Here is a 72089-nt window from a genome sequence, read left to right as displayed (position 1 = left end):
TCATTCCCACAGTGATTGTATTTAGTGACAGACTATTTGCTGCTTAACTATGGAGTCAACAAGCATTATAGCAGAACAACTGTAAACTTAGTAAAACAAGCAGAACATTCCTTATGGTTCCATGAAAAACAGGCTGTTAACCAAATTTACAATTCTTCCAGTGCTTGTGTGAATTATAGAGCAATGCTACTGTCAGTCTCAGTTTTATAGGGAGCATTTTTCTCTCTACACATTCTTCATTGTTCATTAATACAGTGTTCACGTCTGAGCTTTCGGCCATTTACTGCAACACTGCACTTGGATTTTATGGATTTTTTCAGTGGCATAGCAAAGTAAGGACTGCGTTAAGGTCCTCCTGCATAACCGATGCACGCGTAACTTCTTGATGATGATTCAAGTGAAGATAGCAATGGAACATACGTGCATTTATGGAGGGATCCCTCTTCTTAACACTTTTCTTTTATCCCTCTCTCAGGGGAGTCCCACTAAATATTGATGCTTCTCACTTTGCGATAACAGTTTTGCACAACGTTTACCTTTGATCAAGCACATCCTCTCCCCCTCAGTCGGGAGTACTTTGATTTGAATAGAAAAATTAAGGCAAATTCCAAAAGCTGTTTGAGAGAGTGTTAGTTTGTCACATGCAAAGAGAGAGGGATTCCAGCCCAGAGAGGGGATGAAGGCAAGGGGTCAGTGATGAGTTCGATGCGATCGAAGTAGAATGAGTAGTTGGCATTTGAATCAGTGGGCTGGATTGAAGTAGCAACTCCAGTGAGGTAAGAGAGAAGGGGAAAAGCCAAGTACTTCAAAGCCGATGGTAAGGAGTTTATGTTTGATGCGGAGGTGGATGGACAACCGTTAGAAGCTCTTGAGGAGTGGGGAAACACCAACTGAATGTTTTTGTAGAAAAGTGATCTGGGCAGCAGAGTGAAGTATGGACTGGAGTGGGGAGAGACAGGAGCTTGAAAGGTCAGCAAGGAGGCTGATACAGTAATCAAGGAGGGGTAGGATATGTGCTTGGATTAATAATAATAATAGCATTTATTAAGCGCTTACTATGTGCAAAGCACTGTTCTAAGCGCTAGGGAGGTTACAAGGTGATCAGGTTGTCCCACGGGGGGCTCACAGTCTTCATCCCCATTTTACAGATGAGGTAACTGAGGCCCACAGAAGTGAAGTGACTTGCCCAAAATCACACAGCTGACAAGTGGTGGAGCCGGGATTTGAACCCACGACCTCTGACTCCAAAGCTCGGGCTCTTTCCACTGAGCCATGCTGCTTCTCCAATGTGGTAGCTGTTTGGATGGAGAGAAAAGGGTGGATCTTAGCAATGTCGTGAAGGTTGAACCTATGAGATTTAGTGATAGATTGAATATGTGGGTTGAATGAGAGAGGAGTCAAGGATAATGCCAAGGTTACAGGCTTGAGAGACAGGAAGGATGGTGATGCCACCTACAGTGATGGGAAGGACAAAGTTTGGGAGGGAAGAGAAGGAGTTCTGTTTTTGACCTAAGTTTGAGGTGACAGGAGTACATCCTAGTAGAGATGTCTTGAAGGTAGGAAGAGATGTGAAACTGCAGAAAGGGAGAGAGATCAGGGCTGGAGTTGTAGATTTGGGAATTGTCTGCATAGAGATGGTAGTTGAAGCTATGTGAGTGAATGAGTTCTCCAAGGGAGTTGGTAGAGATGGAGAATAGAAGCGGAGCCGGAACTGAACCTTGAGAAGCCCCCACATTTAGGGGATGGGAGGAAGAGGGGGAGCCCACAAAGACACTGAGAATGAGTCTCCAGAGAGAGAAGAGGAGATTCCCAATCTCACCAGCCCGTAACATTGGCATCATCCCCGTCTCATCTCTCTTATTCAACACACATACTCAATTGGTCTCCAAATCCCTTCGGTTCTGCTCTCACATCATCGCTACAATCCTCCCTTTCCTCTTCATTCAAATTAATGCTATATTGACCCAAGTACTTATCCTGTCCCATCTTAACTACCATATCAGTCTCCTTACTGACCTCCCTGATTCCTGTCTCTCCCCATTCCAGTCTTTACTTCACTCTGCTTCCCTGATCATTTTTCCTAAAAAATTTCAGTCCACATCTCTCCACTTCTCAGGAACCTCCAGTGGTTCCCCATCCATCTATGCATCAAACAATAAGCTTTAAAGTACTCAATCAACACATCCCCTTCTTCCTTACCTCACTGATTTCCTACTCAACCCAACTTGCACACTTCATTCCTCTGACACCAGCTTGCTCACTGTGCCTTGATCTCATCTATCTGGCCACTGATCCCATTTCCACATCCTCCCCCCGATTGTTCTGTACTTCTTCCACCTATACATACAACAGACCATTGCTCTTCCCACATCTAAGGTACTATTAAAATTACATCTCCTCCAAGAAGTCTTTCCTTATTAAGCCTTCTTTTCCCCTACTCCCTCTCCCTTTTGCTTTACCTACACACTTAGATCTGAACCACTTAAACAATTAATATTCACTCGACCCTCAGGCCAACAGCATTTACATTTATCCAAAAATTACGTATCCATATTAATGTCTGTCTCCTCCTGTTAGATTGAAAGCTCCATAGGGGTATTCATTTATTCATTCAATCATCTTTATTGAGTGCTTACTGTGTGCAAAACACTGTACTAAGTGCATGGGAAAGTATAATGCAACAATAAACAGTCACAGTCCTTGACCACAATAAGCTCACAGACTAGAGTGGGGGAGACAGAAATCAAAACAAATAAATAAAATTGCAGATATGTACATAAGTACTTTGGGTCTGGGAGGGGGGAAGAGTACAGGGATACATAAAATTACAGATATGTACGTAAGTGCTTTGGGGCTGGGAGGGGGAAAGAGCAAAGGGAGCAAATTAGGGTGATGCAGAAGGGAGTGGGAGATGAAGACAAGTGGGGTTTAGCCTAGGGAGTCCTCTTGGAAGAGGCGGGCCTTCAATAAGGCTTTGAAGTGGGGTTGTCTGTCAGATTAGAGGAGGGAGGGCTATCCAGGCCAGAGGCAGGACATGGGCTAGGGATCAGTGGTGAGACAGGTGAGATCAAGGCACAGTGAGAAGGCTAGCACTTGAGGAGCGAAGTGTACGGCTTGAGTTGTAGAAGGAGAGACGTGAGGTGAGGTAGGAGAGGGCAAGGAGATGGAGTGCTTTAAAGCCAAAGGAGAAGAGTTTTTGTTTGATATGGAGGTGGATGGGCAACCAACACTGGAGTTTTTTAAGGAGCTGGATGACATGTCCAGAACTTTTTTGTAGAAAAATGATCCGGGCGGCAGCAAGGAGGCTGATGCAGGATAGGATGAGTGATTGTATTGCCATGGTAGTAGTATGGATGGAAAGGAAAGGGTGGATTTTAGCACTGTTGTGAAGATGTGCCCGACAGTATTTGGTGATGTATTCAATATTTGGGTAGAATGAGAGGATTCAAGGACTTAAAGTCGTGGGAGCAAATTAGTTTTCCAAGGGAATGAGTGTAAATGGAGAATATAAGGGGACCCAAAACAGAACTTTGAGGGGCCCCCACATTTAGGAGGTGGGAGGAAGAGGAGACTGAGAATGAACAGCTATAGAGATAAGAGGAGAACCAAGAGAGGACAGACAGGGAACAGTCAATCAACTCTGTTGTACTGTACTCCCCAAAGTGCTTAGTTTGGTGCTCTATACACAGTGATCACTCAATAAATATCAATGATTGTTATGAGAGAGAGCAGGCATTGAATCCCCATTTTGCAGATATGGAAGCTGAAGCAAACTGAAGTTAAGTGACTTGTCCAAGGTCATACAACATCCTGATTAGAACCCAAGTCCTCTAACTCCCAGGACTGTTTTCTTATCATTAGGCCATGATGCTCTGTTGTCTCTATATATTGATTTAGTCAATTTCCTGGATTTCTTAAGGATTGCATTGATGTGCATTTCCCTGGGGAAAAAAAGAGAAATGAGCGCTCATTTGTTTAGCACTCCATTTTCATGGAATCACTCAAAATTTCTAAAGGGAATATAATGGTAGTGCAAAGTTACTCATTTTCTGAAACACTATTGAGGTCAATCAATAAATCCATCAGTGGTATTTCTTGAGAGCTTACTGTGTACAGAGCACTGTGCTAAACTCTCAGAAGAGTATGACACAATAGAATTAGCAGACACATTCCCTGTCCATGACGAACTTAGAGTCTAATATGCAGCAATTCACTTGTTTACAGAAGGAACACGAAATTATGTTGTCAGGCAAATGAATTCTTTCAACCGATTCACATTCTGTGCTGCAAAAAGGATGCTAGGAAGTAATTAATACTGCTCTTTTGAAGCTGTTTGATTCCATACATCTATTTTCCTTTCCTTTTCAATTTAACCTTTGAGCGAGACATTTTCCATTTGGAACCCCTGAGTCATGAGGTTGAATTTTAAACTCAGCATGACAACTTTAAATGTAAAAGGGAAAGGGGCTGAACAAAATGAATTTTGACATTTATCCAGTAGAAAGCATTTAAAACCTGCTAAAGATGCTTGTTAAAAAAAAAAAAAAAAGCAGCAGCAGATCTGGGTTGGCCTAACCTTCATTTTTACCCAGGTTTATATTTATGACTGTGATATATATAATTGCCCGAAGGAGATATATTATCCTACACTTATCTGTCTGGAATACATCCACGTTTTAAGATTTAAAGCATGCAGCTTTCACATTGCAGTACTGTCAGCGAAGTGAATTTAATATCTAAGAAGGATTATTTTTAGATAATCACAGATTGTATTTCTAAGTCAATGACATCGAGTGTAAATAAAATCTATTGATTTATACTGCCTCCTGCTAAGAAAGGCATTTTGGCCAAGCCCCTTTCTTGCTGGGATTCATCCATTCATTCTTTCAATCGTATTTATTGAGCGCTTACTGTGTGCAGAGCACTGTACTAAGCACTTGGGAAGTACAAGTTGGCAACATATAGAGATGGTCCCTACCCAACAGTGGGCTCACAGTCTAGAAGGGGGAGACAGAGAACAAAACAAAACATTAACAAAATAAAATAAATAGAATAAATATGTACAAATAAAATAAACAAATAAATAGAGAAATAGTTATTATGGTATTTACTTAGTGCTTACTATGTACCAGGCATTGTACTAAGCACTGGAGTGGATACAACATTTGGAAAGTCCTAGGGGACAAATATTAATAAAATTCAAAATCTAACGCTCTACCAACGTCATTCTATAAATATGCTGAGGAGAATCCTGTACACGTTTCTTGACAGGTAAGGTTTATGACAAAGCTACTGCAGCCTCCGACTTCTAGAAACAAGCACCTAATAGACTGACTTCCATTAGGCAATTTAAAGCGCCTCCGGCTAACGGTTTTAAGAAAATAGAGGGTGTGTTGAAGGGGCTGGGGCCTGGGGGAGAGGGAGACGATTGTTCCAACGTTAGTACACGCTGCTTCATGCTTTGGCTTCACAATCAATCAATCAATCCATCGTATTTACTGAGCGCTTACTGTGTGCACAGCGCTGTACTAAGCACTTGGAAGAGTACAATCTAGCAGAGTTGATAGACACATTCTCTATTCACAAGCTGACAGTCTAAAAACTGAAGGACTGAGGGAAGTGGCCAGTAACAGTGATAGTTATAATAATAATAATAATAGCACCCTGGTTTCTGCAGAGTGCTTTTATCTTTCCATTGCATTATCCTAACATCCCTGTGAGTCAGGGAGAGGGAGGATTATTCCATTATGCATAATGAGAAGCAGCGTGGCTTAGTGGAAAGAGCCCGGGCTTGGGAGTCAGAGGTCGTGGGTTCTAGTCCTGGCTCCACCAATTGCCAGCTGTGTGACTTTGGGCAAGTCAATCAATCAATCAATCGTATTTATTGAGCGCTTACTGTGTGCAGAGCACTGTACTAAGTGCTTGGGAAGTACAAGTTGGCAACATATAGAGACAGTCCCTATCCAACAGTGGGCTCACAGTCTAGAACTCTGTTCCTCAGTTCCCTCATCTGGAAAATGGGGATGAAGACTGTGGGACCTGGGACAACCTGATTACCCTGTAACTTCCTCAGCGCTTAGAACAGTGCTTGGTACAAAGTAAGCGCTTAACAAATACCATCATCATTATTATCATTAGGCAATGCCTCCGGGAATGTCTTACCTCTTCGTATACAACAGACAATAACTCTGCCTGCCTTCAAAGACTTATTGAAAGCACATCTCCTTCAAGAGGCCTTTGCACGGGAACTAGCTACAGAGCGTTTGTGATGGATTGTCATCATGAACTGGCTTTCCTAGTGATCACTGTGACTGTGGGTTTGCCTTAGTTAGCATGGATAATAGTGTTGATCTTAGCTTCTGGAGGAGGTCTGTTTAGCTGCAATTAGGCTATAATACTCATCCCAGGCCAGAAAATCCCACTCAGGGGTGATGTGGGCTGGAGTGAGATGGTAAGAAGGTGTGGGGCCGGGTGGGCTGCAGAGAAGCAGTGAGGCTCAGTGGAAAGAGCCCGGGTTTTGGAGTCAGAGGTCATGGGTTCAAATCCCGGCTCTGCCAATTGTCAGCTGTGTGACTTTGGGCAAGTCACTTAACTTCTCTGAGCCTCAATTCCCTCATCTGTAAAATGGGGATTAAGACTGTGCCCCCATGGGACAACCTGATCACCTTGTAACCTCCCCAGTGCTTAGAACAGTGCTTTGCACATAGTAAGCACTTAATAAATGCCATTATTATTATTATTATTATTATTATCTGGCTGTGAGTTGCTCATGGAAGCTTCTTTAGACTGTCTGTAGTGTTGTCCCCTAAACTGTTCCTGAGGGCCCAGTGAGGTATTGTAATAATAATAATAATAAGTATGGTATTTGTTAAGTGCTTATTATGTGCCTGGCACTGTTCCAAGCACTGAGGTGGATATAAACAAATAGGATTGGACACAGTCCCTGTCCCTCATGGGGCTCACAGTCTCAATTTCCATTTTACAAATGAGGTAAATGAGGCACAGAAAACTGAAGGTCACACAGCAGGGAAATTGCAGAGGCAGGATTAGTAGCCTGGTCCTTCATATTCCCAGGACTGTGCTTTTTCCTCTAGGCTATCTGTTAGACAGGATAGACAATTCCTCAATCCCTCCCCTCCTCCTTTCCTGCTTTCTAGGTAGTTCTCACTAAGGATCCCAATCTCCAAAATTGAGTCCATTTTTCCAAAAAGCACTGTTGAAGCCAAGCTGGGTGATTGTTAGGCATACCCACATCTCCTATAATGTGAGGGTTGCAAGATCTCAGTTTACAGAAAACTCATTTTACATACTGACCACACATGCTGACCACACATACTGACCCCTTCTAGACTGTGAGCCCGTTGTTGCATAGGGACCGTCTCTACATGTTGCCGACTTGTACTTCCCAAGCGCTTAGTACAGTGCTCTGCACACAATAAGTGCTCAATAAATACGATTGAATGAATGAATGAACATGCACATTCCTGTGTACACAGGAGTACTGTCAGAAACACTTTTCCTGATTGCCTAATTGGGGTCTTGTCAAAATGTGTATTGAGAACATGCCTAGAGGCAGAACAGAGTGTCACTGACTGGCAAGAGACCAATCTCTGGAGAATTCAAAGGAGGGGAAAGCCAGACAGAAGACAGAGTCATTGTCCCAGCCACACCCTTAAAATGGCCCCATTACATAGGGAACAGGGGGAGGAAAGAGTTTTGAAGACTAAGACGTATTCTTCCAAACATTCCAGTTAGAACAGAGCAAACCATTGAGATTAATAGCTAGAAACCTATCAATCAGTCAGTGTTTCTTATTGCATACTTACTGAATACAGAGCACTCTCCCAAGTTATGGGGCGAGTACAATACAAAAAAGTTGGTAGACATGATCCCTGCCCTCAAGGACCTTGCAATCTTGTGGAAACCTCCTTGTCACGATCAGAGCGGACATCAACCATACCTACTTTTCATCTGAGAAAGTGAAGCTAAAGTTGTCTCCTAGGACTCTGACTTGTTTCATGATGTTCAGTTTGCCTGGACTTTTCAAAGTTCTTTACTAACGGTAAAACACATGGTTCTTACCATCGAAAACCATAGGCCTTTCAACTGGCTAAGGATTCCTGGAACTGCTCTTTATTTCTTTTCACTTTAACTTGAGCTTCTTGAGATCAGTCAGTTTGTCTGCCAGTAGAATCTGTTATACTAATTCCCTGCTGGGTAGTTTCCAAACTCCACCCCTCTCCCTGTGGGTTGAAAAAGAGACTGCATTAAAAAAGCTTCATAGGGTTTTATTACTGTAAAGTGTTGGACCGAGCCAAGGATTTTAAAATCCCATTGCTTTGGTTTCTATAGAGAAGAATATGATTCATTCAACATTCCACACAAGGAAAGACTTTTCTAAATACAGTAAAAACAGTCATCTTCCAGGAGAAACGCACTGGGCAGGGCTTCTGGCTAAAGGTTGTACAGAATCTACATTTTCCTGATGATTCTTAATGGTCCTCTCCCCATTCTTAGAGAAGCAGTGTGGCTCAGTGGAAAGAGCACAGGCTTTGGAGTCAGAGGTCATGGGTTCAATTCCCAGCTCTGCCAATTGTCAGCTGTGTGACTTTGGGCAAGTCACTTAACTTCTCTGTGCCTCAGTTACCTCATCTACAAAATGGGGATTAAGACTGTGAGCCCCCTGTGGGACACCGTGATTACCTTGTAACTTCCCCAGCGCTTAGAACAGTGATTTGCACATAGTAAGTGCTTAATAAATGCCATCATTATTATTATTATTATTCCCTATGCCCCTCTTGCGCCAGCTGTAAGCTAGCATTAGGGGCATTTTTTTTTTTGTTCAGAGCAGGAAGATGAGAGCATATTAAGGGGAGGATGTGCTGATGGGGCTTTTCTCTGAAGGACTGTTTCCAGGATCATGTCACTCGTTGGGCCTGAGAGTTCATCCGAATGGCAGTTGGAGCTACAGCTTTAGTTGGAAATGCTGGACCCTCCCCCAGCCACCACTCTGCAGGTTGTCCTCTCCCACTAACCCAAGTGCTTAGTACAGTGCTCTGCACACAGTAAGCACTCAATAAATACGATTGAATGAATGAACTGGAGGGCAGTAAGAGGTGAAGGGTCACAGGGAAAAACCTGCTCCCACCCAGGGGGTACCTAACTGTCGGCCCGACCTGGTCTCTGAAACTTGGGGGGCTGCAGACTCCATTGGCTGGGCCTCACCTGGGATCAACCTCACCCCCTCCTACCTCACCTCCCTTCTTTCCTTCTCCAGCCCAGCCCACACCCTCCACTCCTCCGCCATTAATCTCCTCACTGTACCCATTCTCGCCTGTCCCACCATCGACCTCTGGCCCACGTCCTTCCCCTGGCCTGGAATGCCCTCCCTCCACACATCCACCAAGCTAGCTCTCTTCATCCCTTCAATGCCCTACTGAGAGTTCACCTCCTCCAGGAGGCCTTCCCAGACTGAGCCCCCTTTTTTCTCTCCTCCTCCCCATCCCCCCGTCCTACCTCTGTCATTACTCTATTTATGTTACTTGTACATATTTACTATTCTATTTATTTTGTTAATGATGTGCATCTAGTTTTACTTCTATTTATTCTGATGACTTGACACCTGTCCACATGTTTTGTTTTGTTGTCTGTCTCCCCCTTCTAGACGTAAGCCTGTTGTTGGGTAGGGACAGGTATAGACTGTCTCTATATGTTGCCAACTTGTACTTCCCAAGCACTTAGTACAGTGCTCTGTACACAGTAAGCGCTCAATAAATACGATTGAATGAATGAATAAATAGCTCTAGTCACCCACTCCTAGACTGTAGGCTCATTGTTGGTGGGGAATGTGAGCACCGATTCTGTTGTACTAGAGAAGCAGCTCTGCCTAATGGTTAGAGCACTGGCCTAGGAGTCAGAGGGATCATCATCATCATCAATCGTATTTATTGAGCGCTTACTATGTGCAGAGCACTGTACTAAGCGCTTAAGAGAGATCTGGGTTCCAATGCCATCTCTGCCACTTAATAACAATAGTAATAATAATAATTATGGTATTTGCTAAGCACTTACTATGTGCCAAGCACTGTTATAAGTGCTGAGGGGATACAAGGTAATCAGGTTGTCCCACATGGGGCTCACAGTCTTAATCCCCATTTTACAGATGAGGTAACTGAAGCACAGAGAAGTTAAATGATTTGCCCAAAGTCACACAACTGACAAGTGGCAGAATCGGGATTAGAACCCATGACCTCTGACTCCCAAGCCCGGACTCTTTCCACTGAGCCGTGCTGCTTCTGTATGACCTTTGACAAATCACATAATAATAATAACAGCATTTGTTAAGTGCTTACTATGTGCCAGCACTGTTCTAAGTACTGGGGGGATACAAGGTAATCAGGTTGTCCCACATGGGGCTCACAGTCTTAATCCCCATTTTACAGATGAGGTAACTGAAGCACAGAGAATAATAATAATAATAATAGTAATAATAATAATAATAATAATGCTATCCATTTATTAAGCGCTTACTATGTGCAAGGCACTGTTCTAAGTGCTGGGGAGGTTACAAGGTGATCAGGCTGTCCCACATGGGCCTCACAGTCTTAATCCCCATTTTAAAGATGAGGTAACTGAGGCACAGAGAAGTTAAGTGACTTGCCCAAAGTTACACAGCTGGCAATTGGTGGAGCCAGGATTTGAACCCATGACCTCTGACTCCAAAGCCCATGTTCTTTCCATTGAGCCACGCTGCTTCTGTGTGACCTTTGACAAATCACTTAATAATAATAATAATAATGGCATTTGTTAAGTGCTTACTATGTGCCAGCACTGTTCTAAGTGCTGGGGGAATATAAGGTAATCAGGTTGCCCCACATGGGGCTCACAATCTTAATCCCCATTTTCCATATGAGGGAACTGAGGCACAGAGAAGTTAAGTGACTTGCCCAAAGTCACACAGCTGACAGTTGGCAGAGCTGGGATTAAAACCCATGACCTCTGACTCCCAAGACTGTGCTCTGTCCTCTGAGTCATGCTACTTCTCTAACTTAACTTCTCTGTACCTCAGTTCCCTCTCTGTGCTTCAATTCCCTCATCTGTAAAATATGGAATAAGACTATGACACCTGCTGGGATAGGGACTGTATCCAACCCAATTTACCCCAGCACCTAGAACAGTGCCTGGCACATGGTAAGTAATTTAAAACTACCATAATTATTATTACTATACCAAATTATATTCTTTCCCTCAATTTTTAAGACTTTCTATAAGGTCACCACCTCTAGGAAACATTTCCTAATTAACTAGCCCCCTTCTCTTTCATCCACAGTGACACTGTGTCATTATTTATTTATTATCAACAGCACTTAGGATGGGGTTGTGCATAAAGCAGGCATCCAGGAAATGCTTTGAACAATGTAGACAGTCAGTACTATTATCACAACAGAAAGGAATATTGAGGGGAGAAGACTATGAGGAGGAAATGAAAAGAGACAAAAAGAGGGTCAGTAGAAGCAGAGAAAGAAGAGGGTTAGGTAAATAGGGTGGTAAATACAGAGAACTTGATAAACAGAGAAGGATGGAGAGGTCAGCTGATTGAACCACTTCCATATCTGAGTGAGCTAAATGGCAAGGAGAAGAATGATATAGTCAATTCAGGGAGAGAGGAAAGGAATCGGGAGTGACAAATCCCATTTATGCCTTGGCCAGAGTTCCTCCCATAAGGAGGCTAATGTGATTACTTTTTGAATAGTTAGATCCTCAGTTCTACTACGGTTATCAAAAAGTGCTCCTCTGGCATTAGAGAGATCATAAATTTACCGTGGGGAATCAGCAGGGATTTGATGTATGCAGTCGTGTTCATGCCTTAAATCTTACAATGATTTTAAAGTCAATTTTTTTCCCTTCGTGGCCTGCCTGTAGTATAGGAATAACAAGAGGGATCAAAGGAAAATGCAGAATCATGGAAATGCTGCTCTACCCACCCCATTTACAAATGTTATAGAAACCAGTGAAACATTAATAAATCATATACGCATGTCTCAACTTTCAAAACATTTCTCTTGGGTGATAGTAACCTATAAAGGTTGAATATGTTCATGCCTCATTATTTAGACTTTTTTACAAAAAATTAGATGCAAAATGTGAAACAATTTTTCCAGTTTAATTTGGTACTCATTGATGTCTCATTGGTTACTACAACCAGGATTCATGAGCAGTCAGAAAGGCCAGATGATTTCATGGAAAGACAATGGTTGCAGGAAACAGGAAATGTGGGATTTAAAGGCAGCTCTGCTACTGGCCTGCTGAGTGACCAGGGACAAGTCAAGTAACTTTTCTGTGCCTCAGTTTCCTCATTTGAAAGTAGAGAAAATACTTCCTGCCTCTCCTTTTCTCACAGGTATGTTGTGAGAAGTAATAGAGATACTTTATATAAAATGCTTCTGGAAATTGAAGTGCAATACAAATAAATACAAATATCATTTCATGTTTTTCCTCTCACCGTTCATTTGTATTCTGCTAGTAGTAGAATACTACTGCCTTCAAAACATCTCTACTTAGATGTCCTCTCATCACCTAATAGTAATAATAATAATAGCGATGGTATTTGCTAAGTGCTTACTGTGTGTCAAGCACCGTTCTAAGTGCTACGGTAGATAGAAACCAATCAGGTTGGACACAGTTCCTTGTCCCACATAGGCTTCACTGCCTAAATCCCCATTTTACAGACCTCAAACTTAACATTTCACCTCAAACATGTCACCTCGAACTTAATACGTTTAAAACAGAACTCCTTATCTTCCCACCCAAACCATGTTCTCCCCTTGACTTTCCCATTACTGTATATGGCACCACCATCCTTCCTGTCTCACAAGCCCATAACCTTGGCATTAATCTTGACTTTCTTCTCTCATTCACCCCACATATTCAATCCATCACTAAATCCTGTCTGTTTGACCTTCACAACATTGCTAAAATCTGCCCTCTCCTCTTCATCAAATCAGTCAGTCAATCATATTTATTGAGAGCTTACTGTGAGTAGAACACTGTACTAAACACTTGGGAGAATATAATATAAGAATAAACAGAAATACCCCCCACCCAAAATGAGCTCACAGTCTAGAGGAGGAGACAGACAATATAAATAAATTTCAGATATGTACACTGCACACAGTAAGCGCTTAATAAATATGATTGAATAAATGAATACTGTGGGACTAAGATGAGAGATGAATAAAGGGAGCAAGTCCGGGTGATGCAGAAGGGAGTGAGTGAAGAGAAAAGGAAAGCTTAGTCAGGGAAGGCTCCTTGGAGGAGGTGTACTTTAAGTGGGGGAGAGTAATTATCTGTCAGATATGAGGAGGGAGGGCATTCCAGGCCAGAGGCAGGATGTGGGTGATATTTCGATAGAAAGATGAGATTGAACTACATGGAGAAGGTTATCTTTAGAGGAGTGAAGTGTGCAGGCTGGGCTGTAGTAGGGAGAGTAGCGAGGTGAGGTAGGAATGGGCAAGGTGAAAGAGTTTCTGTTTGATATGGACCAGAGTTCTTGAGGGGAGGGGAAATGTGACCTGAACATTTTTTTTAGAAAAAATAATCCAGTCATTAGAATGACTGAAGTGTGGAGAGACAGGAGGTTGGGAGGTCGACAAGGAGACTGATACAGTAATCAAGATGGGATAGGGTAAGTGATTGGATTAACGTGATATCAATTTGGATGGAGAGGAAAGGGCAGATTTTAGCAATGGGACTGACAGGATTTAGTGATGGATTGAATATGTGGGTTGATTGAGAGAAAGGTGTCAAGAATACAATGCCAAGGTTAAGGGCTTGTGAGACGAGAAGGATGGTGGTGGCATCTACAGTAATGGGAAAATCACCTGGAGGGCAGGATTTGAATGGGAAGTTAAGAAGTTCTGTTTTAAACATGTCAAGTGTGAGGTGGTGGGAGGATATCCAAGTAAAGATGCCTTGAAGGTGGGAGGAAATGAGAGACTGTAGAGAGGGAGAGATATCAGGGATGGAGACGGAGATTTGGGTATCATCTGCAGAGAGATAGTAGTTGAAGTAGTTCTCCTAAAGGGTGGGCGTAGATGGAGAATAAAAGAGGACTCAGATCTGAACCACATTAATCTGCTACCAAACTGTTGAGAAATCCCCTTCCACTCTCTCCTGAACCTAGCCCTGTTTTTATCCTAAGGCATATGGTGTTGGGGCTGGGGAGAAGAGGGAATCCAAAGTCTGGGGAGAGGACTGGTGGAGGAGAAGATAAGTGAGTCCCCTGGGAAATGTAAGACAGTTGCTCTGAACCCCCAGTGCCTGCTTCTGTCCTGGCTGTTTGGGAGTCTTTCTTCCACCTTACCCACTCTGTGATTAAAGTTCTGATCGATTGATTGAAACAAATAACATAATTATTATTATTATTGGACTGTGAGTTGTGGGGGTTAAGTTAGGGCTCCAATAAGAGGAGTGCTTTTGTTCTCAAAGAAGAAGCTCACTGGACAGGTGGGGTGGTAGTGCTGTGTGGGGTGGAGAATATCCAACTCCTTTCACAGTGAGTGGAGAGCCTCTGGTTTAGAATGTGTTGGGCCATTGCTCTGGGGAGCAGAGAATGTCCTGCTATTGCTGTAAGGACTGGAGATCATCTGGCTATTCCTGTGGGGAGCAGAGAGTGTTGAGCCATTGCTGTGTGGAGCAGAGAGCATTCCCACTGTGCCTCTATCTCACCTGTCTCGGCGATTAATCCTATCCCACGTCCTGCCTCTGGCCTGGAACTCCCTCTCTCCTCAAATGCAGCGGACTCTTAAAAGCTTTATTGAAGGCACATCTCATCCAAAGGGCCTTCCCCCACTTTTCCTCACCTCCCACTCCCTTCAGTATAGCCCCGACTTCCTCCCTTTGCTCTTTCCCCCTCTCAGCCCCACAACACTTATGTACATATCTATTATTTTATGTATTTGTATTGATGTCTGCCTCCCCGCCTCTAGACTGTAAGCCCATTGTGGGCAGGGAATGTGACTGTTTATTGTTGTATTGCACTCTCCCAACTGCTTAGTACAGTGCTCTGCACACAGTAAGTGCTCAATAAATACGATTGAAAGAATGATGAATGAATGCTATTACTGTGGGGAGTGGAGATCATGTGGCTATCACTGTGAGAAGAGAGTGTCGGGCAGTTGCTAAGGGGAGCGGAGAGTGTCGGCTATTGCTGTGGGGCGTGGAGATCTGGCTATTGCTGTGAGGAGCAGAGAGTGTCAGGCCATCACTGGGGGAGTAGAGAACTTCCTGATCTGACTAAGGGGAGTGGAAATCATGTGGGTATCGCTGTGAGGAGCAGAGAACGTCCTTCTAACACTTTACACGGAGGAGAGCATTCTACTATCACTGTGCAATCTGGGCACACCTCTGGCTTGTTATTCCTCAGGCCCAGGATTGTGGGCCAGGGCTACCCTGCCCTCCCTGCTTGTCCACATTTGACTGAATCCAGCTGGGCTGAGCAGGATAATCAAAGGGAGTCCTGGCTTTCTTCAATCCTGGGGGCTCGGAAGGCTCTGTCGTTCAGTAAACCCAGAGTGCTTTGAATTATTCTCTCTGATCTCAAAGGCTTTTAAACTGAAGAAGAAAACACACAGCTTTTTACATTATTTACTGGCTGCATTTGCTTATTCATCAGTGGGCCAGAGCTATTCATTTTTTATCATAGGCAATCAGTCTCCAAGCCTCCAGGTAATTGTATTGTACCAGTGATTAAGAAAGCAATTCAAAATAGAATGGAGGGGCTGGTGATGTTTTTTCATCTAAAGTTTGGGACTAAGGTACAGTAGATTCTGAGCTAGAAGGAGTAATATGAGAAAAAATTGCCCATTTTGCACCAAAATGTAGAAACCATGAAGTAAACTTTTTTTTTACAAAACCTCTTTTTAGTTTTCCTTTGCACATCATCACAACCCTACAAGCAGATATGAGCGATTTATTTTTAAAATTTTGAGATTGTAAACTCCATGAAGGCAGAGATCATGTTTACCAACTCTGTTGTACTCTCCCAAGAGCTTAGTACAGTGCTTTGCCCAGAGTAAGCACTCAAGAAATACCGCGGATTGCTTAACAAAGATTCTTGGTTTCAACGATGCAGTATGCTTCTGATTTCTTCTGATCCATGTGACCATGATCCAGGTCTCTTTCCCTGGTTCTTCACCTTCCTCTCATTCCCTCACTCTGGGTATCCATAATATTGGGCCATTGACTCAAGATACACCAATTCTTTTGGTGAGCTTATCCATTCAAACTGTTTTAGTGATAATTGTGGCATTTATTAAGCACTTACTATGTGCCATTGTACTAAGTGCTTGGTTAGATACAAGACAAGTCTAGATACAAGATTAGTCACAGTCTAAGTAGGAGGGAGTACAGATATCATAACTCCATTTTGCAGAGGCGGGAACTGAGGCCCAGAGAAGTTAAGTGATTTGGCTAAGGACACTGCAGTAAGTGGTAGAACTGGGATTAGAACCCAGGATCTCTGACTCTCAGACCTGGGCTCTTTCCACTAAGCCACACTGTGACCTCCAATATACATATCAATCGATCAATCTATTGTATTTATTGAGTGCTTACTGTGTGCAGAGCACTGTACTGAGCACTTGGGAGAGTCCGACATAGCAGAGTTGGTAACAATAATAATAATAATAATAATAATACTTGTTAAGTGCTTACCATGTGCAAAGCATTGTTCTAAGTGTTCTGCCCACAAGGAGCTTTCCATCTAGGTGTGGAGATAGACATTAGTATAAATGAATAAACTATGGATATGTGTAGATAAGTGCTGTGGGTTTGACCTATTCCTTTCCAGCTCTCTACTCCTCCTCGCCCTAACTGAAACATGGTTGTCTCCAGACGACATGGTCTCTTCTGCTGCTCTCTCCAGTGGAGGCCTCTTCTTCTCCCACTCCCCCAGACTCACCGGAAAAGGAGGAGGTGTCGGTTTCCTTCTCACCCCCCAATGTCGCTTTCGCACTATCCCTCCTCCCCCTTCCCTTTCTTTCGCTTCCTTTGAAGCCCACGTTATTCGCCTCTACCACCCCCTCCAGATTCTTGTAGCCGTCATCTACCACCCCCCCCAGCCCACCTCCAAGTTCTTTAACGATTTTGACCCCTTCCTCACCTTCCTTCTCTCCTTTTCCATGCCCACTCTGATCTTCGGAGACTTAAACATCCACATGGATATCCCTGATGACTCCTCTGCCGCCCGCCTTCTATCTCTCCTCGATGCTGCCAACCTCTTGCTCCACCCCACCTCACCCACTCACCAATTTGGTCATACCTTCGACCTCATCATCTCCTACCGCTGCACTTTGTCCACCCTCACCAACTCTGAAATCCCCCTCTCTGATCATAATCTTCTCACCTGTCTCCTCACTCACACTCCTTTCCCCTGTAAATCCATATTACTCCCTCACAGAGATCTCTGCTACCTTGACCCCATCCATCTTTCTGAGTGCCTCACACCCCACCTCGCCTCCCTCTCCTCTCTACCCAGTCTTGATGATCAGATTACTGCTCTCAACTCTACCCTTTCTACTCAGCTAGACTCATTCACTCCCCTTTCCCTTCGCTGCTCTCGTACCACTAACCCACAGCCCTGGATCACTGCCACTGTCCACCTCCTTCGCTCTTATCCTCGAGCTGCTGAACGCTGCTGGCGAAAGTCTAAACACCATGCCAACCTCGTTCACTTCAAGTTTATCCTTTTCTGCCTTAACTCAGCCCTCTCCTCTGCCAGACAAAACTATTTCTCCTCCCTTATTGACACCCATGCCCATCATCCCCGGCAGCTCTTCTGTACATTCAACCCCCTTCTCAGGTCTCCGGTTCCTCCCCCTCCTCCTTCCCTCACCCCCAACGATCTGGCGTCCTACTTCATTAACAAAATTAAATCCATCAGGTCTGACCTCCCCAAAGTCACCCCCCTCCTTCTCCAATGCCCCGGCTCTCAACACTCTCTGCTACTCTGCCATCCTTCCCAGCAGTATCCTCAGAGGAGCTCTCCTCCCTCCTCTCAAGTGCTACTCCGGCCACCTGTGCTTCTGACCCCATCCCCTCTCATCTCATGAAATCTCTCGCGCCATCCCTTCTCCCCTCCTTAACTTCGATCTTCAACCGCTCACTCTCCACTGGTTCCTTCCCCTCTGCCTTCAAACATGTCCATGTCTCTCCCATCCTAAAAAAAACCCTCTCTTGACCCCACCTCACCTTCTAGTTATCGCCCCATATCCCTCCTACCATTCCTTTCCAAACTCCTTGAACGAGTCATCTACAAGCGCTGCCTCAAATTCCTCAACACCAACTCTCTCCTCGACCCCCTCCAGTCTGGCTTCCGTCCCCTACATTCCATGGAAACTGCCCTCTCAAAGGTCACCAATGACCTCCTGCTTGCCAAATCCAATGGCTCGTACTCTATCCTAATCCTCCTCGACCTCTCAGCTGCCTTTGACACTGTGGACCACCCCCTTCTCCTCAACACGCTATCCAACCTTGGCTTCACAGACTCTGTCCTCTCCTGGTTCTCCTCTTATCTCTCCGGTCATTCATTTTCAGTCTCTTTTGCAGGCTCCTCCTCCCCGTCCCATCCCCTTACTGTGGAGGTTCCCCAAGGTTCAGTTCTTGGTCCCCTTCTGTTCTCGATCTACACTCACTCCCTTGGTGACCTCATTCACTCCCACAGCTTCAACTTTCATCTCTACGCTGGTGACACCCAAATCTACATCTCTGCCCCGATCTCTCCCCCTCCCTCCAGGCTCGCATCTCCTCCTGCCTTCAGGACATCTCCATCTGGATGTCTGCCTGCCACCTAAAACTCAACATGTCCAAGACTGAACTCCTTGTCTTCCCTCCCAAACCCTGCCCTCTCCCTGACTTTCCTATCACTGTTGATGGCACTACCATCCTTCCCGTCTCACAAGCCCACAACTTGGTGTCATCCTCGACTCCGCTTTCTCATTCACCCCTCACATCCAAGCCGTCACCAAAACCTGCCGGTCTCAGCTCCGCAACATTGCCAAGATCCGCCCTTTCCTTTCCATCCAAACTGCTACCCTGCTCGTTCATGCTCTCATCCTATCCCATCTGGACTACTGCATCAGCCTCCTCTCTGATCTCCCATCCTCGTGTCTCTCCCCACTTCAATCCATACTTCATGCCACTGCCCGGATTGTCTTTGCCCAGAAACGCTCTGGGCATGTTACTCCCCTCCTCAAAAATCTCCAGTGGCTACCAATCAATCTGCACATCAGGCAGAAACTCCTCACCCTCGGCTTCAAGGCTGTCCATCCCCTCGCCCCCTCCTACCTCACCTCCCTTCTCTCCTTCTACAGCCCACCCCACACCCTCCACTCTTCTGCCTCTAATCTCCTCACTGTGCCTCGTTCTCACCTGTCCCGCCGTCGACCCCTGGCCCACGTCATCCCCCTGGCCTGGAATGCCCTCCCTCTGCCCATCCTCCAAGTTAGCTCTCTTCCTCCCTTCAAGGTCCTACTGAGAGCTCACCTCCTCCAGGAGGCCTTCCCAGACTGAGCCCCCTTCCTCTCCCCCTTGCCCCCCTCTCCATCCCCCTGTCTTACCTCCTTCCCTTCCCCACAGCACCTGTATATATGTATATATGTTTGTACATATTTATTACTCTATTTTATTTGTACATATCTATTCTATTTATTTTATTTTGTTAATATGTTTGGTTTTGTTCTTCGTCTCCCCCTTTTAGGCTGTGAGCCCACTGTTGGGTAGGGACTGTCTCTATATGTTGCCAACTTGTACTTCCCAAGCACTTAGTACAGTGCTCTGCACACAGTAAGCGCTCAATAAATACAATTGATTGATTGATTGATTGTCTGTTGTGTGACCTTAGGCAAGTCACTTTACTTCTCTGAGACTCAGTTATTTCATCTGTAAAATGGTGAATGAGACTGTGAGCCCTATGCAGCACAGGGACTTTGTCCAACCTGATTTGCCTGTATCCACTCCAGACCTTTGTACAGTGCCTGGCATGTAATAAGAGCTTAACAAATACCATAATCATTTTTATAATGTATTGCTGTTGGTGAGTTTCTATGGGCCTCTACTGTGTTCCTAGCTTAGCCTTATCTACTTGTCTGTCTCTTTCTCTGTCTCCTTAAGTTTGTCATTCAGTTGATCAATCAATCACTGGTATTTACTGAGCACTTAATGATTCCTACGCCCTTTATTAAGCACTTGGGAGTGTATAATAGTAACCAGACACAACTTCCCTGCCCACAAGGAGTTACAATCCAATAGGGAAAACAAACAATGGAAGAGATGAATAAATATATGAAGCATCTCATGGCTTAGTGGCAAGGAGGATCTGGGTTTTAATCCCCATTCCGCCACGGCAAGTCACTTTACTTCTCTGTGCCTCAGTTGCTTCATCTGTAAAGTGAGGATTAAGAGTGTGAGCCCCTGTGGGACAGGGACTGTGTCCAACCTGATTAACCTGAACTAACCCCAAAGCTTAGAACAGTGTTTGGCACATAGCCAGCGCTTAACAAGTACCATAATTAGTATTATTATCTAAGAAATAAAAACATGCACATATAGGTGATTGATGAGGATAGGATCAAAGTACACAAGGGATTTAAAGATGTGGACAGCTATAATCTGGAGCATTGTAAGCCCATTGTGGGCAGGGAATGTGTCTATTTATTACTGAATCATACTCTTCCAAGCACTTAGTACAGTGCTCTTCATACAGTAAGCACTCAATAAGTACTATTGAATGAATGAGTATTTGGGGAGGGAGAGAGTTCCAGGCCAGGGGCAGAGCAGAAGCTGTGGGTTGGGGGAAGGAATGTAAAACATCAGGTACAATTAGCACTTGTACTTCCCAAGCACCTAGTACAGTATTCTGCACACAGTAAGCATTCAATAAATGCGATTGAATGAATGAATGAATTAGCAGATACATTTGGGAGTAAAGAAAGTGAACTGGAGGGCAGCAGAAGAAGAGAGGAGCAGATGTTAAAATGGAGAGAGCCGGTGGAAAGTATTTGAAGCCAATGGGAAGGAGCTTCTGTTTAATATAGAGGGGAATGGATCACCACTTAAGCATTTTGAGGAGTGTGGAGAGATGGATTGAGCCCAGCTGCAAGAAGATCAGTCAGTCCATCGATCAGTGGTATTTACTGAGCACTAAATATGTGCAGAACACTGTACTGAGTGCTTAGGAGAGTACAATAGAAGATGTTTTGTATAGCCACATGGAGTAAGTTCTGAAGTTGGGGAAGATTGGTGGTAGGGAGATCTAGGAGGAGTCTGATACAACATACTAACTGTGAAATGACCAGTGCTTGGACCTGGGGAGTATCTGCTTAAATAAGATCCGGGAAATGTTTTGAAGGAAAATTCAGCAAGATTTAGAAGTTGACTGGATTTGAGGGTAGAAAGGTGGTGAGAAGTCTTGTTCTGATGGGAAACTGTTCTGGGTTCCGCCTATCCTCCTGTCTCCAGTTAACGGAGGTTTTGAAGATTCCCATTCTGAAATAACATTTCCTACTTTTAAATCACATCCTGTTTTCTTTTGGCAGCAGTCGAGAGGGGAGAGAAAGGAAGCAGCAGTAAACACTAGGTCCAAATGTTCATGAATTCCGTATTTGCAGAGCCTAAACGATCAACGTTTTACTGCATGTACTTACCACAATGGCCAAAGGGGGTTTGGATGAGGGAAGTAGAACTATTTTTGCCTCAGTTGATGGGACATTTTATTGAGGCAATATGTTCCCCCAAGACCCTGAGGGGAGGTAGGGAACATAGGGAAGGAGTTTTCTCTAAGTCGTTTTTTTAGAGGTCAAGATCTTGTTTACGGCCTATTTTGCAACTGGCAAATGTTCTTTATCAGGTAGCCTAGCTAGGTGCTAGTCTTTTAAGATGCTACAGAGATTTCCATAGTTCAAATGGCAGTTTATGGAATTCCCAAACCATTCCAGACTAAACCTTCACTCTACAGAGTGTTGGTTTCCTGAGCACCACTTGCAATGTTCCACCATCCATCCAATGACAACACAGAATCACCAATCAATCAATCAATCAATCGTATTTATTGAGCGCTTACTGTGTGCAGAGCACTGTACTAAGTGCTTGGGAAGTACAATTTGGCAACATATAGAGACAGTCCCTAATCAACTGTGGGCTCGCAGTCTAGAACCAAAAGCGGCATGGCCTGGACATGCAGCGTGGCTTAGTGGAAAGAACCAGGCTTGGGAGTCAGAGGACATGGGTTCTAATCCCAGTTCTGCCACTTGTCTGCTGTGTAACCTTGGACAAGCCACTTAACTTCTCTGTGCCTCAGTTACCTCATCTGTAATATGGGGATTAAGACTGTAAGCCCCACGTGGGGCAACCTAATTACCTTGTATCTACCCCAGAGTTTAGAATAGTGCTTGGCCCATAGTATACACTTAAATATAATAACAATGATACTACTACTACTACTACTACTAATAATAACCTTGTAGGAAGCAACATTGCCTAATGGATAAAGCACAGACTTGGGAGTCAGGGAACCTCGGTTCTAATCATGGCTCTGCCACTTGTCTGTTGTGTGACCTTGGGTGAGTCATGTAACTTTTCTGGGCCACACTTACTTGTAAAAAGGAGATTCAGACTGTGAACCGCAAAGAGCATGGGCTTTGGAGTCAGAGGCCATGGGTTCAAACCCCAGCTCTGCCAGTTGTCAGCTGTGTGACTTTGGGCAAGTCACTTAACTTCTCTGGGCCTCAGTTACCTCATCTGTAAAATGGGGATTAAAACTGTGAGCCCCCTGTGGGACAACTTGATCACCTTGTAACCTCCCCAGTGCTTAGAACAGTGCTTTGCACATAGTAAGCGCTTAACAAATACCATCATTATTATTATATGGGAGATGGACTGAGTCCGACCAGATTAGCTTGAATCTACCCCAGTGCTTATTAAATTGCTTAATAAATACTATTAAAAAAAATCCCAAATCTGCCACTTGCCTGCTGTGTGACCTTGGACAAGGTACTTAACTTTACCGTACCCAGTTTCTTTATCTGTAAAATTAAGATATGATCCCTATTCCCCAGCAACCTCATACTGTGAGCTCTTTTTGAATAAGTACTGTATCCAACCTGATTATCTTGTATCTAACCCAGTGCTTAGTACAGTGCTTGGCACATTGTGAACACTTAAAAATGCCATCATGCTTATCATTATCTATATATATTATCTATTTATATATATACACTTATGTATAGTAACAGTGGAAATATTGAACATGGTCAGTCTACCAGCACTGAAGCCATGCTTTTGGAACACAATTCTGTTGGATAGAACTTGGGCCAAACATAATAATAATAATGATGGTATTTGTTAAGTGCTTACTATGTGCAAAGCACTGTTCTAAGTGCTGGAGAGGTTACAAGGTGATCAGGGCTCACAGTCTTAGTCCCCATTTTACAGATGAGAGAACTGAGGCACAGAGAAGTGAAGTGACTTGCCCAAAGTCACACAGCTGACAAATGGCAGAGCCGGGATTTGAACCCATGACCTCTGACTCCAAAGCCCAGGCTCTTTCCACCTCACCCACTCACCAACTTGGTCATACCCTCGACCTCATCATCTCCTACCACTGCACTGTGTCCACCCTCACCAACTCTGTGATCCCTCTCTCTGATCATAATCTTCTCACCTGCCTCCTCACTCACACTCCTTTCCCCTGTAAATCCGTATTACTCCCTCACAGAGATCTCCGCTCTCTGGACCCCACCCATCTTTCGGAGCGCCTCACACCCCACCTCGCCGCCCTCTCCTCTCTACCCAGTCTTGATGATCAGATTACTGCTCTCAACTCTACCCTTTCTACTCAGCTAGACTCGCTCGCTCCCCTTTCCCTTCGCCGCTCTCGCACCACTAACCCACAGCCCTGGATCACTGCCACTGTCCGCCTCCTTCGCTCTTATGCTCGAGCTGCCGAACGCTGCTGGCGAAAGTCTAAACACCATGCCAACCTCGTTCACTTCAAGTTTATCCTTTCCTGCCTTAACTCAGCCCTCTCTTCTGCCAGACAAAACTATTTCTCCTCCCTTATTGACACCCATGCCCATCACCCCCGCCAGCTCTTCCGTACATTCAACTCCCTTCTCAGGCCCCCGGTTCCTCCCCCTCCTCCTTCCCTCACCCCCAACGATCTGGCCTCCTACTTCATTAACAAAATTAAATCCATCAGGTCCGACCTCCCCAAAGTCTCTTCCCCCCTTTCTCCAACCCCCCGGCTCTCAACATTCTCTGCTACTCTCCCATCCTTCCCAGTGGTATCCTCAGAGGAACTCTCCTCCCTCCTCTCAAGTGCTACTCCGGCCACCTGTGCTTCTGACCCCATTCCCTCTCATCTTATGAAATCTCTCGCTCCATCCCTTCTCCCCTCCTTAACCTCCATCTTCAACCGCTCACTCTCCACTGGTTCCTTCCCCTCTGCCTTCAAACATGCCCATGTCTCTCCCATCCTAAAAAAACCCTCTCTTGACCCCACCTCACCTTCTAGTTATCGTCCCATATCCCTCCTACCATTCCTTTCCAAACTCCTTGAACGAGTTGTCTACACGCGCTGCCTAGAATTCCTCAACAACAACTCTCTCCTCGACCCCCTCCAGTCTGGCTTCCGTCCCCTTCATTCCACGGAAACTGCGCTCTCAAAGGTCACCAATGACCTCCTGCTTGCCAAATCCAACGGCTCATACTCTGTCCTAATCCTCCTCGACCTCTCAGCTGCCTTTGACACTGTGGACCACCCCCTTCTCCTCAACACGTTATCTGACCTTGGCTTCACAGACTCCGTCCTCTCCTGGTTCTCCTCTTATCTCTCCGGTCGTTCTTTCTCAGTCTCTTTTGCAGGCTCCTCCTCCCCCTCCCATCCTCTTACTGTGGGAGTTCCCCAAGGTTCAGTGCTTGGTCCCCTTCTGTTCTCAATCTACACTCACTCCCTTGGTGACCTCATTCGCTCCCACGGCTTCAACTATCACCTCTACGCTGATGACACCCAGATCTACATCTCTGCCCCTGCTCTCTCCCCCCTCCCTCCAGGCTCGCATCTCCTCCTGCCTTCAGGACATCTCCATCTGGATGTCCGCCCGCCACCTAAAGCTCAACATGTCGAAGACTGAGCTCCTTGTCTTCCCTCCCAAACCTTGTCCTCTCCCTGACTTTCCCATCTCTGTTGACGGCACTACCATCCTTCCCGTCTCACAAGCCCGCAACCTTGGTGTCATCCTCGACTCCGCTCTCTCATTCACCCCTCACATCCAAGCCGTCACCAAAACCTGCCGGTCTCAGCTCCGCAACATTGCCAAGATCCGCCCTTTCCTCTCCATCCAAACCCTACCCTGCTAATTCAAGCTCTCATCCTATCCCGTCTGGACTACTGCACTAGCCTTCTCTCTGATCTCCCATCCTCGTGTCTCTCTCCACTTCAATCCATACTTCATGCTGCTGCCCGGATTATCTTTGTCCAGAAACGCTCTGGACATATCACTCCCCTCCTCAAAAACCTCCAATGGCTACCAATCAATCTGCGCATCAGGCAGAAACTCCTCACCCTGGGCTTCAAGGCTCTCCATCACCTCGCCCCCTCCTACCTCACCTCCCTTCTCTCCTTCTACTGCCCAGCCCGCACCCTCCGCTCCTCCACCACTAATCTCCTCACTGTACCTCGCTCTCGCCTGTCCCGCCATCGACCCCCGGCCCACGTCATCCCCCGGGCCTGGAATGCCCTCCCTCTGCCCATCCGCCAAGCTAGCTCTCTTCCTTCCTTCAAGGCCCTGCTGAGAGCTCACCTCCTCCAGGAGGCCTTCCCAGACTGAGCCCCTTCTTTCCTCTCCCCCTCGTCCCCCTCTCCATCCCCCCGCCTTACCGCCTTCCCCTCCCCACAGCACCTGTATATATGTATATATGGTTGTACATATTTATTACTCTGTTTATTTATTTATTTATTTATTTTACTTGTACATTTCTATCCTACTTATTTTATTTTGTTGGTATGTTTGGTTCTGTTCTCTGTCTCCCCCTTTTAGACTGTGAGCCCACTATCGGGTAGGGACTGTCTCTATGTGATGCCAATTTGTACTTCCCAAGCGCTTAGTACAGTGCTCTGCACATAGTAAGCGCTCAATAAATACGATTGATTGATTGATTGATTGATTTCCACAGAGCCATGCTGCTTCTCTGAGATCCAAACATGGATCTAAGCACTTAATAATAATGATGATGGCATTTATTAAGTGCTTACTATGTGCAAAGGACTGATCTGAGCACTGGGGAAGTTACAAGGTGATCAGGTTTTTCCACGGGGGGCTCACAGTCTTCATCCCCACTTTACAGATGAGGGAACTGAGGCTTCTTCTTCTCTAGCCCAGAGATGTGCCCTGGACTGCCTGAACAAATGAGCAACACACCATGCTGGGAGGTGGTTCTGAGGAGTGAAGGGGAGTGAAGTTGTTCTTGAGGAGAAGCTGCAATCAGAAGGCCATCAAGGGATGAAGAAGCAGCGTGGCTCAGTGGACAGAGCACGGGCTTTGGAGTCAGAGGTCATGGGTTCAGATCCCTGCTCCGCCAACTGTCAGCTGTGTAACTTTGGGCAAGTTACTTAACTTCTCTGTGCCTCAGTTACCTCATCTGGAAAATGGGGATTAAAAACTGTGAGGCCCCCGTAGGACAACCTGATCACCTTGTAACCTCCTCAGCACTTAGAATAGTGCTTTGCACAATTTGTACTTCCCAAGCGCTTAGTACAGTGCTCTGCACATAGTAAGCGCTCAATAAATACGATTGATTGATTGATTGATTTGCACATAGTAAGCACTTAACAAATACCATCATTATTATTATTAAGGGAGCCACGCAGGGCTAGGCCCTGCAAGTGGCAGCTGGAAGTGCAAACTGATGACTGTCTCTATATGTTGCCAATTTGTACTTCCCAAGCGCTTAGTACAGTGCTCTGCACATAGTAAGCGCTCAATAAATACTACTGATGATGATGATGATGTATAAACTGAGCCCAAGGAACCACTGGTCATGTACTGATACTCTCAGTCACATCCTAATTTGTGGAAAGTGATCACTCTCAGTAGCATCATCTTTGAATGCAAATGGAAGCTCTCTGTGAAAGTGGAGTATGGAAAATCTGCATCAACAGCAGGTCACAACACTCTCTGGGCATCTGCAGAAAAGGAAACCATTTTCAACTCATATTGTTTTTGAAAGTTTGATTTGAAGAGTTAAAACATCCTGTTGCCTAGTGCAGTGCACAGCACCCAGTGGACATTCAATAAATATTACTACTATTACTACTATTTTAATGGCATTTGTTAAGCACTTACTATGTTCCAGAAACTGTGTAATACAAGATAATCAGATTGGACACAGTCCATGTCCCCTATAGCGGGGAAGGGTGTCACAATTTTAATCATTTTATCGACGTGGTAATGGCATGGAGAAGGTAAGTGACTTGTCCAAGTTTGCACAGTAGACAAGTGGTGAAGTCAGAATTAGAGCCTAGATCCCTCTAACTTTACGGCCCATGCTCTATTTCTAGCAATACTATTACCACTGCTAGCAATGCCCAAGTAATTTTTGAACTATTATAATAGTAGTAGCTGTTAAATGTTTCATGAAATGTTTATTGTTTACTCTACTGAGCACTGGGAAAAAATACACACATGGGAATTTGATATGGTCCCAGTCCCTTGAGAGGCTCACAATCTAACAGTACAAGTAAGGAGAAGGGACTGGAGGTAGCCCCATCAGGAATGATGAAACAATGAAACACAACCCCAAAATATACACAAAATAAAATCAAAATCAGTTGGGGCCCACAGCTAGAGGAGAAAAATTTCAGACTTCTCAGGGCTCAGAGTTCAAGGTGCATCTGCAGCCACGGTTTTGTGAAGGCCTCATTTTGTGGGTAGGAGTGGTATCAGCTTTTATCCCCTGCCTGGAGGACACAGATCATGCTGGGAGCAGGGACTCCTGTGGCTGCACGTAAGGTGGTAGTTACCACAGATGCTTTTCTAGGTGGTGATGGGGAACAGTTATTTTTAATTACCCTCTATGGGCTGACTCTGTCCTGTGAGTTTCTTTCTTTGGGGCTTATTCATGGAAGGGGATCTCCATTAAACAAGCCACTTACCTTCAAAGAAGCTTCCTCCAAGAAAGCATTTAGTGAAGTTGTCACTCCTCTGTCACAGTCTATTTAGCACTATCATAGCAGCCAATTAGGCTGAAAAGCAGTATTTAAGCTGAAGGTTTCAGGGTAAAGCTGAGACACATTTAAGGTCAGACTTTCTGGCTCTGATAGAGCTCAGAAGTTTCCCAAACCCATTATATCACCATCTCAGATCAGTTTGGGAGTGGGGAGGAGGGAGTGGGTCTTTCTTAGGGGGGCAGCTTGGGGCTCTGTGGAATCAATCAATCAATCAATCGTATTTATTGAGCGCTTACTGTGTGCAGAGGACTGTACTAAGCTCTTGGGAAGTACAAGTTGGCAACATATAGAGACAGTCCCTACCCAACAGTGGGCTCACAGTCTAAAAAATCTTCCTTTCCCTTCAGTCAGAGGACAGTTGTAAATCACACCCTAGAGGTGCTCACATCAATCCATCAGCCACCTCTAGCAATTACATATGTATTTATTTTTACCTTGTCTCAGCACTTATGCATTTATGAATGCTCTACAGTACAGTCAGGAACCAAGTGTCTGGTTCCTGGGAAACTCTGCTACTCTCCATGTTCTCCATGAGAAGCAGTGTGGTCTAGTGGATAGAGCATGGGCCTCGAAGTCAGAAGGACTGGGGTTCTAATCCCAGCTCCATCGCTTGTAAGCTGTGTGAACTCAGACAACTCACTTAACTTCTATGTGTCTCAGTAATCTCATCTGTAAAATGGGGATTAAGACTGTGAGCCCTATGTGGAACAAGGACTGTGTCCAACTCGATTACTGTCAACTCAACTCAGCCCTCTCTTCTGCCAGACAAAACTATTTCTCCTCCCTTATTGACACCCATGCCCATCACCCCCGCCAGCTCTTCCGTACATTCAACTCCCTTCTCAGGCCCCCGGTTCCTCCCCCTCCTCCTTCCCTCACCCCCAACGATCTGGCCTCCTACTTCATTAACAAAATTCAATCCATCAGGTCCGACCTCCCCAAAGTCTCTTCCCCCCTTTCTCCAACCTCCCGGCTCTCAACACTCTCTGCTACTCTCCCATCCTTCCCAGCGGTATCCTCAGAGGAACTCTCCTCCCTCCTCTCAAGTGCTACTCCGGCCACCTGTGCTTCTGACCCCATTCCCTCTCATCTTATGAAATCTCTCGCTCCATCCCTTCTCCCCTCCTTAACTTCCATCTTCAACCGCTCACTCTCCACTGGTTCCTTCCCCTCTGCCTTCAAACATGCCCATGTCTCTCCCATCCTAAAAAAACCCTCTCTTGACCCCACCTCACCTTCTAGTTATCGTCCCATATCCCTCCTACCATTCCTTTCCAAACTCCTTGAACGAGTTGTCTACACGCGCTGCCTAGAATTCCTCAACAACAACTCTCTCCTCGACCCCCTCCAGTCTGGCTTCCGTCCCCTTCATTCCACGGAAACTGCGCTCTCAAAGGTCACCAATGACCTCCTGCTTGCCAAATCCAACGGCTCATACTCTGTCCTAATCCTCCTCGACCTCTCAGCTGCCTTTGACACTGTGGACCACCCCCCTTCTCCTCAACACGTTATCTGACCTTGGCTTCACAGACTCCGTCCTCTCCTGGTTCTCCTCTTATCTCTCCGGTCGTTCTTTCTCAGTCTCTTTTGCAGGCTCCTCCTCCCCCTCCCATCCTCTTACTGTGGGGGTTCCCCAAGGTTCAGTGCTTGGTCCCCTTCTGTTCTCAATATACACTCACTCCCTTGGTGACCTCATTCGCTCCCACGGCTTCAACTATCACCTCTACGCTGATGACACCCAGATCTACATCTCTGCCCCTGCTCTCTCCCCCTCCCTCCAGGCTCGCATCTCCTCCTGCTTTCAGGACATCTCCATCTGGATGTCCGCCCGCCACCTAAAGCTCAACATGTCGAAGACTGAGCTCCTTGTCTTCCCTCCCAAACCTTGTCCTCTCCCTGACTTTCCCATCTCTGTTGACGGCACTACCATCCTTCCCGTCTCACAAGCCCGCAACCTTGGTGTCATCCTCGACTCCGCTCTCTCATTCACCCCTCACATCCAAGCCGTCACCAAAACCTGCCGGTCTCAGCTCCGCAACATTGCCAAGATCCGCCCTTTCCTCTCCATCCAAACCGCTACCCTGCTCATTCAAGCTCTCATCCTATCCCGTCTGGACTACTGCACTAGCCTTCTCTCTGATCTCCCATCCTCGTGTCTCTCTCCACTTCAATCCATACTTCATGCTGCTGCCCGGATTATCTTTGTCCAGAAACGCTCTGGACATATTACTCCCCTCCTCAAAAACCTCCAATGGCTACCGATCAATCTGCGCATCAAGCAGAAACTCCTCACCCTGGGCTTCAAGGCTCTCCATCACCTCGCCCCCTCCTACCTCACCTCCCTTCTCTCCTTCTACTGCCCAGCCCGCACCCTCCACTCCTCCACCACTAATCTCCTCACTGTACCTCGCTCTCGCCTGTCCCGCCATCGACCCCCGGCCCACGTCATCCCCCGGGCCTGGAATGCCCTCCCTCTGCCCCTCCGCCAAACTAGCTCTCTTCCTCCCTTCAAGGCCCTGCTGAGAGCTCACCTCCTCCAGGAGGCCTTCCCAGACTGAGCCCCTTCTTTCCTCTCCCCCTCATCCCCCTCTCCATCCTCCCGTCTTACCTCCTTCCCTTCCCCACAGCACCTGTATATATGTATATATGGTTGTACATATTTATTACTCTATTTATTTATTTATTTATTTATTTTGCTTGTACATTTCTATCCTACTTATTTTATTTTGTTGGTATGTTTGGTTCTGTTCTCTGTCTCCCCCTTTTAGACTGTGAGCCCACTGTTGGGTAGGGACTGTCTCTATGTGATGCCAATTTGTACTTCCCAAGCGCTTAGTACAGTGCTCTGCACATAGTAAGCGCTCAATAAATACGATTGATTGATTGATTGATTGATTGATTACCTTGTATCTACCACAGAGCTTAGTTCAGTGCCTGACATATAGTAAGCACTTAGCAAATGTCACAATTATTAGGATTCTTATTCTTATTATTATTCTATCCTGCTTGCCTCCTCTTCCATCCATCCCCAGACCCAAATTAGCAGTGGGTGATCAGGTGAGGTCATTGATTCAGGCAGGGGGAGGACTCAGGCAGAAACTCCTCACCCTGGGCTTCAAGGCTGTCCATCACCTCGCCCCCTCCTACCTCACCTCCCTTCTCTCCTTCTCCAGCCCAGCCCGCACCCTCCGCTCCTCCACCGCTGATCTCCTCACCGTACCTCGCTCTTGCCTGTCCCGCCATCGACCCCCGGCCCATGTCATCCCCCGGGCCTGGAATGCCCTCCCTCTGCCCATCCGCCAAGCTAGCTCTCTTCCTCCCTTCAAGGCCCTGCTGAGAGCTCACCTCCTCCAGGAGGCCTTCCCAGACTGAGCCCCTTCCTTCCTCTCCCCCTCGTCCCCCTCTCCATCCCCCCATCTTACCTCCTTCCCTTCCCCACAGCACCTGTATATATGTATATATGTTTGTACATATTTTTTTACTCTATTTATTTATGTATTTATTTTATTTGTACATATCTATTCTATTTATTTTATTTTGTTAGTATGTTTGGTTTTGTTCTCTGTCTCCCCCTTTTAGACTGTGAGCCCACTGTTGGGTAGGGACTGTCTCTATATGTTGCCAATTTGTACTTCCCAAGCGCTTAGTACAGTGCTCTGCACATAGTAAGCGCTCAATAAATACGATTGATGATGATGATGACTCTTGGGGTTTTGGAATTGGTCTTCCCAAGTTCTTGTCATGAACCTTAGGTGGGCAGAACTAACCCCTGGCCTCCACCAACCTGCTGATGAAGATTCCCTCCTTGCTGTGGTTGATGCTTAGTGGCAAATCAGGGACCCTTCATTAAGCTCCAGGGGAAACATGGAGGCCAGCGGGGAAGAGAAACAGGATAGTCTCTAGGGGAAATAGGAAGAGGAGGGGAGGAGAGAGGGCACAGTTTTGGGGAGAATTGCGGGGATGTGAGATCTATTTTAGGATACTTCCTCCCTGCCTCTTCCCTGTCCTCCCTATTTTCTCGAGGAGAGCTGAAGTTGACCCCATGTAGCCTTGAGTAAGGGAATACTTTCTTTTTGAGGTTGCCTGGAGGTCGGGCCCAGAGAACATGTCTATCAATCGTGTTGCATTGTACTGGCCCAAGTGCTTAGTACAATAAGAACTCAGTAAATACCATTATGATGATGATGATGATAATATGAGAATTACTCAGACATAACAGTCTTTTGTGAGAAAGTCAGCTCAGCTGTCACAGTACGAAAATGGTCATGGTGCATGGACCATAACCCAGCTTCACAGCCTTTCCCCAGACCACAGAGGCTGCTGTCCTTGCAAGCCCATTCCCATGAGGACAGAACTTGGGACTATTAATGCTCTTGATGAAATAGAACAATAATAATAATAATAATGGTATTTTTTAAGCACTTACTATGCACCAAGCACTGTAATAAGCACTTGGGCAGGTACAGGGTAATCAGATTGGACAAACCCTGTCCCACATGGGGCTTACAGTCTTAATCCCCATTTTCCAGATGAGGTAACTGAGGCACAGAGAAGTGAAGTGACTTGTCCAAGGTCATGCACCAGACAAATGGAGGATCCAGGATTAGAACCCATGACCTTGTGGCTCCCAGACCCTTGTTCTATCCACTGGGCCAGGCTGCCTAACTATGACATTTTATTATTATTATTATTATTATTACTACTACTACTACTAATAAGTGCCTTCTAGTCATTTCTGATTCATAGTGACTCCTTGGATATACTTTCTCCAGAACGTCCTGTCCTCTGCCATAATTCACATCCTTTCTAATGGTTCTTCCGTTATCGTTGTTATGGTCTCTAGCCATCTAGCTGCTGGTCTGCCTCTTCCACATTTCCCCTGGACTTTTCCTAGCATTAGTGTCTTCTCCAGAGAATTAGTCCCCCTGATTATGTGTCCAAAATATGCTAATATAAGTCGAGTCATTTGGCCTTCCAAAGATCACTTTGGTTTAATTTGCTCCAAAATCCTTTCATTTGTTTTTCAGGGAGCCCACGGTATTCACAAAAGACCTCTCCAATACCACGTTTCAAAAGAATCGATGTTCTTTCTATCCTGTTTTCTCACTGTCCAGCTTTTGGATCCATACATTGTCACTGAAAATATGACATACAGCCCCAATAATGTTTTTCAGTGTTTAGAAACCAGAAGTCAGAAGTTGTAGGAGTAAGTGGAGAAAGTGTTTGGGAAACAGGGCAGGAGAGAGGGAAGAAAAGAAGATGACGATGGCAGAATACAGTAGAGTACGAAAAGGAAAGGAACAAAGAGAGAAGTTCAGGTGTGATGCCTCAAGGAGACCAAACAGGAAGCAGCAAAGGTAGACATTGGCTGGGAGGTAGGAGGAGGGATATTAAGGAACGGGGAAGAAGAAGGACAAAAACAGAAGACGGGAGATTACAGAGGGAGGGAGATGGAAGAGGGAGTGTAAATGGTAAAAGGGGAAGGAAATATTGGAGGGATAAGAGAAAAAGCAAAAGAAGGAAAGACAATCAGAAGAGGAAGGAAATGCTGACTAATAGTATGGGGAGGAAAGGGCCAAACAGATACAGAAAGGCTGGACGAAAGTGGGAAGGATCAGAATCCCATAAATCTTCCAGGAGTCTCAGTTTGTAATACTATTGGACTTTGCTACTGCCTTTATTTGGAAAGAGCATTGGGCTGGGTGTGAGAAGACCTGGATTCTAATCCCAGCTTCACCACTTGCCTGCTGTGTGATCTTCAGGAAATCACAACTTCTCTGTGCCTCAGTTCTCTCTTCTGCGAAATGGGGATTCAATAGCTGTTCTCCCATCTAGTTAGTCTGGAAGCCCCATGTGGGGCCTGATTATTTTGTGTCCACCCCAGGACTTAGTACAGTTCTTGGCACACAGTAAGCACTAGTAAGTATTGTTACTATTATTATTGTTATCAGTATTTGGACCCTGGCCATAAGACCCCATGCTAGCTCGGGTGACTGGTTTGAATTATATGTTTATTTAAGATCCATTATCTATTCTTGCTGGTTTCACACCCTTAGAATTGCCTTCATCTCAATTATTTTTAATGGTTTGTTTTTCACTCAGGTTTTTTAGGGCACTGAAGTATCCCCTTCCCCAAACTGGTAAGTCTTTTTATAAAGTCAAATATGGAATGCAGTGTGTGGGTGGTAGTACGTCTTATAATGAATGTAATATCTGCTCATGCATCTCACTCAGGGTGGAGTGTATTTCCGTTTCAGTGATTTTGATTCACGACCCGAGGAAGATATTGTTTGATCTAGGCTTGGTGCTATAAATATTGTCCAGTTAAAATTTTCTTTCTTTTACCTTTTACATTCAAACATGTGGTGTGTCTGATGCAATTTCCAGGACTTCAGAAATATCCAATTTCAGGCTAAAATGGAAATAGCTCACTAGGATATAATGAAATCAGGTATTTGTGCAGCAAAATGATGAAGCCATTGATCTTTTTCTAGCATAATGATGGATATTCATTCAAAAGAGACCAATATCCATATGCTTCTCTTTCTTTCACTTTATCCTATCATACACTCATCCCCTCGACACTTGACTATTTTTCAGACAAGAATAATGCAATCTAGCATCTTTCCAGAGAAGGAAGCGCTGAATCCCATGTGAAACTAACATTTTGACCAGGGGAAACAAATGGAAATATGCATCCTTGTTGAACAGAATAACTGGAAGCTGTTTATCCTGTTTTTGGATTCCCTCACTAAAAGTTTTCCAGTTAAGGTTTGCTTTCTGAATTTACAACTTATTTAGAGAAATGGAAAACCTAACTGACCTCTTCTGTTCCCTGAATGCCCAAATGGGGTTCAATCAATCAATCAATCAATCATATTTATTGAGCGCTTACTGTGTGCAGAGCACTGTACTAAGCACTTGGGAAGCACAAGTTGGCAACATATAGAGACAGTCCCTACCCAACAGTGGGATCACAGTCTAGAAGGGGGAGACAGAGAACAAAACTGAACATACTAACAAAATAAAATAAATAGAATAGATATGTACAGATACGAACCGGTTCCTTTACCACTCAGGACTCACAATCTCTGAAAGATGGGGAGCAAGTAATTCATTCTCATCATGCCGATGAGGAAACTGAGGTTCACAGAGGTAAAGTAATTTTCCCAAAGTCCACAGAAGGTCAGTGACAGAGCTGGGATTCATTCATTCATTCAATCGTATTGGTTGAGCGCTTACTGTGTGCAGAGCACTATGCTAAGCACTTGGAAAGTACAAGATGGGAAGCAGCGTGGCTCGGTGGAAAGAGCACGGGCTTTGGAGTCAGAGGCCGCGGGTCCAAATCCCGGCCCCACCACTTGTCAGCTGTGTGACTTTGGGCAAGTCACTTCACTTCTCTGGGCCTCAGTTCCCTCATCCGCAAAATGGGGATGAAGACTGTGAGCCCCTCGTGGGACAACCTGATTACCTTGTATCTACCCCAGCGCTTTGAACATATGCTGTTTTTTCTTTTTTTGAAAATGCTGCCAACCCATATAAACCCACCTGATGATGTGACCTCCCCTCCAGCAGTCATTACAAGTGAATGAGACAGTCAATATAGAAAATGCAGGGAGCATCCAAGGGCATCCTGGGCTTCTACCTCACCTTGATACTCTCCTACTACAATTCAGCCCACACACTTTGCTCCTCTTATGCTAACATTCTCACTGTACCTCAATCTCATCTATCGCACCACCTACCTCTCACCCACATCCTGCTGCTGGCCTGTAATGCCCTCCCTCCTCGAATCTGACAGACAATTACTCTCCCCTACTTCAAAGCTTTATTGAAGGTACATCTCCTCCAAGAGGCCTTCTCTGACTAAGCCCTCTTTTCTGCTTCTCGCTCCCCCTTCTTCATTGCCCTCACTTGCTCCCTTCACTCATCCACCCATTCCACCTGCACAGCACTTATCCACATTTCCATAGTGTATTTATTTATATTAATGTCTGTTTTGCCATCTAGACTATAAGCTTGTTGTGGACAGGGAATGTGTCTGTTATAATGGTTATATTGTACTCTCCCAAGTGCTTAGTACAGTGCTCTGCACACCTTAAGTACTTGATAAATATAAATGATTGATTTTATAAGACATTTTCAGCAGTATGCTGATTTTGGGAGTACTTAAAGGGTTTTCCTAGGGGACATCAGGTCCCTGGTTACCCTAGATTTGCATCTCCTTACCAGGTGAGCTCAGGGGAGCATGTCTGAATCATGCTTCTAGACTGTGAGCCCGCTATTGGGTAGGGACCATCTCTATATGTTACCAACTTGTACTTCCCAAGCACTTAGTACAGTGTTCTGCATACAGTAAGTGCTCAATAAATATGATTGAATGAATGGAACTAAGCACCAGGAGTTGTTAAAAAATATCAGATATGGAAATAGCAGGTGCAGAATCTGTACCGAACAGGGGACAGACCAGCTCAAAACTATACTATTCGCAGTTGAGTTGGACAGCTGAAAGACTGATGTCAGAAAAGACTGTTGAGTCTCCCTGTCTTCCTCCTGCAGTTTTTCCTCCAGACTTTTACTCCTTCTGCTAGTCCATCAGCATGAGAAGGCTCTAAGGGTCATGATAGTCCAACTGCGTAAACTACCATATTTACTCACATTATGGCCCACTTTTTCAAATAATTTGATTAAATGAAAATATGCATTGGGTGAATATGCAGGTCATATAAGAATTAAGTTCTAACAATAAGGGGAAAAGAGGAAAAGTAAAAAAAGGGGGGAAAAGAAGAGGAAGGTAAGAAAACACTTGAGGCTGGCTTTTACTTCTTGAATGAGCACAATAAGCATTCAGGAAATTAACTTCTAGACTTTGAGCCTGTTTTGGGTAGGGACTATCTCTATATGTTGCCTATTTGTACTTCCCAAGTGCTTAGTACAGTGCTCTGCTCACATTAAGCACTCAACAAATACGATTGAATGAATGAATGAATGAACTCTCCCTCCCTGCTAGGCTGTCACCTCTTCCTCCTCCTTTGGAGGTCACTCACATCAGTGACAAAAATCCCTCACCAAAATGGGTTATCACATTTTCACCTGTCTTTTCCTCTTCTCCCCGTCATAGTGAAGAAGCTCCCTCCTCCCCAACTCTACTGCATTGTCATGTTCTCTTCCTCTTCCTCACTACCTGTAATTAGGTGGTATTTACTCTTCAAAACTTGTGGTGGGGCAATTATGCAGTGAGGGAAAATATGAGAGTAAATATAATAATTCTTTTTCACAAAGTGTTTGTAAGAAACTTAGCTCCCACATTCCATCTGGCTCAGGACTCAGCCCAGAAGAACCAGGGAGCTAGAGCACAAAACAGCCATGGGTTGGTTGCCTTCCTGATGCACGTGCTCAAGGTTAAAGGATCATCTAACACCTGTAACTTTTCCTTTCTGTCTCCTGAAACACTCCTCAGTCCCAAGTGGATGTCTGAGTCCCTATCCCTCACAGGGTTCACAGTCTAAGTAGAAGGGAGGCCAGGAATTTAATCTCCATTCCAAGAGCCCTTCCCCGATTAAGCCCTCTTTTCCCTGACTCCCTCTCATTCGTTCACTCATTCACTTGTAGTTATTGAACACTTACTGTGTGTAAAGCCATGTACTAAGCACTTGGGAAAGTACAATACCACAATAAAGAGAGACAAGTCCTGCCCACAACGAGCTTACAGTCTACGGAGGGGAGATAGACATCAATATAAATAAACAAAATTACAGAAATGAGTGAAATTACAGATATATGCGTAAGTGCTGTGGGGCGGGGAGAGTGGGGGAAGAGCAAAAGGAGCAAGTCAGGGTGACGCAGAAGGGAATGGGATATGAAGAAAAGTGGGGCTTGGTCTGGGAAGGCCTCTTGGAGGAGATGTGCCTTCACTAAGGTTTTGAAGGCAGGGGAAAGTAATCATCTCTCCCTTCTGCATCGTTTACACATCTGGATCTGTACCAGTTGAGTATTTAGTATTCACCCCCCCCCCCTCAGCCCCACAGGACCTGTGTACATATCAGTAAATTTTATGTTACAAAGTATGCATTTATGTTAATGTCTTTTTCCCCCTCTATACTGTAAGCTTGCTATGGGCAGGGACCATGTCTACCAACTCTGATGCATTGTACTCTCGCAAGTGGTCAGTACAGTACAAGCTGGGATTAGAACCCAGGTCCTTCTGACTCCCAGGGCTGTGCTCTATCCACAAGACTACTCCTCCATCTCTTTTTTGCTGCTGACCCCCTCCCTCCACCTTTATATAAAACAGACCACTACTCTTCCAATCTTCAAAAGCCTCCTAAAATCACAACCCCAAGAACGCTTTTCCGACTCAGCTCTCCTGTCCCCTTTTGCGATCCCTATGCATTTGGAGGTGCACCCGTTAGCCACTTTACTATTCACTGCACAATAGGAAGGCCAGAACTGATGGGATATTGACATTCCACAGAAGTGTGGGTGCAGACAGGCACCCACAAAATATTAAGCAACCTAAGGGTCTCCTTGGGACTAGCTCATCAGTGACATGACTGACAAAGACAAACTGGTAATTTCAGGCCATTGGTCTCTCGGAAATAAAGGTGCTCCATTCCTTCCACACTTAGAACCTTGCCTGAGTCCAGGGAAATGTTTTTCTGGTGTCTTGTGAGACTTCAGTGTGGCTCAGTTGAAAGAGCACGGGCTTTGGAGTCAGTGGTCAGGGGTTTAAATTCCGGCTCTGCCAATTGTCAGCTGTGTGACTTTGGGCAAGTCACTTAACTTCTCTGTGCCTGTTACCTCATCGGTAAAATGGGGATTGACTGTGAGCCCCCTGTGGGACAACCTGATCACCTTGTAACCTCCCCAGCGCTTAGAACAGTGCTTTGAACATAGTAAGCACTTAATAAATGCCATCATTATTATTATTCACTATATCAGCAACCCAAATAAAACAGTCACTTAGGGGACCTATTGATTTTACCCAGCCCGAATTAAAAAAGAAAAGGAAAAAATAGGTGATGGCACTGGCTAAGCGTTTCTCATCTTAGCAAAACAGATTTCACAGATTTTCTGCTTTTCAAAAAAAAAACGCACCCTTTAAATTTTAGTTTTCAAACTTGAGGAAGGTTAGGTGTGAAAAAGAAATGCCATCTGTTAATGGAATATCAGCAAGTAGTGAAATTAGTCTGAGTGAAATGTAGATGCTCTGTTAATGAAATCTGACCCATCGAAGATACATTTCACATTTCAGTTAACACTATTAATAATGCAGTCTGACTGCCTCATTGGGCCATAGACATTTTCCCTCAATTATTGATGTTGACTCATACGTTCAACTCCATTCTGACCTTTGGATGATAAATACAAGCTTGGCCACTCAGAGCCAAGCAAGAAACGAATATATTATAAAAGGATTTTAGCCCCACAAGCTCCAGAATGATATCCTTTTCCTGATGATACATAGCAATCATTTTTTTATTTCTTTTGGAGAGTGGATGAACACAAAAGAAAAGAAAAGAAATAAATGATGATGGCTGAACTCTTGAATTAGATTATTTCCCCAAGGTCCTTTGGGGAAGGACAAACAACAGGAACTAGGGCCAATGACGTAAGAATCATTTATTCATTCATTCAGTTGTATTTATTGAGCGCTTACTGCGCACAGAGAGGATCCATGTCAGACTCTTGCCATATTTCCTTGGGCAGAATGAAGAATGTTGCAAAAGTAGGGAAACAGGATGGCCTAGTGGATAGAGCACAGGCCTAGGAGTCAGAAGGTCATAGGTTGTAATCCTGCCTCTGCCACTCATCTGCTATGTGCCCTTGGGCAAGTCAATTAACTTTTCTGTGCCTCAGTTACCTTGTTTGAAAAATGGAGATTTAAACTGTGAGCCCCACGTGGGACAGAAACGGTGTCCAACCCAATTTGCTTGTATCCACCCCAGAACTTAGTACAATGCCTCCAACAGAGTAAGTTCTTAACAAATACCATCATTATTATTGTTAGTGGAAAGAGTGTGGGCCTGAGAGTCATAATCCCATGGTTTCAACTATCATTTCTATGCTGATGATACCCAAATCTACATCTCCACCCCTGTTCTCTCTCCCTCCCTCCAGGCTCGTATCTCCTCCTGCCTTTAGGACATCTCCATCGGGATGTCTCCCCACCATCTAAAACTCAACATGTACAAGACTGGGCTCCTTATCTTGCCTCCCAAACCCTTTCCTCTCTCTGACTTTCCTGTCACTGTAGATGGCACTACCATCTTCCCATCTCACAAACCCACAACCTTGGTGTCATCCTTGACTCTGCTCTCTCATTCATTCCACACATCCAATCCGTCACCAAAATCTGCCGGTCTCACTTCCACAACATCGCTAAGATCTGCCCTTTCCTCTCCATCCAAACTGCTACCTTGCTGGTTCAATCTCTCATCCTATCCCGACTGGATTACTGCATCAGCCTCTTTTCTGGTCACCCATCCTCCTGTCTCTACCCACTTCAGTCTATACTTCACTCTGCTTCCAGGATTATCTTTGTACAGAAACACTCTGGGCATGTCACTCCCCTCCTCAAAAATCCAGTGGTTGCCTATCAACCTTCGAATCAAGCAAAAACTCCTCACTATCAGCTTCAAAGCTCTCCATTACCTTGCCCCCTCCTACCTCACCTCCCTTCTCTCCTTCTACAGCCCAGCCCGCACCCTCCGCTCCTCTGCCACTAACCTCCTCACTGTGCCTCGTTCTCGCCTGTCCCACCATCAATCCCTGGCCCATGTCCTCCTCCTGGCCTGGAATGCCCACCCTCCACACATCCATCAAAATAGTGCTCTTCCTCCCTTCAAAGCTATACTGAGAGCTCAATTCCTCCAGGAGGCCTTCCCAGACTAAGCCCCCCATTTTTCCTCTCCTCTTCCTCCTCCCATCCCCATCCCCTCTCTACCCTTCCCCTTCCCACAGCAGTAGTGTATATCTGTACGTATTTATTACTCTTATTAATGATGTGTATATAGCTATAATTCTATTTATTCTGTTGAATTGACACCTGTCTACTTTTTTAAAAAAATCTATCTCCCCCTTCTAGATTGTGAGCCCATTGTTGGGTATAGGTTGCCAATTTGTTCTTCCCAAGTGCTTAGTACTGTGCTCTGCAAACAGTAAGCACTCAATAAATACAATTGAATGAATAAATGAATGAATCCCAGCTCCACCACTTCCCTGCTGTGTGACTTGGGGCAAGTCACATAACTTCCCCGGACTTCAGTTTCCTCAACTGTAAAATGGGGATTTGATACCTGTTCACCCTCTTTTTAGACTGTGAACCCCATATGGGACAGGTTCTTTATCTGACCTGATTAACTGGTATCTAGCCCAGGGCTTAGAACAGTATCTGACACATAGTAAGCACTTAATTACCATAATTATTTTCATTAATTATTAATACACCACTTAAGACCATGTACTAAGATTAAAAATGGAAAATCCCACGGAGCTTTGGGGACCATGACTGCGTCCAATGGTGATGCTGGCTGGGTCTCTGTGACTTGGTTGTGGGCAAGGAAGCACAGGCCTGGCAGTCAGAAGGTCATGGGTTCTAATCCCTCCTCTGCCACTTGCCTGCTGTGCGACCTTGTGCAAATCATTTAACTTCTCTGTGCCTCAGTTCCCACATCTGCCAAATGAGGATTGAGACTGTGAGCCCCACATAGGGCAGGGACTGTGTCCAACCCAATTTGCTTGTATCCACTCCAGGGCTTAGTACAGTGCCTGGCACATAGTAAGCACTTAGCAAATACCATACTTATTATTATTAATACCAACTGTGACCTTATACTCTCTCAAGTGCTCATTATAGTGTTCTGCACACAGTAAGGGGTCAATTAATGAAATTGATTCATTGATCAATTAGTTCCAGTTGTAAATTTCAGTCCAAAGAAGACACTCAGGCCATTTCACTCTGCTGATAAGGATACACAGTGTTTGACCTCAAGGGCTTTCCCCTATAGTACCTAAACTCTGTTGTCTCCCCAACTGTATCATAAGTTCTTTGATAATTCTACTGTGCCCTCCCAAATGCTTAGCAGGGTGTTCTTTTACAAAGTAAGTACTCCATAAATAAGGATCATAATGAAGTTCATTTGAAGGTGGAGATTGTGAATTTTTGCCAAACTGAGAATATGAGTGTTTGAAGAGAGATTTCTATTCAAGTCTGGTTTAGTAAGCACTGAATATATTGCTTTCCACACAGTAATCACTTAGTAAAAATGGTTGATTGATTGATTACTTGATTATTGATTACTTGATTATCATTGAGGATATTAATCTTTTTTCAAAGGTTTTTAATTCAACTTTATTCCTGGATCTGCTCTGTGTGTGCGACAATTCTTTGTATTCCAAATAAAAGTATAACATTCAGGAATTATACGATTTTTTGTTTGTGAAGGCTGGTGTTCTAAGACTATAATCTTCCCCTCTAGATTGTAAGACCATTGTGGGTAGGAAATGTGTCTATTATATTGTTATATTGTACTTTTCCAAGCACTCAGTACAGTGCTCTGCAGTCAATCATATTTATTGAGCACTTACTATGTGCAGAGCACTGGACTAAGTATTTGGGAGAGTACGGTACAACAAAATTAGCAGATAATTCCTGTCCATAATGAGCTTATTATCTAGAGAGATAGGCAAACCTTAATATGAATAAGTAATTTATAATATATCATTTGAAGATTTGTACATAAGTGCTGTGAGTTGGAGGTAGGGCGATTATCAAATTTCCAAAGGTCACAGGTCAAAATGCATAAATGAGGAAGAAGGGAGAGTGAGCCGGGGAAAAGGGGGTTAAATTGGGAAAGGCCTGTTGGAGAAGACGTAACCGCAATAATGCTTTGAAGATGGAGTGAGAGGTGGTCTGGCATATTTGGAGTGGGAGGAAATTCCAGGCTAAGGGGAGAACATGGGAGTGGGGTTGACAGCAAAATAGGAATAACTAGGGCATAGTGAGGAAGCTGGTGAAAGAGGAGTGGAATGTGCAGGCTCAGTGGTAATAGGGCATTAATGAGGTGAGTAGGATGGGACAAGCTGATTGAGTACTTTAAAGACAATGGTAAGGAGCTTCTCTTCAATGCAAAAGTGGATGGGCAGTCACTGGAGGTTTTTGAAGAGTTGGACAACATGGGCTGAATACTTCTGTTGCAGAGTGTAGCATGGATTAGAATGGGGGAGACAGGAGACCGGGGGTTAGCGAAGAGGTGGATGCATTAATCAAGGTGGGATAGGATAAGGGCCTGGATCAGGATGGTAGCAGTTCGGATGTAGAGGAAAGTGAGGAATTTTACAAATGTTGTGAAGTTAGAATTGGCAGGACTTGGTGACAGATTGCATATGTGGGTAGAATGAGAAAGATGAGTCTAGAATAATGTCAAGGATATGGACCTGTGAGGGAGGGTGGTGGTGTTGTCTACGGTGATGGGAAAGGCAGGGGAAGACAGGGTTTGGTGGGTATCATAAGCCCCCCAGTTCATACCAACCAGGATCTTCCTGGACCGGGGGAGCCTCAGAGACATGTAGTAGAAGTCAAACCACATCTCTGATCACCAAGGTTACTCTGAGAAGTTTTTTTTAACTTAGTAAAAAATCTATTTTTTACTTTACTTTTTTTTTACTTTTTTTACTTTTTACCAATGTGCAAGGGAGTGACACATATATACACACACTCACTCCACTATCCAAGGGTCCAATACCAGTCTGTGGTAAAAGGAGCCCTTTCAGCCAATGCTTCTTCTTTCTGCTTCCAAGTGCCGCTTCTATTGCTCTCCTGCTGCATGTACTACCCTCTGTACCTTCTGCAAGGCTCTGCTGTCTCCGGATACCCCCAGTCTGCATGTCCCCTTTGTGTCTCTGCATGCCCCCTCATGATTCAAACCAAACACGTTTTAACTGTCTTAGGCATCGCAGCTAGGGCCTAATTGGCAGTCATTGGCAGTCTAGGCCCATTACTGGGTAGAACAGGGAGAGAAAGCCAGGCCTCCCTCCATGCTCCACCCCATGGGCCAGCAATCACTTGCCTCAAATAGAGTGCCTCATTGCCTTATGAGTCGCTTCCTTGTTGCTGTGGTTCATGGAACATGAACAGTCACTAAAAAGGCAGCTTGATGTGGGCTCATCACAGTTGGGAACATAAGTAGTTCAGTTCTGCACACAGTAAGCACTCAATACATTGATTGATTGATTGAAGATTACAGCTCTGAGACATTTACCCCATTGGCCCTAATATTTAATTCAAGCAACAAAGAGCTATTTCAATTTCAAGTTTTTCTTTAGATCCCAAATCATGTTATCTTGTGGCCAGAAATGCAACAAACATGAGCAGATCACAGCTTCCAAAGGAGGAGCACCTACAGTGGTCGTAAAGATAGCAGTCAGTTTCATGGCATAATCCCCCCAGTAGAGAACACTTGCTTCTGAACAGTTGCTTACCACACATAAAACTCCATGTATTTCCTCCCATGTCATTATAGAGCACTGTCTGTTTAAATTTCCAGGGTGAAAGATCTCAGGTATGTCTTTCGATCTTGCCAACATGCTGTGAACCACTAATTCCAAATCTAATATAAATGCAGGATTGGGGAGGGTTTAAAGTGGTTCCAGTGAGATGGAGTAGTGGAAAGATCCAGCTGTGGTGATGTATTGTTAATGGGAGTAGATGGGGAAAGAGAACATTCATCTTGAATGCCACAGAAATTTAGTTAGTTTAATAAATAATCTAGAAAGTACTAAGATGAATCTATTTCTTTATTGCCTTATCTAGCAGCATGGCATAGTGAAGACCACGGGCCTGGGAGCCAGAAGGTCATGGGTTCTAGTCCTACCTCATCCACTTGGCTGCTGTGTGGCCTTGGGCAAGTCACTTCACTTTTCAGTGCCTCAGTTATCTTATCTGTAAAATGGGGATTAAGACTGTGAGCCCCCTGAGGGACAGGGACTATGTCCAACTCAATTTGCTTGTATCCACCCGAGCACTTAGTACAGTGCCTGACACACAGTAAATGCTTAACAAATCCCACAGTTATTATTACTATTCGAAGATGATGCTACTGATGTGAGGCCTTATCTCTTCTCTCTTCACATTTGACAGACGTTCACTCTTTCCACCTTCAAAGCTCTATTAAAAGTATATCTCCTCCCAACAGCCTTTCCCAATTAAGACATTTCCTTTTCTCCCACTTCCTTCTATGTCGCTTTTGCAATTGGATTTGAAACAATCAGTCAATCAATCAAATTTATTGAGCACTTACTGTGTACAGAGCACTGTAGTAAGCACTTGGGAGAATACAATGTAACAGGGTTGGTAGACATGTTCCCTGCCCACAGTGAGCTCACAGTCTAGAGTTTGAGACAGACATTGATGCATAAATTACAGATATGTACATAAAGGCCGTGGGGCTGAGGGTGGGAGAGTGGCCAGTGGAGAGATAGACAAGATCAAGATATAGTGAGTATGTTGGTATTAGAGAGCAAAGTATGTGGATTGGGTTGTAGTAGGAGAGCAGAGAGGTAAGGTAGGAGGGGGCAAGGTGATTGAGGGCTTAAAAGCCAATGGTAAGGTGTTTCTGTTTGATGAGGAAGTGGATGGGCAACCATTGTAGTTTTTTGACAAGTGGGGAAACATGGCCTGAACGTTTTTGTAGAATGATCCAGAGAGCAGAGTGAAATATGGACTGAAGAGGGGAGAGGCAGGAGGCAGGGAGATCAGCAAGGAGACGGATGTAGTAATCAAGGCAGTATAGGGTCAGTGCTTGGATTAAAGTGGAAGAAGTTTGGATGGAGAGGAAAAGGTAGATTTCAGGGATGTTGTGGAGGTTGAAATGCCAGGATTTGGTGACAGATTGTATATGCGAGTTGAATGAGAGATGATTCAAGGATAATGCCAAGGTTAGGGTCTTGTGAGACAGGAAGGATGGCTTCCTCCCTGTCTTCTTTTCACACTTGGATCTATTTCAACCCACTTGAATAGCGTGATTAGAGCTTACTTCAATTTAGCATTAGAGAGTGACAGACCTATTCATCATAGGTAATGACAGACCTCTAGTCTGTTAGCACAGGGTGCCTTTTTCTGAATTGGATGTGAAACATAACATTTTGAAAATTAAATATTTAAATATTGGAATATAAAATAATTTAATTCAAAGTATTTTACTACTGATTCATATGGATGTTTCACTTCTGTTTGTTCTTGTGATGTGTTTATAACACTTTAAAAATCTATTTGTATTGTTATGGTCAATTTTTGACTCTTGGAAATGCATCAATACACTTAGCATTTTTTCCTTAGGAACTGCCCTTTATTTAGTGCTCTTCCACTTAAGACTTTTTTCATGGAAGCAATTACGGGTGCTAACTAGGTCATAGCACAACATAAAAAGAAATCTATGGAATCTGTCTTTGAAAGCAATGGAGAGATGCACAGTTGTCCATCTATCTCTCTTTGCATAGCATTCCTCATGCTGGAAGGGTAAACCGATGATAATGAAGTTCATCTCTGAGTGCATGTCTGACAAAAAGGTCAAGGCTGGAACCAGCGATTTGGACACATTGTGTGCATCGAAGGACTATCTTAGATGTGCTACCATGTTGATCTCTGGAGCACTTGGAACTTTGCCTCATGATCCTGTTGGAGATTATCCTCAAAAAGAACCTCTTCTTTGAATGCAGTGTGCCATATCCAACAATCCATGGCCATTAGCTTGCTGTCTGTACCACTATCTGATTCTTTGTTTTCTATGCTCTTAGAATGTTGATTCTGTCCTCTTGCATTCCATAACTCACCATATATCTGTTGTTTGGGTGTTCTGCTGTCTCTCATTTCCTTCATATCCACCATGCCGTGCATCATCATCATCAGCATCAATCGTATTTATTGAGCGCTTACTATGTGCAGAGCACTGCACTAAGCGCTTGGGAAGTACAAATTGGCAACATATAGAGACAGTCCCTACCCAACAGTGGGCTCACAGTCTAAAAGGGGGAGACAGAGAACAAAACCAAACATACTAACAAAATAAAATAAATAGAATAGATATGTACAAATACAATAAATAAATAGAGTAATAAATATGTGCAAACATAACTTGAATCCTCGGTGTGTGAGTTGGATTTTGAATTAAACGCTTGACATACGAGCAGCAGCGTACACTTTCCAACGCGAGAGAACCGCCTTGGTTTTTTTTTTTTTTTTTTTTGGAATGGCAGCACTGCCAAAATCCTCACCCCCTTCATCAGTGTTTCGGTTCTTAAAAGGAAAAACCCTTTTTGGCGTGGCTCGGTGGAAAGAGCCCGGGCTTGGGAGTCAGGGGTCGTGGGTTCTGATCCCGGCTCCGCCACTGGTCGGCTGGGTGACGTTGGGCAAGTCACTTCCCTTCCCTGGGCCTCCCCCTTTTAAATGTGAATGAAAAAACCAATCCTCTGTTGTCTGTCTCCCCTTTCTAGACTGTGAGCCCATCACTGGGTAGGGACTGTCTCTATATGTTGATGATTTGCACTTCCCAAGCGCTTAGTACAGTGCTCTGCACATAGTCAGCGCTCAATAAATACGATTGAATGAATGAATGAAAGAGGAATGATTTCCTTTGGGAACTTCATTGTTTATTATCTGAGACTACATTTCAGGAGCCCTTAAAGTATGCTTTTGGAAATTCTGTAAATCCAGTGAGCATTGCGAATGCATTCTAGGTTCTCTAAAGATGCCAGCAACAGCTATTTTCCTTTCTACACTGAAGTATTTCAACTCTCTTTAGTAGGGCATTATTCCAATGGCCTGTTTGGTTATGCTTGACCTCGGTTTATTTGTGATTTTCACTGTGCAATGTTTCCAGTGAGTGAGATTTTACTTTTTAAATGTTCCACTGATTGTGGAGTGTAAAGATTCCTGTCAAGGATTTCAAATAATATGTTTATCTTCCTGGCTGCTTTCATCTTCACATTTCATTTTTCTATCATGAGGGGAGGTATTAAGTCAAGTGGAACCATTTTTTCTGGCTCAGAACTTGGTATTTCCAGGAGGAGGGATAAATTTCCCTCTTTCAGTTGGACAACACCCATTCTTGGCTGGATGTCCACTTCTTCCTGAAAATATTGTCCCAATATCGTTCACATTGACATGAACAAACTGATTCTTTTCCCAAAGTATACACTAAAGAACCAGTGCAGAAACACACTCATGATTAAGCTGAATGGCATGTCCCACTGGGAAATTGTGATATATTATATCAAGATAGCATTGCCTAGTAGATAGGGAATGGGACTGGGAGCCAGTGGATCTGGGTTCTAATTTTGGCTCCATCACTTGCCTATTGTGTGGCCTTGGGCAAGTCACTTAACTCCCTGTGCCTCAGTTTCCTCATCTGCAAAATGGGGATTAAAAGTACCTGTTCTCCCTTCTACTTAGATTCAGAGCCTCATGTTGGACAGGAACTGTGTCTGACTTATTTAACTTTAATCAATCAATCAATCAGTTGCATTAATTGTCGTGGGTTCTAATCCTGGCTCCACTGCTTATCTCCTGTGTGACTTTGGGCAAGTCACTTCACTTCTCTGTGTCTAAATTACCTCATCTGTAAAATGGGGATTAAGACTGTGAGCCCTACATGGGGCAACCTGATTACCTTGCATTTACCCCAGCACTTAGAACAGTGCTTGGCACAAAGTAAGTACTTAACAATAATAATAATAATAATGGCATTTATTAAGTGCTTACTATGTGCAAAGCACTGTTCTAAGTGCTGGGGAGGTTACAAGGTGAACAGGTAGTCCCACAGGGGGCTCACAGTCTTAATCCCCATTTTACAGATGAGGGAACTGAGGCACAGAGAAGTCACGTGACTTGCCCAAAGTCACACAGCTGACAATTGGCAGAGCCGGGATTCAGACCCATGACCTCTGACTCCAAAGCTTGTGCTCTTTCCACTGAGCCATGCTGCTTCAAATACCATTATTATTATTATAATTTACTTACTGTGTGCAGAGCAGCAAGTCACTTAACTTCTCTGTGCCTCAGTTACCTCATCTGTAAAATGGGGATAAAGACTGTAGGCCCTCTGTGGGACAACCTGATTCATTCAGTCGTATTTATTGAGTGCTTACTGCGTGCAGAGCACTGTACTAAGCACTTGGGAAGTACAGGCTGGCAACATATAGAGACGGTCCCTACCCAACTGCCGGCTCACCATCTATCACCCTGTAACCTCCCCAGCACTTAGAACAGTGCTTTGCACATAGTAAGTGCTTAACAAATGCCATCACTATTATTAATACAACAATAAACAGTGACATTTCCTGCCATCAATGAGTTTATAGTCTAGGGGGTGAGGAGATAGACATCAATATTAAGCCCCCACTTTCCTCTTCTCCCACTCCCTTCGGCGTCACCCTGATTTGCTCCCTTTGTTTTTCCCCCCTCCTAGCTCCACAGAAGTTATGTACATATATGTAATTCATTCATTTATATTAATGTCTGTCTCCCCCCTCTAGACTGTAAGCTCTTAGTGGTCAGGGAATTTGTCCATTTATTGTTGTGTTGTATTCTCTTGGGCATTTCGTACAGTGCTCTGCACACAATAAGCACTTGTATCTACTTCAACACTTAGACTAGTACTTGACACAAAGTAAGAGCTTAACAAATACTGTGAGAAAATAAAAAATATGAGGCCATCACCAGCATCATTATACATCCAATCAATGGTCCATCCATATCAGGCCTCTGTGTTTGAAGGTGTCAACATGTTGTTTGGAGGGACTGGATGATGGCTGAGGGAACCGGGATATCTATCCTCATCATAGGAGATAGAACATTAAAAACTGGACACTTTTGGAATGCACTGATTAGCCACGGATAAATAGTCAGAATAAAACTCTTGAAGAAATATAGACCAAGGAAATGTGACCATCTTAAAGTGCACACTAAGCTCCCACAGTCAAAGCCACAGAGACCGATTACACGCACTGCGCTGATGGCCTGTCTCATCAATTACCAGGCTGACATGGGGGCCTAGGAGTCTCCCTTTCATTCTTGTTCCCAGAGTGAAGCTAGAAGGCTGACTCTGAGGTCAGCTCCAATCACTTCCCACTCCTTTAGTGGAATGAGGGTCGAGGTGGCAACAGGATTGTGACTGTGGATGATGAGGTCCTCTAGATTGTAAGCTCACTGTGGGCAGGGAATGTGTCAGTTATTTTATTAATTCACTAATTCATTCAATTAATCACATTTATTGAGTGCTTACTCTGTGCAGAGCACTGTATTAAGCACTTGGAAAGTACAATTCAGCAGTAAAGAGAGACAATCCCTGCCCACACTAGTCTTACAGTATATAAAAGAGGGGAGACAGACATTAAAACAGGTAAACAGGCATCAATATAAGTAAATAGAATTATAGGTATGTACATATATACATAAGTTCTGTGGCAGGGGAGGGTAGAGCAAAGGGAGTGAGTCAAGGTGATGCAGAGGGGAGGGGGAGCTGAGGACATGGGGGGCTTAATCTGGGAAGGCTTCTTGGAGGAGGTGAGCCTTCAGTAAGAATTTGAATGGGGGAAGTGTAATTGTTTCGCAGATTTGAGGAGAGAGGGCATTCCAGGCCAGCGGTAGGAAGTGGGCCAGGGGTTGATGGCGGGACAGGTGAGTATGAGGCACAGTGAGAAGGTTAGGACCAGAGGAGTGGAGTGTGCAGGCTGGTAAGTAGAAGGAGAGAAGGGAAGTGAGGTAAGAGGGAGCAAGGTGATGGAGAGCTTCAAAGCCAACAGGGAGGAGTTTTTGCTTAATACAGAAGTTCATAGGCAACCACTGGATACTTTTGAGGAGGGGGTGACGTGCCCAGAACATTTCTATAGAAAGATCTTCCAGGCAACAGAGTGAAGTATGGACTGAAGTGGGGAGAGACAGGGGGTTGGGAGGTCAGAAAGGAGGCTGATGCAGTAATCCAGTTGGGATAGGATGAGTGATTGCCCCCTCCTACCTCACCTCCCTTCTTTCCTTCTACAGCCCAGCCCGCACCCTCCGCTACTCTGCCGCTAACCTCCTCACTGTGCCTCATTCTTGCCTGTCCAGCCATCGACCCCCGGCCAACATCCTCCCCCTGGCCTGGAATGCCCTCCCTCCCCACATCCATGTCTACCTGTATATATGTATACCTGTATATATGTATATATGTTTGTACATATTTGTTACTCTATTTATTTATTTATTTTACTTGTACATATCCCTTTTATACTGTGAGCCCACTGTTGGGTAGGGACTGTCTCTATGTGTTGCCAATTTGTATTTCCCAAGCGCTTAGTACAGTGCTCTGCACATAGTAAGCGCTCAATAAATACGATTGATGATGATGATGATGATTGTACTAATGTAATAGCTGTTTGGGATGGAGAGGAAAAGGTGGATCTTGCGGGGTTGTGAAGGTGAGACTGGCAGGCTTTTATGACAGATTGGATTTGTGGGGTAAATGAGAGAGCGGATTCAAGGATGACACCAAGGTTATGGGCTTGTGAGACAAGAAGGATTTGTTATATTGCACTCTCCTAAGCTCTTAGTACAGTTTTCTGCACACAGTAAGCACTCGATAAATAATTACGATTGACTGGCTGACTGACTAATGAGGTGGAGGGTTACAGTAGAAAAAGCTCTGTAATCACAGAATAAAATAGAAATATATGTGAAACACTGGTGAGGAAAAATCAAAAGGTGGTATGATTTTTTTAAAACTTTAAACTTTCTGACAGCCTTTGATTTTTTTCATGGAAAGATGTTTTGTTTGCATCTCCAAAAACTTAACTGTGGTCTGTCCAGTTTCTAGTATATTTGGGACCATAATTACTTTGCATTTAACAGTAACCCTTCTCAAACTCTGTGTATTTGGAAATGTTCTTCTTTGTGTCCTTATGCTTTTTGTCCAAATTTAGCAAAATTGAAGTGACTGAAACCATGTAAATTACACATCTGCAGAGTTGCCTAATCCTGGGAACAGAACCCCAAAGAGCAGTGTTGGTTGGATACAACTGAAAAATAAATGCTCTTCTGAAAGGAAAAATCCTCTTTAAACGTTTCTACATAGCTAACTTTCAGCATAACAAGTTTAAAAGAGAAAATGATCCTAATACTTGTGACCGTAGCTCCTCTGCATTGCAAGCAACTTGAGGGCAGGGTCGATGTTCATCAAATCCATCATATTGTACTCTCCCGAGAGTTTAGTACAGCACTCTGCACAAGGTAAGTGTTCAGTACGTACCACTGATTGATAACGATGGATAATGATGGAGTCTTCTGTCAGGAATGACAAATGAGCCTCTGTACTGAGACTTTAGTACTGTGAATCTCTGGGGAAGACTTTGTTATAGTGCTACTCTTAACACAGCACCACTCAGTCTCTCCTCCCGCCAGTTATGTTCCCAGAGAGACACGATTCAACAAGCTAATTAATGACGGAAGAACTATTATTCACTGCAGAATGAGATTAAGCACTGTATTCCCCTTTAAAGAGTGACACGAAGACAAGCTGACCTCATGGACAGAGTTATTCCTCTTTGGCAAATTCTCCAAAATTCCCCATTTTGAGTCAGCTTTACAAAGTGACCATCCTCTTTCTCAGATGTATTAAGGCTTGGTTTCAGTGCTTCTGGTGAAGAAGGGGTAATGTGGGGGCGGGGTGGCAGGATGGTTCTCCATCCCCAGCCAGGACAGGGAGGGGGGTGGTTTATGGTCACTGGGCCCCACATTTTTGGGGGGATTCACTTTTCTCTGGAGGAGGCTCCATGGGAGACCCCTGGACCCAAGACCTACTCCTGTCCCCTTCCCTAACTCCATGGGGCCCCAGTTCCGGGCAAGTCACAGTAAGCGTGTCTTAGCTTAGACACACCTCACATTGGCAACTAAACTGCTTCCTCCCTTCTCCATGCCTCCCATAGTGTTTCTGTTTGCTACAGAAAGAACATATGACTCAGTAGACCTGGGAAACAAAGTATCTGTTGCCATGTGAAGCAACATACAGAAGGTGCTGAGTGTCCAGCCTCCCCCCCTTTACTGTGGACAAAACCAGAGGAGATTCTGGCTGTAGTACAAAAGACTCATCTGACAGATTTTCCCAACAATTAGATCATTTTGAATATTCAGCCTGCAGTTTCATCCTCCAGTTCTGGGAGAACCGATCAGGGGAGGGGACGAACAGGGCAAATCACAAAGCAATGTTTCAGTTGGAAGAATCTGAACAAAGTTTTTACCAAAAGCTTTTCATATATCGAGGAAGTTGTAGATTAGAAAGCTGAAGACTTTAAATTTCTATTAACAACCAACCTAGTTGCCACAAGACTGGGAGTTTTCAGTCCTAGGTCCAGGCTAAAGGAAGCCCTGGAGTCGCTTTACAGCATCCAGACCCTGTCAGCCTCTGCTGGATCTGATGCCAACATTCTCACTGTCTTACCGCCAAACTCTTGCCCTCCTCCTGCCTCTGGGCTGGAATACTCTCCCTCTGCATATCAGACAGACAATTACTCTTCCACTGTTTAAAACCTCACTGAAGGCACTTCTCCTCCAAGGGGCCTTCCCTGCTTAAGCCCTGCTCTCCTCTTCTTCCACCCACTTCTGCATCACCTTGACTTGCTCTCTCCATTCATCCCCTCTCCCAGCCCCATGACACTTATGTCTATATCATTAATAAACTAATGAACCAATGTACATGCATGTCTGTCTCCCCCTCTAGACTGTGAGCTTGTTGTGGACAGGGACTGTGTCTCTTTATTGTTGTACTCTCCCAAGTGTTTAGTACAGTGCTTTGCACACAGTAAGAGCTCAATATCCATGACTGAATCGATTTGTACTGAACTGAGTTCGAGCCTAAAGCCCTTTAATTCTCCTGTTCTTGGGGACCTTTTCTTCTCAAGACTCCCCAGGTCCCTGCACCCCTATTTCTGTCACGATTCTACAGCACAAGCTCAGGGTCTCCCTTAAGGCGTAGACATCATCAGAGACTAGCTGGCTGCAGGAAGCTCATGGGGAGAGCGTTCTCCCCCACGTCTGCAGCTCCCTAGAGCCATGTCTCTCCATGGCTCCCAGAGTTCCTCCCTTAGCCAGCCCCTACCATGAGAAGACATCAATTTCTGAGACTTCTAAAATATTTCATCCAGTTCAGATCACCTTTCTCTGGATCTATGACTTTCCCCTCCAGAACCCTCTGTACTTTCTTGAAGGCACCCCAGAACTCAAGTTCTTCTTCCCCTCAAGTTCTTCTTCCCCTCAAGGGCAGGAACCTCACTCCTCCAGAAACTTAGCCACTGGAGGGATCAAGTCAGATCCCTCACTGTGACCTGTATCTGACTAGGGTCCACAACATAAACTCACCTATTTCCTGCTTTCCCAGGTGCACGGCTTGATGATCTCTCACTCCAAGGTGGCCAAGAGTTTCCTTGTTCACTCAAACTGTCCGCTTTATTACCTCCCCATCCCTCTCTCTGATTAGTTTGGCAAGATTTCCACACTTCCCTCAGGAAGAGGCACCATAGACTGGATCTTTTTCCTTCCTCCTCTCTCTCCTAAATGTGGGTGCCAGTAGAACTGGTCATTATTGGTTACCTGTATATATGTATATATGTTTGTACATATTTATTACTCTATTTATTTATTTTACTTGTACATATCTATTCTATTTATTTTATTTTGTTAGTATGTTTGGTTTTGTTCTCTGTCTCCCCCTTTTAGACTGTGAGCCCACTGTTGGGTAGGGACTGTCTCTACATGTTGCCAACTTGTACTTCCCAAGCGCTTAGTACAGTGCTCTGCACACAGTAAGCGCTCAATAAATATGATTGATTGATTGATTGATGGATTGTTGGGTAGGGACTGTCTCTATATGTTGCCAACTTGTACTTCCCAAGCGCTTAGTACAGTGCTCTGCACACAGTAAGCGCTCAATAAATACAATTGCTTGATTGATTGATTGATTATATTCCTCCAGAAAGCCTTCCATCTTGCCTCTGCTTACTTCAGTCATTCTGCCCAATTCAAAATTACCTCCGCATTAGGAAATTGTAGCTAAATGTAGCAGTGTGACCTAATTGCTTACCTACTTTGGGCCTCAGTTTTATCATCTGTGAAATGTGGATGAGATAGATAGTGAGTTTGTGTGAGACAAGGACTGTACCCAACTAATAACTGTGCATCTACCTCAGTGCTCCACAAAGAATAAATGCAATAATTTAATTATAAAATTCATACTGAATACCCAGTGGCCATAACACATGCACTATGGCATTTTAATGGATGCAATGTTCAAATGTAAAAGAAAATATCAGTGTAACACTCAACATCCTTGGATACATTTTCACCAACAGCAGCTTTACCATCAAACTGAAGGGGAACTTCTCATTTCCAGAACCAGTGCTACTTCTAGGAGGGCTGCCTTTATTACTTACTTCCATTATATCCAGAACCTTCATTCATTCATTCAATCGTATTTATTGAGCACTTACTGGGTGCTAAGCATTGTACTAAGCATTTGGGAGAGTAGAATATAGCAACAAACAGACACATTCTTGTCCACAGTGAGTCTAGAGCGGCCTTGAGATGAACTTTCTGGTCAAAGGCTGAAGGAAACTGGTGAATTGTAAAATGGGGTTTTTGGTGTCACCTGAGCAGCTGGGCTGTGTGCCTGTGCCATGTATAACACTCTCCTCACATGCTGGCTTGCCCCCAGGGGACCCAGCATTAATCAGTATTAAGGGTTAATGGCTCAATGCTCTGGCTAAGCTCTGCCTTCATGGTAGTGAATCCATCTTCACCACTAAACATGGGGAAAGCCCAAGATTTACCTTATCTTAGGGTTACAATTATTACTCTGATTTCTTCCCAATGGTATTTTTTACCTATAGTATTTAAATACTTACTATGTGCCAGGTATTGTACTAAGAACTGGGGTAGATACAAGGTAATCAGGTTGGACACAATCTCTGTCCTACACAGAGCTCACAGTCTTAATCCCCATTTTACAGAGGAGGAAATTGAGGCACTGAAAAATGAAATGATTTGCCTAGTGTCACAAAGCAGGTAAGCCACACAGCAGAGGCACCTTGATGTTAATATTTGCAATCCCTAACAACTTGTAATCCCAAACAATTTATGTTTTCCTTAGTTTTTCTTGTGCAGCCAGTGTCTGGTGGCTCTGTCCATGTCCTCCTAGGTTAATTATGGTACTTGTTAAGCACTTACTATATGCCAAGCATCATTCTAAAAGCTGGGGTAGATACAAGTTAATCAGGTGAGACACAGTTCCTGTCCCACATGGGGCTCACTGTCTTAATCCCCATTTTACAGATGAGACCACTGACGCACAGAGAAGTGAAGTCTAGACTGTAAGCTCGTTGTGGGCAGGGAATATGTCTGTTTATTGTTATACTGTACTCTTCCAAGTGCTTAGTACATTGCTCTGCACACAGTAAATGGTCAATAAAAATGAATGAAAGTGAAGTGACTTGCCCAAGGTCACACAGCTCTGTGGCAGAGCCAGGATTAGAACCCAAGTCCTTCTGACTCTCAGGACTGTGTTCTATCCACTAAGCCACATCTAGGTCTATCCAGGGAAGAGGCTGACTCCAAAGATCATTCACTGGAATGAAAACTTCTTACCAATCAATTTTCTAGAACATAAATCTAGCTTTGGCCTGGATTTCTTCAGGTCCTCCCCGTTGCTGTGAAAGTAGAACTCACACCCAGCTGATGATTGAAAAATCCATGCTTATTTACTGAGAGGAATTCTGGAGGAGTGAACTCAGTCACACACAGATTTCCATTCTATTGAATCGACGATCGAGCACGAAAGCTAGGCCCTCACCACAACTTCCTCTTAATCTCTTGAATCATGGAACTGTCTTATTTAAATGGACTGACTCTTTTCTGTTCTCCAGCAAAGAGTAGTTTTCCTTCTCACACCACATTACATCTGCGTGGTGGTGGATATTTTATTTATTTATTTAGAGGAGCAACGTGGCTCAGTGGAGAAGAGCCTGGGCTTTGGAGTCAGAGGTCATGGGTTCAAATCCCAGCTCTGCCACATGTCTGCTGTGTGACCTTGGGCAAGTCACTTAACTTCTCTGAGCCTCAGTTCCCTCATCTGTAAAATGGGGATTAAGACTGTCAGCCCCACGTGGGACAACCTGATCTCCTTGTAACCTCCCCAGCGCTTAGAACAGTGCTTTGCACCTAGTAAGCGCTTAATAAATGCCATTATTATTATTATTATTTAGGTTCCAGACCAGCAGCCACAGTTTCAGGCACAATCACACTTCCTGCCTTCACAGCTTAAACTTCTCTCCCAGGGAGAAAATAGTGAGATGCAACATCAGGACAAAACCTATGTTAAAGAATTGCAGCACACAAACAAGTGAGGAGTTTCTAAACAGTGAATACTTAACATCCGGAGCCTTCTGGGAAAATTGCCACTGGAAAATAAATACTGAGAAAGGCCATCTGTGATGGTCTATTTACCACAGAGGCAGCTTGGCTGTTTCACTTGAAAAAGTATCTAAAAGCCGGGGGATTCTTTCTGTAGTTACATTAAGCACACGTAAGGTCTGGCAGAGTGGAGTGGTTGGGTCAAAGAGGAAGAGGACAGAATCGATGGGAGGAGCAAAATTAAGTCTGAGAGTAATGGCTGAGAGTGAGGTCAGTAGTCAAGAGGAAGAGGAGTCAGGGAGGCAGCTGTAGATAAGAATGATGGTATTTATTAAGTGCTTACTATGTGCCAGACACTGTACTAAGCACTGGGATCAATACAAGTAAATTGGGTTGCACACAGTCCCTGTCCCAAATAGTCTTAATCCCCAGTTTGACAGAAGAGGTAACTGAGGCACAAAGAATAGTAATAATAATAATAATGTTGGTATTTGTTAAACACTTACTCTGTGTCAAGCACTGTTCTAAGCACTGAGATAGATACAAGGTAGTTGGGTTGTCCCATGTGGGGCTCACAGTTTTAAACCCCATTTTACAGATGAGGTAACTGAGGCACAGAGCAGTTACTTGCCCAAAGTCACACAGCTGGCGGAGCTGGGATTAGAAGTGAAGTGACCTGCCCAAGGTCATGTAGCAGACAAGTGGTTGAGCTGGAATTAGAACCCACACCCTTCTGACTTCCAGTCCTGTGCTCTAGGGATAGGAAGAAGGCATGAAGTGGGAGTGGGAAAACAGCAGTGAAGCCTGCCTGAGGATTTTGATGTGGTATGGTTCATAAAAAGGCAACTCACTGGACTAAGAGCAGAGCAGGGGTTGAGTCTAACAAACAGCCAAGTCTAGAAGAAGTGATTGGGAAGAGTTAGAGGCCTTGGGAGAGTGAGGGAGGAGAGACAGAGAAAGGGAGGGAGAGGATAGATATCAGGGATAAGGAAGGGATAGGGATTCCAGGGATAGAAATGATATACTATTGCATTTAATATTGTATACTATTGATTTTTTCACTCATCAGGATTATGTGAGCCACTATTTAAGGGACACACGTCTTTGATTTTGCTGAAAACCTTCCCTGTGAGTGAACATTCCTCTGATTAACAATTATTATTCAGCTCAGGACCTATTGTGACCTTTCAAGCAAACTCTGACATTCTCAAACCCTTCAGCAGGGGGGTCCTCTAATATGACCTGGAGTCAGAGATAGAGATCTTTAACCTGGATGCAATCGTATTCCAACTGCTCATTACACACAGGTAAGCCTTTAATCTGGAAGAAAAACAGTTTTCCCAGGTTCATTTCTATGAAATAATCAAGAAACAATTACAGTAGAGTGTTCTTTTAGTATCCCCTCAAGGTCACTAATGTTTGTTTGTTCACTAATCTGAAAACTTGTTATAAGGAGTCAGCTGCACCCTGAGTAGCGTGGCTCAGTGGAAAGAGCACGGGCTTTGGAGTCAGAGGTCATGTTTTCAAATCCCAGCTCTGCCAACTGTCAGCTGTGTGACTTTGGGCTAATCATTTAACTTCTCTGTGCCTCAGTTACCTCATCTGTGGAATGGGGATTAAAACTGTGAGCCCCCCGTGGGACAACCTGATCACCTTGTAACCTCCCCAGCACTTAGAACAGTGCTTTGCACATAGTAAGCGCTTAACAAATACCATCATTATTATTATTTATTTTTATCTGGATCACAAGTGGAATTTTCCACTAGAAAAGTCTTTCCAAACAGGCTTAGATCTGAGCTGTCTGTGATCATGCTGGGTGTGACAGCTGTGAATTTTAAATTCCTGACTGTGCTCCATTAAAGACCCCAATTTTTTTTTCTCTAAAAGGAGCCAACCCAAATTATTCAGTGTTTCTCCTCCCTAAAATTACTGATACAACTGGCACTGTTTGAAGAAATAAGCCCCCTTAAGACTCTCTTAAATTGTTACTTTTTTTCTCTCTCATTTACTTGTTGCCTGCCAACACAGCCAACCTAGCAACTGTGGCTTGGGAGTCAGAAGGACTTGGGTTCTAATCCTGGCTTCACCACTTGTCTGCTGTGTAAACTTGGGCAAGTCACTACAGTTCTTTGGGCCTGTAAGCCCGTTGTTGGGTAGGGACTGTCTCTATATGTTGCTGACTTGTACTTCCCAAGCACTTAGTACAGTGTTCTGCACACAGTAAGCACTCAATAAATAGGATCGAATGAATGAATGACAATGGGGATTAAAACAGTGAACCTCATGTGGGAGAGGGTCTGTGTCTAACCTGCTTGTCTTCTGACTACCGCAGTGATTAGAACAGTGCTTGGAACATAGTAAGTGCTTAATAAATACTATTATTATTAGTAGTAGTAGTATCAATGATATTATTATTATTATTATAGCCTAGATGGGCTTCAGGTGGTAAGCACATGAGACAACTGCTTCAGGGGCTCCACGAGTGGTCATGGGATAGAAAGAGGTTAGTCACAGGGCCGCCCCACCCAAACCAAATCCCCACTCTTGTCCTGGTCTCCTGTTCTTACCGGTTCCACCCTCCATATCTCTCTGGGAATCTCCCACTGGGTACGACCTTGTCATTAGTCAGACAATGCTTAGTAATAAAGCGCTTAGTACAGTGCTCTGCACACAGTAAGCGCTCAATAAATACGATTGATTGATTTCCCACACTCACTCCAGGCTGACCATTGAACTACCTGGGACCACCTGGTTTGAAACCACACCACCGGGAGCTGTGCTGGATCCACCCCAGGCTACAAGGAACAGGAATGTGAGTCAGCCAAAGAACATGGCTGTGGGTCTGGAGCTGTTCAATTTTCTGTTGCAACAATGGACTCTGGGATCCTCTCCTCTGATGAATGGATGGCTTAGAGAGCATAATAGTAGGAATGGCTGTATTACTGTTTCCCGCAAAATTGGGAAAAAAATGATTTTCTTTATGAAAATGGTGTCTGTGACTGGTTAGGACATTTGCAAAAGAAGAGAACCTTAAGTACAATTCATTCATTAATTCATTCAGTCATATTTATTGAGCGCTTACTGTGTGCAGAAAACTGGTCTGAGATTTGGGAGACAACAATAAAACAAATAAAGAGACACATTCCCTGCCCACACTAAAATTAATAATTGACTGGATCGAGTGATATTTCGCTTTACCTTTAATCTTTTTCTGGTTGATATTTTTCCCTAGTCTCATGACCGCAGAAGATATTTTATCTTCTAGAGACAATGGCCCAGGTACCTGTTGACTGCATCAGTACACTCAGGAGTCTCTGGCATTGCATTTGGGAGATTGACAAGGGTATTGGCTAATTAGTTGTGAGAGTATTTAGACTCGAAAATAGTAGTTTCGTTTTCCTACCTTATTGGTATGAAAAAGAAATGGCATTTGGCTGCTTGTACTTTCCCAAGCGGTTAGTACAGTGTTCTGCACCCAGTAAGCACTCAATAAATACCAATGATTGATTTGGGAATGGACCTGGGAGGAGGGAAGGGGTGTTGCTAATATTTGCTTTCCTTCTTTCTGTTCTTCTTCCAATTCAGTACCATTTTTTTTAATGGCATTCGTTAAGCACTTACTATATTACAGGTACGGTACTAATTGCTGGGGTATATACATGTTTATCAGGTAGGACATAATCCATGTCCCACATGGGGCTCACATTTTTAGTCCCTATTTTACAGATGAGGTAACTGAGGCACAGAGAAGTTAAGTGATTTGCTCAAGAATTCACAGTAGACAAATGAAGGAGCCAGGATTAGGACATAAGTTTCCTGATTCCCATTTCCAAAGATACACGCTCAAACATGAAATTCAAATGACTAAATCATTTTTTTGGAACCACTGGGCAGCATTCTTCTGATCAAGGATTCCTCACTACTTTTTAGAAGGGAGTTCTTCATGCAAAACACTTGGAAAAACAAGGTGAGGTTCATGTGGATCAGGGATTGTGTCTGACCTAATTAGGCCGGTGCTTGATTCAGTGCTTGACATTTGCTTAACAAAGTGCTTAAGAGCTCAACAAAGACCGTTGCTAAGGACGAGTTCATTCATTCATTCATTCAATCATATTTATTGAGCACTTGCGGTGTGCAGAGCACTGTATTAAATGCTTGGGAAGTACAGTGCAGCAATAAAGAGAGGCAATCCCTGTCCAGAACAGGCTCACAGTCTGGCCGGGGGTGGGGGCGGTGACAGATATCAATACAAATAAACAGGTATCAATATAAATAGAATTATAAATATATACACATATACATAAGTGCTGTGGGGTGGGGAGAGAGGGGAAGAGCAAAGAGAACAAGTCAGGGTAATGATAGAGAAGAGATGAGGACCAGTTTTCTCTGGCATCTCCAATGGATGTTGATTGGGGGCAGAGCTCATTGTAGGCAAGGAATGTGTCTGTTTATTGTTATATTGTACTCTCCCAAGTGCTTAGTATAGTACTCTGCACACCGTGATCACCCAATAAATATGATTGAATGAATGAATGAGTGACAAGGAAAGAGCGGGTGCTGGCTTCTCAACACTGCTGCAGGGTCAATCAATCATTTAATCAATCATATTTATTGAGCACTTACTACATGCTCACTAAGAGAAGCAGCTTGGCTGAGTGGAAAAAGCACAGGCTTGGGAGTCAGAGGTCATGGGTTCTAATCCCACTCCGCCACTTGTCAGCTGTGTGACTTTGGGTAAATCACTTCACTTCTCTGGACCTCAGTTCCCCCATCTGTAAAATGGGGATTAGGATTGTAAACCCCATGTGGGACAACCTGATCACCTTGTATCCCCCCCAGCACTTAGAACAGTGCTTTACACATAGTAAGCGCTTAACAAATGCTATAAAAAATGTACAAAGCATTGTACTAAGTAACTGGGTGAATACAATAAAACAAAAATAGCAGGCATGTTCCCTTCCCATAACAAGTTTACGGTCTAGAGGAGGAGACAGATGTTAATATGAATAAGTAATAATATAAAATATAATTTAAAGATATGTACATAGATTCTATGGGGTTAGGGGTGGGGAGAATATGAAGGGTCTGAAAACCACAGATTGAGGTGCATAAAGGACACAAAATGGTGAGCCAGCTGGGGAAAAGAGGGCTTTATCGGGAACGGCCTCTTGGAGAAGATGTGACCTTAGTAATGGTTTATTATAGTTGGGCACTCTTAAAGTCACTCCTCCTCAGCTGCCCCTCCCTTAGTCAGAGGGTCTGAACTACCCCACAGAGAATATGGATATTTATACAATAAAATGTGGAGTGAGCTACACTACACCCTTTTAGCGGGAAAGTAGAAGGAAGGCATTAGGGAAAGAGAAAGTAAAGGGGTAAAGGTAGCACCATGACCTGACGTTAATCCCTGCCTTCATACACACATCTGTGGGAAGTACAGTACAATCAATCATATTTATTGAGTGCTAACTCTGTGCAGAGCACTGTACTAAGTGCTTGGGAAGTACAAGTTGGCAGCATATAGAGACAGTTCCTACCCAACAGTGGGACAGCAATAAAGGGTGACAATTCCCTGTTTACAAGGAGCTCACAGTCTAGAGGTGGGGAAACAGACACAAATACAAATGAACAGACATCAATATAAATAAATAAAATGACAGATATATACAGTAAGTGCTGTGGGGTGGAGAGACGGGGAGGAGCAAAAGGATCAAGTCAGGGTGATGCAGAAGGGAGTGGGAGATAAGGAAAAAGGGGGCTTAGTCTGGGAAGACCTCTTGGAGGAGATGACCTTGAAGAAAGAGCCTGGGCGTGGGAGTCAGCAGACATGAGTTCTAATCCTGGCTCTGACAATTGCTTGCTTTGGAAACTCGGGCAAGTTGCTTCGCTTCTCTGTGCCACAAATTCCTCAACTGTAAATTGGGAATTAAATACCTGTTCTCAAAAAATCAGTAAAATCAATCATATTTATTGAGCATTTACTGTGGGCAGAGCATTATACTAAGGGCTTGGGAGAGTAGGATATAATAGAGTTGGAAGATATGTTCCATACCCACAACAAATTTACAGTCTAGAGGGTGACAGACATTGATATAAATAAATTTTGGATATGTCTTTCTCCTCTTCCTCTGCACACAGTAGGTGCTCAATAAATATGGCTGATTGGACTGTGAGCCCTATATGAAATAGAGACTGTGTATGACCTGATTAACTTATATATACTCTAATGCTTAGAACAGTGCTTGACACATAGTAAGCGCTCAACAAATACTATAATAATACAATTTGTGGTGTGATTGGGGCAGTCACCGATAATAGTAAAAATAATAATTATGATATTTGTTATGCTGTTACTATGTGCCAGTCACTGTACTAAGCACTGGGGAGGATACAAGCAAATAGTGTTGGACATTGTCCCTGTCCCACATGGGGCTCACAGTCTCAACCCCCATTTTACAGATGAGGTCACTGAGGCCCAGAGAAGTGAAGTGACTTGCCCAAGATGACACAGAAGACAAGGGGCAGAGTCGGGATTAAAACTTGGGTCCTTCTGAGTCCCAGGCCCTTGCTCTATCCACTACACTGTGCTGCTTCCCATGCTGCTTTCATGCTGTCTATGGGAGTGTCTGGAGGAGAACAAAGTTTTTGTGGGAAAATGAGTAGTTTTGTTTCAGACATGTTAAGTCTCCCTTTTGGGAGACCATACATGGGTGGGAAACAGAGGAGGAGACCATGAAAGAGACTGAGAAGGGGTTGTTAGAGAGATAGGAGGAGAACCAGATAAAGACATTGTCAGTGAAGTCAAGATTAGATGCTCTTTTCAGTAGAAGGGGGTAGTTCACAATGCAGAAGGCAGCTGAGAGGTTGAAGAGGATTAAAATAGAGTAGAGGCAATTGGATTTGTTAAGAAGGAGGTCATTGATGTCCCTAGAGAGGGACATTTCCATGTAGTGGAGGAGGCTGGAGCCAGATTGCAGATGTTCAGGGAGAGAATTTGAAGAAAGGAAGTAGAGGCAATGGGTGTAATCAACTCACTTGAGGAGTTTGGAAATGAATGGTAGGATGAAAATGTGGTAAAGAGGAAGAACATGGCCTAGTGGACAGAGCACAGCCCTGGGATTCAGAAGGACCTGGGGTTTTTATTAATTTGTTTTTATGGTATTGTTAAAATCTTACTATATGCCAAGCCTTGTTCTAAGTGCTGGGGCACTATTCTAATCCCAGTTTCTAATCCGGGTTCTAATCGCTGCTCCACTTGGGCAAGTTACTTAACTTGTCTGTGCCTCAGTTACTTCATCTCTAAAATGAAGATTTTGACTATGAGTTCCAAGTGGGAAAGGAACCCTGTTCAACCCAATTTGCTTGTATCCATTCCAGTGCTTAGTACAGTGCCTGACACACAGTCAGTGCCTAACAAATACCATTATTATTACTAAGAAAGGGTTTCTTGGGGGTAGGGGAACCATGGGTATGTTTGAAAGCACTGGGGAAGGGGACATTGGAGAGCAAGTAGTTGAAGATGGTGGTCAGAGATGGAAGAAGAGAGGGGAAAATGTTTGAATAAGGTATAATGGGATGAGGTTGGAAGGGCAGATGGAGAGGGTAGATTTTGAGAGGAGACAGGTGATCTCTCCTGATACTGGTGGGAAAGATGGGTGAATTGAAAAGGGAGCATTTACTGAATACCTATGCACCCAGTAGGTATTCACTAAACATTACTGATTGACTGATTTGTGAAATAAATAGAAAGAAGATGGACCAGCAAGTGGTGGATTTGGCTTTTAAGTCCAGCTCTGTCACTTGCCCGCTGTGTGTCTTTGAGCAAGTTACTTAACTTCTGTGTGCCTCAGCTTTATCATCTGTAAAATGGGGATTCAATACCTGCTTTCCGTCCAACTTAGACTATGAGCCTCATGTGGAACAGAGACTGTGCTCAGTCTGATTATCTGGTATCTACCCCAGAGCTGAGTTCAGTGATTGGCACACAGGAAGTGCTTAACAAACACCATTTAAATGACCAGGTGAGCCAGCTTGTGACTGGGACCAAACAAAGCATGGGAAGCTCAGACAAAGGGGTGATACCCTTGGCCCTCTGAGCATCAAGAGAAGTTGTGGCCGAGGGCAAGGGCATCTTTTTTGTATTAGTTTTAAGACAAGGAGCTAGAATTGCATATAATTGCTTCCAAAAATGAATATACAATCCATGAATGGCCTGATCTATGCCCTTAACGTTTGATTATTCAACTGTGCCAATGAGGCCCTGTCACTTCTGTCAAGAAGACTTGAAATTAAGTATTGCTCATCAGACAGGACCCACTCATTATTTCTATCTTTCTGTCATTTATCTACCATTCATCTATTTCTCTATTATTTATCAGCTATCTGTCTTCCATATCTATCTGCCATTTGTCTATCAAGTTCTATCTAGCTAGCTAGCTACCTATCCAGAATTCTCATCTTGTTCATTTTCACATTTACTTGATTTTAACTATTCCCTTGGCTTTTAACTAGTCTGAGTTCAGGTTTATCAAACACGGTCATTTGTCTTATTTTTTTTGAGTGTGTCAAAATGACCTTGTATGAAAGACAGGTTTTCAGGCACCCTTCAACTCTAAATTAGGCAGAACCAGTCATAAAGAGCTGTAAAATGTCCTCATAAACCCTCAGTCTGCAGTTTCTCTACTGTTTCTTAATGGCTTGTTTCAGTGTTCTTATGCCCAAGCTTTAAAATTGCATTTCTCATTTGCCAATCATTAGTGCAGTGGTCAATCTGAGTGTTAGCATTTCTGCATCTTTTATTTTTGTGCAAGTCATTAATTAGCTGTCTTGCTATTTACTGTTCTTCTTGGTAACAAAACTCCAAGCGGTGTGGAATGACCTGTGTAGGAGCATTTTTAAATACATGTGTGAGGAAGATAAAATTGAAATAGCCAATTCTGGGGATTTTTCTTTCATTTAATCTTCTTTTAAGCTCGCTTCAACATTAAACTCAGGGACAAATGTGACTTTGATAGATTTTAAGAGAAAATATCCATTTGGGCTATTCATCGTGGAGCTTTCAGACTATGAAACGGACACTGATTAAAAGGAGAAGAGAAATGGGAATGTAACATTATCAGTATATTATTGGTTCCCCGGAAATGCACTACTCTATACATATATGTTGTTGTCTTATGCTGTCGAGTTGTGTCTGACCCATAGTGACACCATGGACACATTTCTTCAAGAACGCCCCACCTCCATCTGTAATCATTCTGGTAATGTATTCATTGAGTTTCTCAGTAAAAATACATAAGCGGTTTACCATTGTCTCCTTCCGTGCAGTAAACCTAAGTCTCTGCCCTTGACTCTCTCCTATGCCGCTGCTGCCCAGCACAGGTGAGTTTTGACTTGTAGAATATTGACTTGTAGCAGATTGCCTTCTACTTTCTAGCCACTGCCCAAGCTAGGAATGGAATGGTTAGGCCTCCGCATGAGTCTCCCTCCCATAGTAGAGACTGGTAGAGTATTGGAAACTCTCCAAGTGCAATACTGAGAGAGTTTCCTAAATATATATATAGTTTTAAGATATTTGTTAAGGGTTTACTATGTGCCACTGTTCTAAGGTCTAAGGTTTCTGATCTCCCATCCTCGTGTCTCTCTCCACTTCAATCCGTACTTCATGCTGCTGCCCGGATTATCTTTGTCCAGAAACGCTCTGGGCATATTACTCCCCTCCTCAAAAATCTCCAGTGGCTACCAATCAATCTGCGCATCAGGCAGAAACTCCTCACCCTGGGCTTCAAGGCTGTCCATCCCCTCGCCCCCTCCTCCCTCACCTCCCTTCTCTCCTTCTCCAGCCCAGCCCGCACCCTCCGCTCCTCTGCCGCTAACCTCCTCACCGGGCCTCGTTTTTGCCTGTCCCGCCATCGACCCCCGGCCAACTTCATCCCCCTGGCCTGGAATGCCCTCCCTCCCCACATCCGCCAAGCTAGCTCTCTTCCTCCCTTCAAGGCCCTACTGAGAGCTCACCTCCTCCAGGAGGCCTTCCCAGACTGAGCCCCTTCCTTCCTCTCCCCCTTGTCCCCCTCTCCATCCCCCCATCTTACCTCCTTCCCTTCCCCACAGCACCTGTATATATGTATATATGTTTGTACATATTTATTACTCTATTTATTTATTTATTTATTTTACTTGTACATTTCTATCCTATTTATTTTATTTTGTTAGTATGTTTGGTTTTGTTCTCTGTCTCCCCCTTTTAGACTGTGAGCCCACTGTTGGGTAGGGACTGTCTCTATATGTTGCCAATTTGTACTTCCCAAGCGCTTAGTACAGTGCTCTGCACATAGTAAGCGCTCAATAAATACGACTGATGATGATGATGATGGGGTAGATACAATATAATCAGGTTGAACACAGTCTTTGTACTACATAGGCCTCACAGTCTTAATCCCCATTTTACCTATCAGGTACCTGAGAAATGAAGAAGCTAAGTGACTTGTCTAAGGTCTCAAAGCAAACAAGTGGTGGCGCCGGAATTAGAACTCAGGCCCTCAGACTACCAGGTTCATTCTCTTTCCACTTGGCAGTGCGGCTCCCCCTCCTCCCCCTCCCCATCCCCCCCGCCTTACCTCCTTCCCCTCTCCACAGCACCTGTATATATGTATATATGTTTGTACATATTTATTACTCTATTTTATTTGTACATATTTATTCTATTTATTTTATTTTGTTAATATGTTTTGTTTTGTTGTCTGTCTCCCCCTTCTAGGCTGTGAGCCCGCTGTTGGGTAGGGACCGTCTCTATATGTTGCCAACTTGTACTTCCCAAGCGCTTAGTACAGTGCTCTGCACACAGTAAGTGCTCAATAAATACTACTGAATGAATGAATGAATGAATTTCCATGAAATACAGTTTCCTAGAACAGAAATGTCATCCTCAACATTGTCATTGTTCCTTTCATCATCATAATATCATCATTTCCTTCATAATAATTTTCATTACCCTCATCATTCATGTCATCACCTTAACAACTGTTGATCCCAATTTTCTAATCTCTTATGAAGAGGGACAGAAGAGGAGAGAAAAGGAAACTGGGACATCCTGGGGTAAATAACTATGAGGGATCATCTTTAACAATAATAGCTATTATTATTTCTATTGTGGTACTTGTTAAGTGCTTACTATGTGCTAGGCACTATACTAAGCACTGGGGTGGATATAAGCAAATCAGGTTGGACACAGTCCCTATCCAACATCTGGCTTACAGTCTCAATCCCCATTTTACAGATAAGGTAACTGAGACCCAAAGAATCAATCAATCAATCAATCATATTTATTGAGTGCTTACTGTGTGCAGAGCACTGTACTAAGCTCTTGGGAAGTACAAGTTGGCAACATATAGAGACAGTCCCTACCCAACAGTGGGCTCACAGTCTAGAAGGGAGAGATAGAGAACAAAATAAACAATAATATATTAACAACAATATATTAACAAAATAAAATAAATAGAATAGATATGTACAAGTAAAATAAATAAATAAATGAATAAATAGAATAATATGTACAAACATATATACATATATACAGGTGCTGTGGGGAACTGAAGGAGGTGAGACGGGGGATGGAGAGGGGGATTGGGGGAGAGGAAGGAGGGAGCTCAGTCTGGGAAGGCCTCCTGGAGGAGGTGAGCTCTCAGTAGGGCCTTGAAGGGAGGAAGAGAGCTAGCTTGGCGGATGGGCAGAGGGAGGGCATTCCAGGCCAGGGGGATGACGTGGGCCGGGGGTCGATGGCGGGACAGGCGAGAACGAGGCACGATGAGGAGATTAGCGGCAGAGGAGTGGAGGGTGCGGGCTGGGCTGGAGAAGGAGAGAAGGGAGGTGAGGTAGGAGGGGGCGAGGTGATGGACAGCCTTGAAGCCCAGGGTGAGGAGTTTCTTCCTGATGCGCAGATTGATTGGTAGCCACTGGAGATTTTTGAGGAGGGCAGTAACATGCCCAGAGCGTTTCTGGACAAAGACAATCTGGGCAGAAGCATGAAGTATGGGCAGCAAGAAGTGAAATGAATTTCCCAAGGTCACACAGCAGACAAGTGGCAGAGCCAGGATTAGAACCCATGACCTTTAGACTCCCAGGCCTGCGCTATGCCCTAGCCCTAGCCCTCTATAAGAGCCAGATGGCTGATGTGATGGATTATCACCTTAAATCTGAGTGCATCCTGATTGATGGGGGAATGGTGAGGTTTTGGACAGTCCCTGTTGAATTCCTCTCACAGGACAATACCAGAAAGCAGGGTGGCCTAGTGGATAAATCACAGGCCTAGGAGTCAGAGGACCTAGGTTCTAAACCCACTTCCACCACTTGTCTGTTTTGCAACCTTGGACAAATCACTTAACTTCTCTTTGCCTAAATTATCTCATTTGCAAAGTGGGGATTAAGGTTGTAAACCCCACAGGGAACATGGACTGTTTCCAAACTAATTAGTTTGTATCTACTACAGTGTCTGACACATAGTAAGCACTTAACAAATACCATAAATAAATAATAAAAAAGCACTCTCCACTGCAAGAAGGGGAATTCATTGCCTACATCCTGGCCCAATTTTACCTGCTACCCATTAGGGTGGCCATTTATCTGGCTTTAGGCTGGAGAGTCCTTTTTGCAAGTGGCCTGTCCCTTCTCCAGTATAGATACAAGCTTAGTATAGCTTTACTTCTATTTATTCTGATGATGTGACACCTGTCCACATGTTTTGTTTTGTTGTCTGTCTCCCCCTTCCAGACTGTGAGCCCGTTGTTGGGTAGGGACCATCTCTATATGTTGCCAACTTGTACTTCCCAAGCGCTTAGCACAGTGGTCTGCACACAGTAAGTGCGATTGAATGAATGCATGAATACAAGCATCTTCTGGTCTCTTCATTTGTTATGATGCAGTTTATTTTTTTCTTCTTTTTTTATGGTATTTAAGTGCTTACCAGGTGCCATGCACTGCTGTAAGCACTGGGGTTGATATAAGCTAATTTGGTTAGATGCAGTCTCAGTCCCATATAATAATAATAATAATAATGATGGCATTTATTAAGCGCTTCCTATGTGCAAAGCACTGTTTCAAGCCCATATAGGGCTCACAGTATTATTCTCCATTTTACACATGAAGTAACTGAGGTCTAGAGAAGTTAAATGATTTGTCCAAGGTCACACAGCAGACAAGTGGCAAAGCTGGGACTAGGACCCAGGTCCTCCTGACTCCCGGGCTTGTGCTCTATCCATAGGGCATGCTACTCCTCTCAATTCCTCCGAATTCTTTGTGTGGATGTCTTAGTATCCTTTAACAACCATGTTCTTCCTGCATGGGTGCTTGTACACAATCCCCATGGTGCTCTAAAAACCTCCCAGAAAAAAAACCTTTCTATGGAAGCCACAAAACCCTCTCCTTTTGGCTGTAGACAACAGATGTCAGCCCTAACCCTGCTGTATAGAATCAAAAAGCACAGGCAGTTCTGGGCATAGTGAAATTTCAACCATGGGGCTGGAAAGAGAAAAATGAATCTGGATGAGTGTCCTGAAGTCTTGGAGCTGACACATGCCCTCAGAAACTTGGTTGCATCTCTGGTTCTAAAGAAAATTGGACTGCAATGGCTTTTCTTTTGTTAATCAATCACCGGAGAAAGTGACAAGAAATAGAAATGGTGTTAGTAAGACTCTAAGTAGGTGTCTCACACAATTACTGATGACAATGATGAATCACGGGGACATTTATCCCATGCTCTTGCAAAACTATGGAGTAGAAAAGCAATTTTGTTCAGTATCAGGATTTCAAAGTATCTTGGATCCAGGGATCATATTGGTTATGCTCTTGTCCTTTCGAATCAGCAAGGGAGATCCTAGGAATAAAATGTCATACTTAGGAATATATAAGATTACATATTTCATATGGGATGCCATTATACCAAGACTGAATGCCAACATTCATTCTTTCACTAGTATTTATTGAGCATTTCCTGTGTATAGGGCATTATACTAAGCACTTGGGAGAGTACAATGTGAGAATAAACAGACACATTCCCTGCCCACAATGAGCTTACAGTCTAGAGAGGGAGACAGACCTTAATAGAAATAAATAACTGCACAATACAACATTAGTGGGCAAAGAACAGTGAATTCTCTGGTAAAGGTTGCAACATGAAAGTGAAGTGACTTGCCCAAGGTCACACAGCTGACATGTGGCAGAGCCAGGATTAGAACCCTCTATGCTGCTCCCCTTCCCCCTGCAGCATCAGACTGAATAAAAATGTAGTCAATACTTGAGTACACATAGCAAACCAAACTTAAAGTGACCCTGCTTGTTTGTTGGTTTGTTTTTGCTTTGTGCGTGTGTGTGTATATGTGTGTGTTT

The sequence above is a fragment of the Tachyglossus aculeatus genome, chromosome 1 (assembly GCF_015852505.1).
Source record: "Tachyglossus aculeatus isolate mTacAcu1 chromosome 1, mTacAcu1.pri, whole genome shotgun sequence".
NCBI classification, from domain to species: domain Eukaryota; kingdom Metazoa; phylum Chordata; class Mammalia; order Monotremata; family Tachyglossidae; genus Tachyglossus; species Tachyglossus aculeatus.
This window is presented reverse-complemented; position numbering follows the sequence as displayed.